The sequence below is a fragment of the Talpa europaea genome (genome assembly GCF_964194135.1).
Source record: "Talpa europaea genome assembly, chromosome: 8".
Taxonomy (NCBI): Eukaryota; Metazoa; Chordata; class Mammalia; order Eulipotyphla; family Talpidae; genus Talpa; species Talpa europaea.
In genome coordinates, this window is record NC_140075.1 from 56964662 (window position 1) to 57036287 (window position 71626).

Below are 71626 nucleotides of genomic sequence, written 5' to 3' on the forward strand. Positions count from 1 at the left end.
CTCGCTAGCTGCTCCTCTTAGCTGTGTATTTCAGTCAATCTGCCTTTTCTGCTCCCCACTCTGTCTCTAGCTTCCCACACCTCTGATCTACACTCCAGCTCTTGTATTCATAAATCAATCAATCTTAAAAAAAAACAATGGTGCCTCGAGGAAGGACTTGAGACAGGGCAAGGGAGTAGAAGGAAGAAACAAAACTTCTCTGGATGCATAGAAAACTTAACTGAAGTGAACAGTGTTAATTCCTAAATCCAAGGGGTACTCAACTACCTACTGGGACACAAGAAAACACCTAAGGAGAACATGAGACATGTCAGAATTTGTGGGATCCCTAGTATCTGAATTTTTTTCAAGGCCAGGTATGTCAATAGAACCCAAGAAAGGGCAGCCATAAAATTGATACCTTTAGGAAGTATGCTGAAACTGCCTCGAAGAGAAGATGTAGGCTCCATGTCCAATACAACCCCCACCCTCCTTCAAAAATGAGGCATTTTGTCATTACCACTGCAGGAGAGGATGGGCCAGGGGATCCAGCTTGTCCATCTGCTTCTTGATTTCCAGATATGAGCCCTGTAAGACAGTGACCATAAGGTTACCTCCAAGGAGAGGTGGGAGCCCTCCTGCTTTCCAGAGACTGACTGTGGGAGCCCAGAGCAAGGTAGGAACTGAAGGCCACACTAAGGAAAGAAAAAATAGGGTTCCCACCCTCAAGAAGCCCAGTCAGGGCCTCTCTGGTGGCACGAGGAGTTAAGATACAACCTATGAAGCTACTCGCAGCCACTACAGCATGAATTTGATCCCCGGCCAGCCAGGGAGTAACCCATATGGTGTAGCAGACCTCTCCTGACTTGCCCGCTGCTCCCCTCAGCAGTGTATTTCAGTCAATCTGCCTGTTCTGTTCCCCACTCTGTCTCTGGTGAGTCCTCTTACCCACCACACCACTGGCCTGTACCCCAGTTCTTATATGCATAAATAAATAAATCTTAAAAAAAAAAAAAAAAAAGAAGCCCAGTCAGATTGGGAAGACTCATAAATATGAAAATGACTGAAGGTGCTTACAAAACAACATGCAGGTGGTCTCCCTCATTTTATGCAATTCCTACAGCCCTAAAAAGTTGTTTGCAAATAAAAAAATAAATAAAATCAATATCCCCAAAAGATTAAAGCTAAGGAATCCAGTGGTAAAACTTTACATAAAGCTAAGTCCTTCTGACAAATAAATCATCTCTCCTCAGTGTATCTTATGTTACTCTGAACTGTGACATAAAGGATTGCTGAGAAGAGGCCCACCTATAAATGTGAGTACAAATGAATGCCTATTCATGCAGAAATTGCAGACAAGGGGTGGGGAAGTCTGGTGAGGGACAGTCTTGGTCAAAGGATGGTCACTGCTTCATGTGGCCACCCCACCTTTAGAAGGTGTAGGCCCCTAGATCCAGCTCCTTACTTCCAAGCCCCCACACCTTACCCTCCCAGCCCTGGGCAGAGATCTCTCCCATTTCTAATTCCTAAGAATTATGGGGAAAGCCCCCACACCTTACCCTCCCAGCCCTGGGCAGAGATCTCTCCCATTTCTAATTCCTAAGAATTATGGGGAAAACATTAAATATGAACAACTTGTGAAAGAATTAGTAGCAAAGGTAAAGGTTAAGAGACACATTAGAAGAAAGAAAGAGGAGTAACAACTAACAAAACAGAGAACAAGAATTGTGAAGCTAAAGAGGGAAGACTAGAGCCTCCCTGATGGTGCAAGGGGTTAAGGTGCAGCACTGTGAAGCTATCCCACAGCCACTGCAGCACGAGTTTGATCCCGGGCCTGGGAGCTACCCACAAGGCACAACAGACCTCTCCTGACTGGCCCGCTCGCTACTCCCCTAAGCAGTGTATTTCAGTAGATCTGCCTGTTCTGTTACCCACTCTGTCTCTGGTAAATCCTCTCACCCCCTGCACCTCTGGGCCTGTACCCCAGATCTTGTATGCATACATAAATAAATCTTAAAAAAATAAAGAGGGAAGACTAAAGAAAACACAGTGAGGAATTTAAATAGCATCCCTAAATCTTCACCTGACTCCCAAAAATTCTAAGCAGAATAGGATACACTTGAGTGAGGCAGGCAGCATGCAGGGGACAGAGAGAGAGAATACCTGGGTCATCTCCCGGATGGACATCACACTATCCAGAGCTTTCTGAAGTCGCTCGTAATTCTTTTTCTATGGAAAATAAATAAATAAAGAACCATATGAAGAAGAGTGGAGAAGAGTAAGATGCCAATGAAAAGGAGGATAGATGGACAGAATAGTCTAAACCCCAGGGAAACACTGCAGTATGTCATTGAAGGAACACAGAATTCTTGCCACATAGTTCTGGAATCATATGCTAGTTCTCTTTTACCAACTCCGTGTAAATGAAAACAAAAAGTCCCATCACTCCCACAAAAATGTTCTGAGCATTAAATAACATATGTAAAGAACCTAATACAGTGCCTAATATATAGCAATAAGGCACTGTGGCAGAAACTCTGATGGTTACTCAATGGTTAATTATGTTGTGTCAACTTGACTGGACCAAGGAGTACCCAAACATTTGATGAAGCATTATCCTGGGTGCATCTGTGAAGGTGTTTCTACATGGTATTAACCTTTGAAAAAGTAGACTGTGCCCTCCCTAATTCAATGGGCCTCATATAATCAATTGAATACATAGAATACCGAATAGAGCAAAAAGGCTGAGTATAAGAGAACCCCTCCTTCCTGACTTCCTGGAGCTGGGGCATTTTTTCCCTGATATCAGATTGGAATTGTAAAATCAGCTTTTCTTGGATCTCAAGCCTATTGGCTTATGGATTGGAACTTACAAAACCAGTTCTCTGGTCCTGCAGCTTGCTGACTGCAGCCTTCATAATCACATGAGTCTATTTCATATAATAAATCTCCTATTGGTTTTGTTTCTCTGGAGAACCGAAACCAACACTGTACTTCACATACATTATCTCTCATTTTGACAACTTTCTGCACTATCGATAATATCCCCTGCTTACAATAAAGAAATTGAAGCTCACAAACTGGCTTGCCTAACAGCATTCAGCTAGGTAACAGCAGAATCTCAGAATGGAATTTAAGTGTGTTGGACTCTAAGCTTATATTCTTCCCTAATAGTGACGTAATTAACATTAATTCTCCCCCATCGCACCCCCCCTCAACAAACTGAGTTATTTACTCATTAAAACAGCTAACGCTTAGGGTTTGAGTATTCCCAAGAAACAAGTGTTCAATTTCATTTTTTCTTATTCTAAGCTGTGTGTATCATGGAATGAAGGCCTATAATCTCCTATTATTCCTTAACTTTGACTTTCCTCCCACATAACTATACCTTAGGGTTAAAGGCCAGAGTCTTGGGATCAGTGGGGTCCACCACAGAGGGATAAGGCTCAAAGATGATGCTCTTTCTAGGGGATTCCAAAGCTGCCCTACACATGGCCACCAGCAGATCCACCACCTTAGAAGAATGGAAAGAAAGGAGACAGAAGCTAAGTGATTTCCTAGTATTGAGATTCACACAGGAATCTACCTTCTGGGGTCTCTCAGTATTTCTCTCCACTATTGTTTTTAAAGGTAAATATGTTCATAATTTTTAATTAGAAAATATAAGCTCATTATAAAATTTCAATTCACAATGATTTAAAAAGAGATTACAGAGAAGACAAAAAGCATTTTACTGCCCCCAAACAAATCTCATTCCTCACATGTAATTACTGCTAAGATTGATACATAGCCTTCCAAATATTATTTCTATGGAACATTATTATAATATAAATAGGCAATTAAAAAAAGAATTACACTACATATACTGTTGTATTTCCTTTTTTAATAACTTCCCATCCATAAATAGCTATGAAATATTTCTGAAATATTTTACTAAAGGCATACATTTCTTTAACTGGATGCCCTACAGATGGAGTTGTACACATTTTTTACCATCACACATAATATTAGAGTGAACATCCTAACACAGGAAAGTATTTCTGACAGTTAAATTGCAAGCAGTGAAAGTGCTGGGTTTCCCTGCCTTTCTTGATCCCAGTTTCCCAGCAGCTTTCCCTATGCCCATACCTCTGCTCCAGTGGCCACCTCCTCTGCAGCTCCAGACATGACTCCCAGGGTGTAGAAGGAGAAAACGCACAGTTCACGAGTACAGACAGCCGGCTAAATGGACATATTAAACAGATGGTGGTGTAGGAGTGTGAAACAAGGAACTGGAGGAAGAAAGGGACCATCCTGACTTCAGACAATTCTAGAATAAGGTAGAAATTTGGGATTTTCTACTTTAGGAGAAAACCATAAATAAGTGAAGTATTAATGCTGTCTCCATTATGAAGAGAGGTAGTTAGATGCTCTCTTTTATGAATTTCCACAACACTGCTAGTATTTCTTCTATACTCTTATAGCAAAGTGACTAACTTGGAGTCCCAGAGTACAACAATCATATCCAATCATTTTCATCAATATCTGATTCCTATTTTTAAATCTTGAGTGGGTATTATATCTGCAGAACTATTCACATTTGCTCACCCTTCTAAACAGTACTGTTGAGATTTGTTTCATGAGAGAAGTATGGATAGAATTCTGCCTTTATCTTAGACCCAGGAAGAAAGAAGATATGAGGAATAAAGAGGTTGTGCTCATGGGGGGTGGGGGGCAGGAGGGGAGGGACTGGGGTCAGAATGGGGGGGTTGAAATTGTATGGGGAATATAAAAATAAAATTTATTATTAATTAAAAAAAAAAAGAGGTTGTGCTCAGATCAAGGAATAGGGACATATACCTTGAGCATGGACCCATTCTGGAAGACATGCTGCTCATCACACACCACACAGTACTCATTCAATGTTGGAATCCTCTGTTCTGCATACTTCATGATCTGGGGAGAGAAGAGATTCTATTAAGTCTTTTGGAAGTACAGGAACAGATATGGGAAATAATGTCAGCTTCTATTCCAGCTATACTCTTTTCTCCCAGCCCTGTGCACAAGGTAGAATCTATTATTAGACTCTGACTACAGTGCTAGTACTATACAGTAGAGTAAAAATAAGACCAGCCATGGGTTAAGATGCCCCCCCTTACTTAACACTACATATACACTAATACATCAGCTAACCTGAGCATTGGTTTCTTTACTTAAAAAGTGGGGCATTATATACTTCATAAAGTGATTGAGAGTGATGAGATGATTTCTGTAAAAAGTACTTTATAAACATTAACAGGTACTAATCACACTATTGACATCAGCTATAGCAGTTATAGCCTGTCTTTCCAGGACAAGTATTTGGTCCATGATCTGCCAGCAGGGGGTCTAAGCAGCCATTTCAACTATCTAGAACAATCAACCTGTCTACTGGTCAAAACACAGATAGAACTCTGTTGGGAAAAAGCACAAATCCAAAAGTTAAGCAGCAATAGCCTGAAGTTTTGTTTCCTTTTTAAACACTGTCTTAATATAGTTTTTTCAAGCAGGTACAATTTGTGTATAAATCAAGCTGTCCCCATTCCACATACTTTTTGGCTAAGAAAGGGACATGAAGGTTTTTATTCAGTTATTTAATGCAGATCTGTTGAATGCCTAGTCTGTACCTAGCTTGGTGAAAGGTCTCCTTGATTTTGAAATAATGTAACAGTATCTTCCAAGACCCTACACTCCAACAGGGGAGATATGGCAAATATGCAAACTGATTACAAGTCAAGGCAACACATGGCACGTTAGTGAGAAGAGACATCATTCCAGTTAATACAGTTGGAATAATGGAGATTTTACAGAAAAGGTGGCACCTAAATCTTGACTGCAGTGTAGGGAATGACATAAGAAAGGTAGCAGAGATGCCAAAGTCCAGGGAATAGAAACTTAATAAAGCAGCAGTAGCGACCCAGCAATGAAAGCGGTCTATGAGGAAAATTGAAGACCACATGAGCAAGGATGCTGAGGATCATAAGGAAATTAGTGTGACTCCGTCCCTCGTCTATGCAGTACCACATATGCACTTAATTATAACCAGTCTGTAAGTGTTGTCTTCCCAATAAAACTAAGATTCTTCAAGATGGGACTATGCTTTCTTTCCTCCTTATAACACTTATATAGTTCTTAGAGGACAGCAACTCAGGAAATACTCATTAAGTCAGGTGGGTCACAGAAGAGTAGGAGGACTTTAGAATGAACTTGATTACCTGGACAAGGAATCCATACTCCAGAGTGGGGATGTTTTTGCAGTGACCACTGACCTAATGAGAGTAAAAAGACAGACCCCATGAGACTCCTATGAAGTTGGTGCCTAGACAGACCTCACTCACACTTTTCAGTCAAGAGTTTCCTAAAGCAACTAAACTTGAGCTCTAATCAGACTACGTAATCAAAAAGTGAGACAGAAGGCTGACATATTTGCCAAAGGTTCTGGAAAAGGGCTCACCTGTCCTTAAACCTCTTTAATGTAGCTAAAACAGGTTAGAGCAGCAATTGACTATCAAGTCTTAACCACAACCTAATAAAACCATTCAAGATTTCTCCTTGGGATGCGCAACCCCAGACTACTTCATGGCCTATTATCAGAGTTGTTTACCCTGACAGCTTGCTTATTTATTTATTTGTTTATTTATTTATTTTTGCATAGGCCAGAGGTATGGGGGTATGAGATGATTCACCAGAGACAGAGTGGGGAGCAAAATGGATATACTGAAATACACTGCTAAGGGGAACAGTAGGCGAGACAGGAGAGGTCTGCTGTGCCATTTGCGGGTTAGCTCCTTAGCTGGAGATGGAACTCAGGCCACAGCAGTGATAGTGCTGATACTTAACCCCTAGGCCACCAGAGTGGTCCCACCCCGACAGTTTAGATATCAGCTTTTAGTTATTAAAAAAATGTCCCATCCCACACACTCACGCTACATGCTCAGGTTTGTTATGGTACCTGAACAACCACACCCCCAACCCCATTCTGAGAAATGACACTCTCACATTTCCACTCTCACCCTCCTGATACCCAAGTAAAACCCTCCCCAGCACATGTACCAAAGGAGAGGTCCGAGCTGGGGGAGGGAGGCCCACGTGCTGGGGGCACAGGAGACCTGCCTGGGGGCTGGGAGGGTAGCCAAACACCTCCACTTTGGGATTCTTCATGGTGCAAGAGATGGAACGGTTCATGAGGCGCCCAACCCGAAGTTCTGGTACCCCCAGTTTGCCTTTCAGCATAGAGTCCTGTATGATAGGGAAACTGGGAGACCTGGAGAATAAGCAAAGAGAAATTACAAAATGGGTATTCAGTATGAGTTCTGGAGGAGGACTGGTAATAAGTATAACCTAGGCCAAGTTAGGTGAAATGACCTAAGTCAAAGAACTCAGTTTCGTGGATTTTAAACTGTAAAAACAAGTAGATCATTCATATGAATAGATTTTATATTATTATCTTATGGTCTTCAGATTGGAACATGGAGGACAGGGAGAGGCAAAGTCTAAATCACACTCTATGGCATTCAAGTTATGTATGGAATGATACCCTGAAGAAGATACATGTTTCATTTACTCAGTGTGAGTGTACTGAGTAAATGAAAGTACTCAAATATGAGCAAGTACTAAACACTGCACCCAAGTCCAATGTCAGTCAATGATTGTGCCTGAGAAGTTACAAATTTGGGACTGTATTTGCCTTTGAAAGATCAGAAGGTGCAGGGGCCTGGGATCTGATGGAGCAATATATATTTCCAAAATCTAGATAATAAATAAATCCTTGCATAAGAGCAAGGCTTGATGCCTACCTACTGTCTCTGCGTTCTTAGGTAATAATAATAAGGACCAAAGAAATTAAAGATGGAGAGGTTAAAATGTATTTCTCCAAATACATACCATAAGCTAGGTATAGAGTTTTACATAAAGGATGAAATACAAATATTAAGTCAGGAGTAGAAGGTGAGGACACAGGGGGGCAGGATTATGTGGATGATATTAGTAAAGGCACAAAAGTGAAAGGACCTAGGGAGAGGACAGGATATATAAGTTTAGGTAATTAAGAAGATGGGATGGGGGCTAAGATAAGATTAAAGTAATTCAAGATGACCAGCTCCGGGGAGAGCACTTACTTGGGGATGGGTGAGAAGATGCTGAGGCCAGCTCGGAACTTCTTGATGGTACCACTTGCCTTGAACCAACTGTGCCTCTTCTCCTGCTGGGTCTTCAAGAAATCGTTGCTGAGATGTTTCCATTGTTGGGATGTGAACATACCCAGGATCCTAAAAGTTAAATAGGAGTTAAAAAGAGCAGGTTTAGGAAAGCTCAAACAGGGGATTAAGTTAAGAAACAGGACTATGAAAAAAACAGCTAAACTGAAATACAAAGCTAGTGTGGGAGAGGAATGTGAGTCTGAAGATGACCTTAGCACAAGGAAATGCACTGCTCTAAAGTACCTCTTTTTTTTTTTTTAAAAAAAAGATTTATTTTTATTTATTTATACAAGCACTGGGTACAGTCAGAAGCGCAGGAGGGTGAGAGAATTCACCAGAGCCAGAGTGGGGAGCATAGCAGGCAGATTGAAGTACACTGCTGAGGGGAGCAGCGGGCAGCAGGAGAGGTCTGAGCGCCATGTGGGACCCTCCTCCGGTAGCCGGGGAGCAGCGGGGGATCGAACCGGTGCTGCAGAGACTGTGGGCAGCTTTGCAACCCAGCACTCAACCACTGCGCCACCGGGGAGGCCCTCTAAAGTACCTCTTTACCCTAGAGGGTAAGTAAGCACACAGCCACTTAGTCTAATGGACAAGAAAAATTTTGACAAGTATTTGCCTCCAGAAGGAGATCTTAAAGGTAAGCTTTCAATTTCAACCTTGCAATTTAACACCAAGAATAACTACTTGAGGGGCCTCCCTGGTGCGCAAGGGGTTAAGGCACAGCACTATGAAGCTATCTGCAGCCACTGCAGCATAAGTTTGATCCCCAGCCAGGGAGCAACCCATATGGTGCAGCAGACCTCTCCTGCCTCCCCCACTGCTCCCCTCAGCAGTGTATTTCAGTCAATCCACCTGTTCTGTTCCCCACTCCGTCTCTGGTGAATCCTCTCACCCCCTGCACCTCTGGCCCCAGTTCTTGTGTGCGTAAATAAATAAATCTTTAAAAAAATAAAAGAATAACTATACTGAGAATGGAATAGAAGTGGTGGGATGGAGTTGGTGAGAACAACCCTCTGCATTAGGAATAGTGAAGAAAAGGACTTGGGATTTGAGAGACACTGACAATGTTACATCCCCAAATGTATGGTTTCCAACTTGAGCTGAGCCCTCAGTTAGTCTTATAAATCCTTTCACTTGTCCTTCAACAGTACTCTCTAGCATTCCTCTAAGCTTTGTTCTAAATCCTTAACCCCTTCTTTAAAGCTACAAATTTCACCTACAACTGATAATCTTTTCTCCTCTTAAGCAGAAAACTGAAGCTAGATACCAGTTCCTTAATTTTCCAACGATACTACAAAAATGACTTCCATTTCCATCCTTACCTTGATCTCATCATTCTCTGCAGACAAGGTGACGCTCTGTCCTCTACATCTCAGAGCTTTTCTCTTTAGTATCTTGATCTGTCAGTTATCCTTCCCCTTTTTCTGTCAGTCCTTTCCCAAAGTCTACAAAATGTTTCAAGTTTCTGGACCTCAATCTAGCTACCTGTACATCTTCCTCTCTTATCGTCATCCAAATTTCTCAATCTATACTTAATGTTTCTACCCCATTGTCAATCCCTCACTTCTCAACTTACTGTGTTTTGGTTTCTATTTTCACTACTTTACTATAATTGCTCCTTGATGCTAAAGTCCAACAGAAACTTCTAAGTTCTTTTTGTATCCTCTGGGCACCTGGCCCTCCTTGTAGAAACTCTCCTCTCTCGTTTCAGTGACACTATTCTCTTTCTAGTCTTTCTTTTTTTAAAAAGATTTATTTATTTATGCATACAAGAACTGGGGTGTAGGCCAGAGGTGTGAGAGGATTCACCAGAGAGACAGTGGGGAGCAGAACAGGCAGATCTACTGAAATCCACTGCTGAGAGGAACAATGGGCGAGACAGGAGAGGTCTGCTGCGCCATGTGGATCAGCTCCCTGGCTGGGGATCAAACTCTTACCACAGTGTCTGGCAACGGTTAGATAGCGCTGAGACCTTAACCCCTGTACCACTAGGGAGACTCCAGTCTTCACATCTTATTGATTTTTACACCCCACTAATGTCTCTGATGTGTCACTATTCTCACCTACAATCACGCTTTTTAAAAAAAATTATTTATTTATTTATGCATATAAGAAGTGGGGTACAGGCCAGAGGTGTGGGGTTGAGAGGATTCACCAGAGGCAGAGTGGGGAGCAGAACAGGCAGACTGACTGAAATACACTGCTGAGGGGAGCAGCGGGCGAGACAGGAGAGGTCTGCTGTGCCATGTGGGTAGCTCCATAGCCAGCTGGGGATCGAACTCATGCTGCAGAGGCTGCGGATAGCTTCACAGGCTGTGCTTAATCCCTTGCGCCACCAGGGAGGCCCTACAGTCACACTGTAGTTCAGGCCTCCATTGTCTCATGTCTAGACTCGTACTACTCTCAGCCCCTCTGACCAATTTTTCACTATGCTACCAGATGGTTTTCCTAAAACTAAATCCAACTATGTCACTCCTTTGCTCAAAAACCTATAAGGCTCCCAAATGCCTAAAAGATAAAGGTCCAAGATCGCTCTGCTTTGGACCTCTTTCTACTTAACTTTGGCTTCAGTTCCTATCACTCTCCTCTTGCATTTACTTGAAGCCCCCATACCACAGATGCTGCTTCACCTGACTACCTTCGCAAGACTCACTCCCAGAGTCTGTCTACACAGACAATTCTTACTCATCCTTGAAAATCAATTACCACCTCCCCTGTAATCTTTCATTCACAGCCCTCTAACTGCCACCAGATTCCTTCTTTCTAAACCTTACAAACTTAACTTGTATTAGAACACATGTCCACTGGTCTCTATTTGAAACTTTAAAGAGTAGAATCAGTGATTCACTTCTCTGATATACCAAATACTTCCCAAGGTGCTCAATGCATTCAACAAACTAAAAATGTCCAACTTCCTAGTGCTCCACTCAGAAAAACTGTAAGGAGAGATGTGAAGAACATGGATCTAATCCCAGGGTTATACTTTTCCTTAAAAGCTAAGTACTGGTCTGCCTCCCATCTTACTTCCAGAAGTCTCAAGGCCAGATACTTCAGAACTACAGGTTCCCCCAACCTACCCATAAATCTGGCTCCTCAATTTATTTTAGTCTTTCTTGGGCTTAGTTCAGAAGGACATTTTTGGAAGGAAACAGTCATCCAATGGTCTGCCTGTATATACAAATGTCTGTCTCTCTTCCCTCTCGGGAAGAGGAATGGATTAGAAGTTTTCCCTATATGACACAGACATGCACAGAAAGATCAGAATTCTTACTTTTTCAACTGAAGACCCAGCCCAAATCCTTCTTTATTCGACGGCTGGAAAACCTCAATTGATGGTTCTGCAAAGAAAAGCGAAAGCTCCTAGTATGTACATCTTTGTCCTCCCAAGATAGTTCAGTGACTTAGTTTCCTCAGATTCTAAGGGGACGCTAAACAGTAATGGAGGAGGAAACATCTGAGGCAGAGAGTAGATTCTGGGAGCTGTCTGATTCATTTCAAATAGTCTCGGTAGGAAGCTGAAGGGAAGGGGAGAAATAAATGATATCTGGGAAACAAAGTAATTTCATTAAACCTAGACAGCCTTCTGAGGATGGCTATTAGGTGACAGGAGACTGCAATGCCCCTACAAATGACCTGCACATTGAGGCCAGGACCTTGACCCTTCCTACTTTTCTCTACCTTACTAAGCTTAGAACTGGGATTAGATCATATTCAGAGCACCCACTTGTCCAAAGTCACTGCCTTTACCTGGTCCATCAAGGTACTGGGAGAGAGAAAATCGCAACCTCAACACAATGGGTTCCGTACGGAGGACCTTCCAGGCTGTAGACACTTCCTCCTAAGAGTAAAGGAAAGAATTAATATTTTGGCAACAGAGGAATGGATTTGAAGTTTTCCCTATATGACAGACATGCACATGACAGTACACACCACTGTCTGCTGATGGTCTAGGAAAGACAGGGATGAAGAATATGTGCTCCAAATATAGCATTCAGGAACAAGACTCCTGGCCTACATGACAAAATCCAAAAGTCCAGCTAGACGTTGTTGGCAAGTACTAGCACCACTTACATCGAGGAAGCTGATGTTGATGTGGAGGTCAATGTCAACGTCATCGATAGTTCCATATTCTCTATAGAGATACAGGTGATCACAGGTGAGACTCATTGAGGGAGAGAGAGAGGAACAGAGACTGAGGTGGAGGGAGAACTGAACCTGGGGACAGGGGAAAGGGGAAGGTGGAAGGCAGCTCTGACTCTAGACCCTGCTACAGATTCAAGTCACTTATGTGACTTCTCCAGGTCAGAAGGTCTTATTATCTCAAAGATGAAAGTATCAGCCTAGAGGAGTCGAGGTTAAGAGTACTATACTGTCCTAAACTCATTACACTTCCCTACTTACTCCTGTCCCGCTAACTTTAAATATTGTGAGCAACTCCCACGACCATTAACAATTTAGCTGTGTCCACAGATACTCATCACACCATAACTAAAGAAAAAACCTCTAGCCTTTTAACAATTCAGAAAGAAGTGGTTTGCTCCCCTGTCATCCCTGGAGTCCCACCTGATAGATACAGAGTTCTCACTGTAGATTTCCTTCACGGCTTCAATGTCTGCATCAAGCTGTGGGTGTCGATACAGGTCAGCTGCACAGCTCCCCTGAGTCAGCAGCAAAGGTGGTGGTGGTGGTGGGAGTGGGGAGACAGAATGGGAAACATTAAACACTAACAAAAAAACAAACACAGGAAAATCAAACAGCAGCAGCACATACAGCTGCTTACATAAGGTTCTCAGTGGTGGCACCAGCTGGGGATTTTACTGACAGATAAATCTCTCTCCATTCCCACTTTTAAGAAATTCTAGAAGAATACAAGCTTTGCTTGAGTAGTTCAGATCCTAGTCTCTAGCTTTGCTTCTCAAACCTTAACTAGATACATAGGTGTCCCTTCTGTAGAACTCACAAGAGGTTGAAATGAATTCAACTCAGATTGGTTCCCTCTGAAGAGTACAGCATTCCTGCTCAGGGTCATGCCCTGGGTAGTGACAGCATTATGTTATCACTGGCAGGGTAATCTTTTAAGTCTGACATTAATGAATGAAATGGCTAGTGAGGAAGAGTCAGAAAATAATAAATTGCCAGCTAAGTGCAAATGGATAGCTTCAATGAGCAGGAAAGGTTTAAGGGTCAGGCAGGTGCAAGGATATGAGATCAGTTCTGACAAGACCATGCTCAGACCACACTAACATAATATCCTCATCTCACTTTTGTTCCAGAATAATCTTTCACTCCTGGTATATCCAGATAGAAGCACACCTCTAGACCATCCAACACACGTCTGGGGGGTTAACCTCACCTGAACTCCATAGAGAAATTCCTCTGATTCGTTATCTCCCTCCGAATCATCATCATTCCAGAACTGGCCTTTGATGTCCTAGTGATGAAAAATGATATAACCCTTTGTTTGGTTCTTGCTATCCCATGGAACACAGTGGGGTGATAAAATGGGAAAGATTCCCACAAAGAATGTGAGAAGGTCCCTTGGGATAGAATAACTGAGGCCCTAATCCCTTTACTATTCCCTTCTCCTCACCCTTTGGGAGGATCTGTCTCCTCCTGACTCTGGTCATATTTATGGTCTAGTCCTGAGTTGGTGGGATGGAGGAAAACGGTAGGGAATTTTGGTCTTGCTATGATGATTGAGGCTCTGGTAGCCAGTGAGGGAGGAATGTGTAAGACTTCAATGTCAAGGTTGATTCCTAGTCATATCTAGGTTTGAGTACAAGCTGGCCTCTTTCAGGATCCTCACCCAAGGCAACAGCTCCCAAAAACACTTAAGCTCTCCTATCTCATCACCCTTCTTCTATGTCTTTCTAAGTATTCTAAGTATTCTCTCCTTCCTTCCCAAGAAAATCCACCTATACATATACCCAAGTGCAGTAGTCCTCCCTTATCCACAGGGTTAACACTCCAAGGCAGCCAGAGTAGGTCTGAAACCATGGATAGTACCAAACCTTATATATACTATTCTATTCTATAGACCTATGATAAAATTTATGAATTAGGCAGAGTAAGAAATTAACAGGAATAACTAAAAATGAAGTAGAATAATTAAGACAGTATGTCATAATAAAAGTTAGGTGAATTTCTTATTGTATATACTTTCAGTTGACCATGAGTATCTGAAACCATGGAAAGCAAAGCCAAGATAAGGGGGACTACTGAAACACTGTTCCTATGCCTCTTCTTCAACTTCAAATAGCCACTCTATCTTCCAAAAAGGTGGGAGGGAAAATATCAGGAAAAGGTTGAGGTCTGCGCTTTGTCCCATTTACCCCCTGGATAATCAGTTGGAGCAGTGGGCAGTCAGTTCTCACCATTGGGTCAGTGGGTCACACACACTCCCAGTTCAGTGCTAGGCAGCACCCCTCCATACCACCAGCTGAACCCAGGCCAACGAGATGGGCATTTAGGAGGCCACAAAGGGAGACAAGGGAAGGGACAATGTCAGGGGCTGACTGGAGATCTGCTGGGGATGGTAGGCTCTGCTGTTGTAACAAGTCACTGTCCTGTGGAAAGTAGACAACAATTGGTTTCATCACCACTTAATAGCTGGGCGGTGTATACACAGGCACACATGTTTACAGATACACTTTTATTATACAGATGTACAGATACTTGCACAAAAGGAGACATGCATGGACACACACACTTGTATACATAGTTCTTTTCAGATAATAAACCACAAAAACACTATACAAATATAAGACAGTACTGTTCCATTTAAGCTGGAGGCATGGGATTGAAGCAAGTCCCTGTTTGAGTTAATATTGCTTTAACAACTACTCAAGTCAAAATTGATGGTGGCAGTACCAGATTACAGTACTCCATTTTGGAACATTCTTCACAGTAACAGCTCACATCAAAATTAGGTTCTTTTTAGACTCTCTATCTCTAGTAATTTCTCCAGCTTAAGTCATGATTTGTTTTTTAAACACTGGCATCAGTATTTTGATATGACCATCACGGCTAACTTTAAAAGGAAATCCTCAGGTACACATGGTCTGAGTTATCAGAGCCAAAGTAATGCCCAGGGAATCTAGTCCCCAAATAAAAATGCTATCATGATCTCAAAAAAAACCTCATAAAAACACTCTTAGTCCTTTCCTATACAATTCCCCTGCTCCAACACTCTACCACAACTTTTAGTCTTACTGAAACCTCCACATACAGTAGAAAGTATTTTTCATCTTTCAAATTATGATGGTTCTAATAGCACAGGACAGCAAAGCTTTCTTAAGAGCAGTCCCCACCTAAGACATACTGATCTACAAATTCCAAAGATGGTGGTCCACTAATCTGTTTTAAGCCCTCTCAGTTATTCTGATGCATGGCAAAATTTGAAAACTATTATTCTAAATCCTTGAGTTCCAAAAGCCTATGGTCTATTCTTCAGATATCAACATAAGCTTGGTAACTGATCCAGGATAGGGAAATAAGGCACAAAACAGAGCAAACAGCACAGCAGTCTTCCAGTTGATAACACTGCCTAATCTATCAAAACGAGTATGCAAAAGGACACTACAACTTAAAATTCTTATAGATGAAATGATCTGAGATTTGCTTTAAAGTACTACTCTATCATAAAACTATGGCAAAATGTTGATTATTAAAGTTGAGCGATGGGTGTAAATTAGGGTTGCATGTATTCTACCTTCGTATATATTAATAGTTGGAAAATTTCATAATAAAGTATTTTTAAAATCAGAGGCTACAGTTATTCTCTTGCAGGGGCTCTCCCTAGAAAGTCAACTGTACGTGTGAGCTGGAAGATTACACATGGTTTGGTCCTTCATTCTTTCAAATCTCTGCTTAAAGATCACCCTGACCACCATAAAACAGCAATACCCCAACACACAAATACTAAGCACTCCCTGTCCTGTTCCCTGCTTTACTTTTTTCCCACAGCACCTAACCACACTGACATATAAAACATTTATAGTATTTATCTCCTACCAGAACATAAGTTCTACAGTGACAGAGTCTTAATTGTTTTCACTGTTTATATTCAACACACATTTATTGAATGAGTGAATGAATGAACCATGTGCTGGATAACTAAGTCAAGGGGATACACATACAAGAACTTAAATGCATCTATACATAGACAAAATCATACAAAACTAATTTTAAAAAGCAAGACTCCATTCACCTTCAAGTACAGCTGAGACTCCAAATATGAAGATCTGGAGCTGAATTTGTGAGATTTGAAAATAAACAGTCAGGTGCTGATCTGGATGATCACAGAGGAATAAAGAGGGAGGCACTAACATCCAGCCTGGGCTGTCTTGGGCTGGGTGATAGGATGATGGCAGCGTAGGCCAGAAGTACCAACTTTTTCAAGGTCTTTGTCACTGTAGATGTCAAGAAAAACTTAGCCTTTCTCCAAGGGCTGTTCCTGCTTGGTTTCTGCTGTTATAATGAGAAAAAGGTAGTTCAGAGGGAGGGTTTTTTTTTTTTTTTTTTTTTTGGGGGGGGGGGGTCCAAGGAAGACACCATTCAGACTACCAGCTTTTCCAAATCAGGTTGCTTCAAAAAAAAAAAAGGGATTCCTACCTTCTAGCCTCAATGACAATGTTTTCAGAGAGATGGAAATGGGTTTAAAAAGTGAAGAGTGGGCAAAGAGGAGCGGTGGGTCACAAAACTCACAAAATCCCAGAAATTTTAAGGAGGACTATGCCTGAAAGAGGGTCTATTTCAAAATTTTCATGTCATACAAAGAACACTCAGGCACAGAGGTTAAAATACTTGCTTAAGGTCATGAGTACAGCAGACCAGGGACTTAAGCACATTTGACACGTCCTAATTACATTCAATTTAACTTGTTATAGTTATAACTAACTAAGGGAATTGTTAAGAATTAAACAAGAAAGGCCTATCTGATTTATCTAAATGAGGGAAGGAGGGAACTTTTCAAGAGAAGCTCGGCAAAATATAGACCTGTGAAGAGTGCCCAGAGAGAGAAGAGCGAAGTAGTTCAGCTCAGCGATCTGGATGATGGCCACTAACAAAGAAGGCTTTAGGAATTTGCATGGCAATAAGCTAAATGTAAATAAGCCTCAAGTCTTGGTGACAAAGGTCTTTCCGTAGGTGCAAGAGCGCTTCTAGATCGGACAACTTTACATTTATTCAAAGCAGCCTCCCATCTCAACGTTTAAACTCTGGGTTTGACTTCCAGCTTTGTGGTTCTGGGAATGCAGCTTACTCCGCTCTATTTCAAGTGCTCCCCTCTCAGAGAGACTAGGCCACTGAACAAAGAGTGCGGGGGAGAAGCCAAGGAGGGGCGACTCTCACCAGCTAGCGCTATCCCGGGTACCTGGTAGAAGGAGAGGACGGGGTTACCCCCAAAGCACTAGCTGCCACCCGCACTTCCAGGACAGGCCCTGAGGCCTCCTCCCTAAGAGGAGCAGTTAGTGGTCTTCTCCGGCTTCCTCCGGAGACGCCCAAGACACCCCACACCTGCCTCCCGGGAGGCACAGCTCTGAGCCCGATCTGTGTTGCAAGCCGCTGGGTGCGAGCGAAGCCTGTCAAGCCTCGGCCGGCCCCTCAGAGCCACCGGTCCAAGCACCTCACTTCATCCACCCCGGCCGAGGTGGGGCGGGCCCCGCACCCTTCCCGCGATCGGCCGCCCCGCCCCGCCCCGTCCCCGAGGCGGCCGCCCCACAAGCAGGCCTCGCGAGTACTCACGGCGACCCCGGGCCGCGCGCGGCCGCCGCCGAGGGGACGAGCGGCCCGGGACGCCCCGCGGGGGCGGAGCGGTAAGCCAAGGGGCGGGGGCCGGGCCGGGCGGGCGAGGTCGCGCACCCCCACGCCTCGCCGTGCCGTCAGGGGCGCGCTGAGCCTCTTTGCGCACGCTCGCGCGGCGACGCTGCGACCACGTGGCAGGCCCCGGACCAACCATCAGGCGGCCTGCCTCCTGGGCGCGCCGCCGCCCCAACGTGAGGCCCGCGGCGCCTGCGCAGTGGACGCTGGCAGGGAGGGGGCGGGGCGAGAGGGCGGGGCGGGCCCCGGAGGGGTGGCGCCTGCGCCGTGGGTCGGGGTGGATGTGTGGAGAAACAAGAGGGGTTCTGGAGAGGTGCGGAGGGCCTCCCAAGGCGATTGTAGGCCTTCAGCGCCCCGTGCGGTAGGGAAGAATGAACGGGGAAGGCAATCCGGGCTGTCTCGTTGGAGGCCCTGCCAGCTGATTGAGTTCGCCTGAAACCTGCTGACTCAAGAATCTATGAGTTGCAATTGGGAGTCAAACGCCCCAGGTATTTTAATTATTAAGTTTGACTGGCTCCCCTGGTAGCTGTGGTGTGCTGGAGGGCACTCTGGTCTTTTATTCAGTCTGGTGGGTTCAAAGCTTGGTTTCATTACTTACTGTTTATATTAGGGGCAAAGACCCAAGTGGCACGCCGATTATTTTGAGTTGAAAGAAATTTAGAGACAGAAGATCCAAGAATGGTGTTTTTTTCCCTCAAAACAGTAAATAAATATCTCTGGTGACCTGGAAGATGAGAGACGATCTTACAGTCTAACCACTCCCAACTAGGGCTTTGCAAAGTCTATTCTGGAACGTGAAGTTTTCTGGGACCCCACCCTCCTTGGTCTAGAGGCAGGAAAGCAAAGCCATCTTCAAAGGCTTCATCTTATGTGCAAGGATTTGCTGCCTGAAGGTAAAGCCCACTGATGACCAAGGAGCCAGATAAAAAAGATTTAACAGTGGGTACCCAGGAAGAGCTTAAAGCCTACATTGCCTTCCTCTAGCATCAGCATATCTTCAGGTTAGGACAATTTAGAACTATTAACTCCTACCAAGAAAGATTACATTCCTAAAGTCATTGACTCATTGTGGCTACCTATGTAAACTAAAATCAAACTAGTGTATGTTAGGACAGCTCTAAAAGTGAACCAGTTAATCTCCCACATATTTTGAAAGAGCAATGATAGGTTTTAAGCAAGGAATGCTTGTTGTGGATCATGCAATAGGAGAGATGCTGCAGCTGCCCTGAGCCAGACTCCTGGCCTGGGAGTGTTGGGTGTCCCAGTTTTATGGGGCTCGTTACCAGGGTAGGAGAGCCAGAAGCAGCGTCAGAACATGATTTAGGCTGGGTTAGACTGGTGCTTGCACAGACAGGTTACAGGCATCTTAATACTTCAGATTTCTCGGTGGCTCCTTAAATCTCCACCCAGGGGTGTGCATTTTAGCATTCTAATGAGTCCTCAGTCACTTTTATGTCAGATCCTCTGCCACCTGAGTCTGCACATCTATCAGTTGTCAGTTCTTGCAGCCATTGCCAGAAAACTGGAAATTTCTACAGAATGGAGGGTTTTTTCTCACTGGTGATTTTGTGGGATTCCTGTTAGCATGGAGGGCACAATAACAGGAAGGCTAGACAAGCAAGCTCTAGATTCAAGAGGTTCTGTAACAGTTTGTCTTTTGCTAATCTCACCTTTCAATTTAATTATTTACCAGATTTTTGGAGAAGCGTAGAGAAAGATTAGCTTTCTCCCCAACAGCTCTCAAACCAAGACTTTCACTTTCTAAGTCTTCATTTTCTTATTTGTAAAATGGAGACAGTAGTACTTACTTGTTCTGTTGTGGTGAGGATGAAATGAGATGGTAATGAAGGTAACCAAATCAGACCTCCCGAAGATTATCAGAATTGGTTTCCTCAGGACACCCCATTTTAGCATGCAGATTATTTTGAGTTAAGAGCAATGAAAGCCATAGAAACTGAGGAGATGCCTTTGTCCTTGTCTGAATTCTTTGCCCTTCCCATATGGATAAAAAGGAAAGTCACTCCCTAAGAGTTTGCCCTTTCTGTAATTACAGAATCCATCATTGCTCCGTTTTATATGACCTAGAGAATATAGTTGGGGGCAGGCATCATAAAGGGTAGGTTTGTTGGGGTTCAGAGTTGGGATTTGGTGACAAATCTGAGAAAGAGTTTGGCAGTTTCCCAGTGGAAACTTGCAATGCACACAACAAGTTTATTAAGGAAAAAGATGTTTGCATTGACACAAACCAGAAAAGGCTGCATTTTATTTTATTTTTTATTGATTTTTTAAAAAAGATCTATTTATTTATATAAGCACTGGGTACAGTCAGAAGCGCAGGAGGGTGAGAGAATTCACGAGAGCCAAAGCGGGGAGCAGAACAGGCAGAAGGACCGAAGTACACTGCTGAGGGGAGCAGCAGGCAGCAGGAGAGGTCTGCATGCCATGTGGGACCCTTGCTGGGGATCAAACTGGGGCTGCAGAGGCTGCAGGCAGCTTCACAGCCCAGAGCTCAACCGCTGTGCCACCAGGGGAGGCCCATGCATTTTAAAGGTTTATTAAGAAATCTTTATTAGGAAAAAGAGATACCTGCATAGACGCAGGCAGGTAAAGAGCTGCATTTGAAAGGGACAGGTTTAAGAAAGAGACACCTGCACAGAAATAGGTAGGTAGTCTTAAAGGACAAGATCTGCATTTTACCAGAGGAATGGATATTCTATTGTAGCATTCTTTGATGAAATTACTGTGGAATTCATCGCCTTGGAGTCAACTTGGTTTGGTTTTCTGTGACTGATAATCCTCTCTGTCCCCACCTCTGGGTCCTGGAAACACCCACAGTTGGTTTAAGACTTGTTAATCATCAATTCCCCATCTTTGGTTTTTGAGCTTGTGAAAACTTCTCTGCTAAATTTTTCTACTCTAAGCTTCTATCAAACGGACCTTATGAAAAAAAAAAAAAGAAGAAAGGCTCTTTAATTATGCTGTGTTAAAACTGCTTAAATAGAGCCTCCACCTCTTTCTCAGGGAATAGAATATAGATCCTATCCCTGATGCTGACTCCCTGTGCTCAGTTGCATAAGTTTTAATAAGTTCTTGCTTGATACCTGCATGACTAGAGTTTCCGTTATTTCTATTTCTTGGAGAATCAAAGAACCCAGAATTTAGGTTCATGTGAAGTCTTCCTCTTCTACCTTTGGTGCCTGGGGCCCCTTAACGTGGGATTTATATACCCCTTTCTCTATAGCCACAGTTGGGACCTGCAGAATCATTGTAGTTCCCTCATGCATGCTATTAAATTTGTTTTTCACTTGCTAACATTACTGATGCTATTTTGATTACTCATCCAACTAAAGAAACCAGATGGGTGGGGGATTTTCCCCTACACCCTAACAGTTGGCTGGACGATATGAAATTGCAATTTTGTAGGATGGATGTAAAGAGTCAGATATCTGCACTGTCATACAATTCAGCGTAATCCATGTAAAATAACCTGCAGAGTACCTGGGACTAGGAAGTAGTTCATAAATGATAGCTGTTCTGTGGTTATTATGGTTATTAAGCACAGACATGTTCAGCTCGCCTTTCATCTTTATCAGAATTAGGATGGGTATCTTGGGGCTCCCAAATGTGCCTACTTTCCATCACCCATGGGGAAAGGCTTATCTTAGATCTATTCTTCTTCCTTATTCTCTCTTTTTAGCTGGACACAGTAGACATAGGAAGGCTTTTCCCTGAATGACATAAACTCATCATGCCTGTTCCTCCTGAGCTGGCTTCAGATATCCTAGGCATCTCCTTTCTGACATTCCTCCTTTATGAAGTCCCTCTCTGCTCACCTTTACTTAACCTCAGCTTGGGCCACAACACTGTTGCAATAGTTGTTACATCCATTGCTTTTAGTAACTGAAAAACTTGAGAGATATAAAACAGGACTTAGAGTCTTCATCTCAGAGTACATAAATTCAGAATAGTTGGTAAGAAGTTTGCTCTGCTCCCTAAAATAGCTTACCAGCAAAGGCCTTATAACACCGTTTGATAGCCATGCATACACAGGAGTGATTGAACATAAAAGCACTTTGTATAAGCACAGGACTGTCTATCCCCTGAGTGAACTGTCAAATTACAGTATTCATAGTCCTCCAGGATTTCCATTCCTTACCTCCTCCTATCTCATACTGTGAGCACATGGTAGTAAGAGTTAAGAAATCTTACTGCTGGCCAGGTCACCAGGCATAGGCCACCTTGTACCCGAGCTTCTTGACCATAAATAAAGTATAGATAAGAATCATGTAATGATAAGCTTTCATGATGTTTCCCTGAAGTATGATCCCACACACATATACCCTGCAGACCTCCCTAGCTGAGGGTAAGGACTAGAGGATGCCAGTACCAAAAACAGACATTCCTAAAGACCCCCCTCCCACACTAAACAATACTATATAATTTAATCTCATTGTCCCTTCTAGGAGACGGTTTCTCTAGAAACGCTAGTTTTGCTGTCTCCTTTTCTTGTCATGAGAAAATAAATGCTTGTCCTTTTAAGCACTCCTTCTTGGCAATGTCTTTTATTCAGCCCAGACACCCGCCAAGAGAATGGACTCATTGAGTTCGGTTACAATGCTACCAGCTTTACTACTCAGTATGAATCTTACGAATTTTGTCTGACTCATAGTTTAGCGGTATCTTTCAGGCTTCATTTCTTTTCCTATCCAGTCCAGATCCTATGACCAGTTACTTAAATCACATTTTTATTAATATGTGAAAATGTGACTTATAGTTAAAGTCACAATCCTGCATTTTGTTATAGATACACCTCTGCGACAAGGAGGAACCATTTTCCCTGCCCCCAACTTATGTGCAGTGGATTACAAGTCCCAGTAAGCCATGATCCAGACTTCCTAAGTTGAGAAGCTACTGGGAACTAGGAGCTGAGCACACTGTATAACATGGAAATAGCCGGGTCATCTTCTTCTTGTTTTTGTGTCTGATTTGCTGGCCCAGGTACTGTTGGAAAGCAGCATTGGAGGAGAAACGTGAAAGTGAGAGACACGTGGGGAAACTCCTTGGCAGAGACAATGGCAGCCATCATCTCGATGTGGCATTTTCTTCTGTCCCAGCTCTCTGGGACCTGCTTAACCCCTTTCTTGTGGTTCTCCACCAGAAGTTTCCTTAGACTTGTGGCATGCTGTCAGTCCTTTTGTTGGACTGTGTTTGACTGGGTATTTACCCATGAAGGGATGAGTAATTTGGGGGGGGGGGATTGGGAAAATATTAGGAATAACTTTTCTCTTTACACATACCAATTTTATTAAAAATCCATCATACTGGGCCTCCCCGGTGGCGCAGCAGTTGAGCACTGAGTTGCGAAGCTGCCTACAGCTTCTGCAGCCCCGGTTCGATCCCTGGCTGCTCCCTGACCACCAGAGGAGGGTCCCACATGGCGCGCAGACCTCTCCTGCCGCCCGCTCCTCCCCTCAGCAGTGTACTTCGGTCCTACTGCCTGCTCTGCTCCCCGCTCTGGCTCTGGTGAATTCTCTCACCCTCCCGTGCTTCTGACTATACCCAGTGCTTGTATAAATAAATAAACAAACAAACAAACAAATAAATAAATCTTTAAAAAAAATCCATCATATTAAGAGTATGCTTCCTTTATCTTTGTGAATGACCTTTCAGAGCATGCATCCCTTAACAGTTTGGGGCTCTTGGGTGCCCCTTAGTTGCATGCTAATAATGATAATAACCAGGATAATGGAAATCACCCAATCCTGCAGAATTGAGTTTGTGAGAGGACACTGTTTTGGGCTAGTCCAATTCATGAGCCCAATTCTGTGGGAATTATATTTTCTATACTCATTCTAGATCTGCAGACTCCAGGGCTATGTGTGTGAACCCTGATGCCCTGCTTGCAGTTCACTAATCTTTTTTAATATTTATTTATTTATGCATACAAGATCTGGGGTACAGGCCAGAGGTATGAGGGGTGAGAGGATTCAACAGAGACAGAGTGGGGAGCAGAACAGGTAGACTGGCTGAAATACACTGCTGAGGGGAGCAGTGGGTGAGTCAGGAGAGGTCTGCTGTGCCATGTGGGTAGCTCCCCAGCTGGGGATCGAACTCATGCTGCAGTGGCTGTGGATAGCCTCTGAGGTTGTATCTTAACCCCTTGCGCCACCAGGGAGGCCCTGTGGATAGATTTAGAATCCAGTCCATGCTGTGCTAAGCAGATGACTCTTGGGAATCTTTGATTAGGGTTGAAAATTTATGATTTCAATTGGATTGGTATCTTGAGTAGAGGACATAAACTTGAGTGTGAGGGTGCACATACTTCTCACCTACTATGAGGAATTATAAATGGAGTAAGATCATCTGCAGAGAGAGAACAAAGCATGGAAAATAGAGACCAGAAATACTGAGACTGCTCACTGGTTCCTGGGAGCTTCTTTGAACCATCCCAAGAGCTTCTGACCTTGGGATCTATGCGTCACCCTTTTTCTGGAAAAAAAAATTCACTCTAACTAAACTTATATCCAATACAGAGCTACTGAAAGTTCGGTCTCCTCGGCTATGTCCCCAGTGCACTCCAGATATCCTGCATGTCAGCTTCCATCAACATCTGCCATTTTGCTTCCCAAAGAAAATAAAGGTCATAGGGGGTAAACTGCTATTGTTTTCACTCAGATCTCCCCAACCCTCTCGTGACTCCTTCACAGCATCCTTCAGTAGACTCCAAACTAAATAAAAAAACAATTTTGTCCACACCCATTTCTCATCAGCTTTCCAAATGACCTAAACAGCACTCACTTGTAACAGACTTTGGTACCTTGGGGCTGCCCAGAATCTGACTTCTCCTCCCATGCTACAAATCTAGGAGGTCAGCAGAGCCCTATTTCTTTTTTTTTTTTTTCAATAAGATTTATTTATTTATTCATATAAGAGCTGGGGCATAGGCCAGAGATGTGGGGGGTGAGAGGATTCACCAGAGACAGAGCGGGGAACAGAACAGACAGACTGACTGAAATACACTGCTGAGGGGAGCAGCGGGTGAGTCAGGAGAGGTCTGCTGTGCCATGTGGGTCACCTCCCTGGCCGGGGATCGAACTCATGCTGCAGTGGCTGCGGATTGCTTCATAGGTTGTGTCTTAACCCCTTGCGCCACCAGGGAGACCCCGGAGAGCCCTATTTCATGACAGACATTGAAAAGATTGGGTCTTTGCTTTCCTAACTCCTTGGCACCTCAGAGGCATGTGACCTAAATCTGGCAAAGTGGTCCCCAGAAATGTAGATTCTGAAGTAAATGATTCTGAGAAATAAAACCATGCAGAATTTATGGCAATGGCTATAGTAGGCTTTATCCCATTTCCGCCAGGGGCTGTGGTGGTATGGGTATTTGGGGGATAATGACCATCCTAATGATGATGATGCTGGCAGGATTGTTCTAACTGGACTGGTTGTAGCATCTGATTTGGGCCTCCCAGTATTTCTGCTTTCGTTCTAAGCTTGCATTTTTTGCTTGGCAATCCTGTGACCCTTCCCATAAATGACTTTTCTGTTAAAATCAGTCGGGAGACATTGACTGCAAATGCTAGAACTGATTCCCAAATCTGTTTCTCCATTCTATGCTTCTATACTTCATACATATATATCCTATACTTAAAGTTGCCATTTGGATAAGTTGCTATTTAAACAATTCTACTTGTATTTCTCACAGGACAATTCATCTTCTCAATCTGCATTTCTTTCATGTTCCTACCTTAGTAAATAGTACCTATGATTTGCTCAGCCTGAATCTTGAGAAGGAAAGTTCTTGAACTTCTTCCACCCTCATTTAAAGTGAATCAATTGTACCTCCAAAATACCTTGCATGTTATGTCTTATACATCTTAAATCAGTCCCTCCTGATCCCTGGGACCATTGCACTGGCCTCCTAACTAGGCTTTTTCCCAGCAGCTATTCCTCTGATCTATTCTCCATTCAGCTGCCTTCTGCCCCCAGGATAAAACTTAAACCTATTCTTTGGATCTGGCTCTTACTTGTCTCTCACCACTACCTCACCTGCTTCCTACACCTCACTCAGCCCAAATTACTGGTTCTTCCAGCAGGACATGTCTTTACACTCTGCAATTATTTGGTGGGGCTGACAGTCACAATGCCACCTCTGCCCCTTCTCCCTTCCCCATGACTGTTCAAACTGGGCAGGGGGTTCCATTACCCTGACCAAAGTGATTTGCCCAGGTATGGATTTGTGACCTAAGTGGAGGCAATCATAACTTCTCCCTCAAAGCTCTCTTGCTTTTGAGGTCATGATACCATGCAGAAGAATATGACATTGAAGCTGCTGACAGCCATATCTCCCCACACAGAAAGAAAATGTGACTATGGCAAGAAAATGGAGCTGAGGCACAGAGAGAAGCAGAGCCCTTATAGAAGTGGAGCAAGAGACCTGGTGACATGCTTGAGCCCTTGGATTCTGCCCCCTGAAGACAGAAAACCACTGCACTTCTCAGTTCCCCTCTTGCTCAAGCTGGTTTGTGCGGTTTCCTAGCATTTGCAGTTAAGTCAGTCCTAATACAGAAATGGGATGGAGTGTGCCAACAACAAACTCTGCAATGTGCAACTGGCAAAATGAAGTGAGATGGTCTGAGAGGCCTGGGCTGGGAAGCTAGAAACCTCTAATACAGGGTTTTAAGTAAGTTGGTTAAATGATCTTCTATTTTATCTTGAAATTTGGGTCATGCATCTACCATGGATGAAGATTTGAGGGGTACATTGAAATAATGTCTGGATGTTGGAGTATGTTGGTCTTGGTCCAGCTTTCTTCCATGCTGGCAGAATCAGACCCATATACAGTTTTGTTTCTTTTCCTTTTCTATCTGTGACCAGTAAACTAGACTGCCAAATTTCAGATGATCATGTGTTGTATAGATTAGCAAAGCCAGGTCCTCTTTCCCAAACTAAAGTGAGTGAAATAAAGACATAAAGTTTTGGGGTAGCCAATGGAAAATATTGGAATTTAGGGCCTGGGGTGTTCCAGAGAAAAGGCCTGATCATCCAAGTTACACCTGAATGCTTTTTTCCTTCCAAATTAAATAATGTTTATTTCCATTTAGAATTTAGGCAGCGCTGGGGATGCTGGTGCTTGGGGACATTGGCTGTGAATCCTGTGGGAGAGAGTGGGATGTACTGGGTACAAATTTCATGCATCTTTTTGGACTCCCCAGGCCACCTCTTTTCTCTTGGTTGGCACCCCACCTATGCCAAGTAGACTCTTTATCTGTGGTAGAAATGTCACATGACTGGTTCTGATTCCCCCAGCAGTCACCCAGGATGCAAATGATACAACTCAGAAGGAAAGTGGAATTAGCTCTCTGTGGGGCACACCTTGGCCAATTGAAAACAGATGACTGGGAACATAGGGATAAATTCTATCTTGAGTCTCCTCTTGGTCAACTGCTCCAACATAGGGCTTCTCCTTACTAAGATCGTGTGCTTAACAAACAACCCTATCAAATGACCTGTTCTTCCTCATGGCTCCTTCTCATCATCATAGATTTCCATCTCTCCTCTTCAATACTTGTCTCAGAGTCGGCTTTCTAGAGTATGTGGGCAATGATGTACCACCACAATCAAAGCCCTAATCCCAGTGCTGAGTCCTAACAGTGGGGTAGTGAGAACGTCATCAGGGCATGCCTGATTTTTTCCTGCTCAAATGCAAGGCATCTAGCTGAGAATGCTGGCTTCTTCTCAGGGTCCCATGCCAAGGTCACTGAGTCAGGCTTTTTCTGACCTACTCCATGGAGATGCAGAGGCTCATTTCATAGGTGCGTTTTGTGGTCCCGTGCATTTTCTACTGGGCACCTAAAACTTCCCTTGAAAAAAGTCAGACTTGGGTTTTGCAGCCTGCTCTGCCCGCTGGGTCTCTGCACTCTTAGACAACTAGAGGACAAGAGGCCAGAACCTGGACGTTCAAAGTCACATCTACAGATGGCCAGTCAAAGGTTTTGATTAGCCCAGGTTGCAAGTGGGTAGAGAACACTGTGACAGCAGCATCTGAAGCCAGGACTGGGGAGAAAAAGAATGGCTCGCTGACCTGAGTTTGTTTTTGGCACAAACTTGGTCACCTCTTTGCAGACCCTACATGGCTCAGGCTGAAAAGGGCAGCTGCGTTGCCTGCATGGGCTCTGAGCTTTCTGAGCCCAGGAGGTTTCTTCCTTTGTTGGCTCTCCAAAAGAACACAGGGCTATGTAACATAACTGTGTAAATATACTGGTTGTGAGGAGAGGTCCAGAGGCCAAAAATAGTCTGGAGTCCCTGCTGAGTTTGGCTGTGTCATGATGCAGACAGGTGCAGCCGGGTTGGTGGATGCCCAAAGATCACAAGCAAAGCTGGAACAGATTGAGAGACTCTGTGATCTTCACATCCTTAGAAGCTTCTTTGGGAGGGTATTGCATGTATATTCTATTCTCCTGAGTCAGAGGGAGACTGCAGGTCTGATGAAAGCACACAGCAGATTCAGTGCTGCTCCAAGGTCAGACATCTTTAGTACCATCACAGAAACAAAGATATTTTATCCCTACATCCAGGACACCCAGAATGCATCCGAGAGAAGAAATTCCAGGGATCCTACTGAAGCTTGGTGACTGCCCATAATCCACAAGTTATAAAGATTCTCAGAGAGCCCCCAAATTCTGTGCCCACTCGGACTCCCCTCAAGAGTGCTTTGCTGATGTGGCTTCAGGGTAACAATGGGCCATGGTTAGAGGGCAAGGAGTAGAGCTGCAACTTGTTGACCAGATGGTAGCCTTACTCCTGCCCTAAGCATCCCCTTCGGGCTAAAGTCTAAGAACCAGGACCACTCAGGGATTTTGACTGTCCGGTCAGGGCCATTGGAGCATGAGCCAGTCATGTGCAGAATATGCCATTTCCCTCTGGGAGAACTGAGCAGGTTAAAGTTGACTCACCACCATAGTCAGGCCATATGGAAGTTATGAAGTTGAGGGGGAAGGGAATGGGCAAAGGATGACCTGTTGCTTAGAGGCACAAACTACAGGCTAAGATCTAGGCTCAAGGAAAAGTACTCAGCAAGATTCTTGATGATGGTTAATGGCTCAGAGAGCTCAGGCATCAAGTCAATGATTTGGAGAAAAAAAGTATCATCAGAGAAGCCTTACATCTGGCCTTCAAGGATCTAGAAATGTATAATTGCTAGGGCAATCCTTAGGATCCAAATCATGTCCAAAGGGAAGAGGGACACTTTGATTCCAGAAGGGGCATCTGTCATGGATATCCATAAAGGACAATGGATATATTTCCACTGGAGATGGATATATGTCCATCTCCAGGGGAGCTATTTTCCAGTGGAAAGGACCAAGACCAATCAGTTTTGTGAACCAAGAAACTCACTCCACTGTCCAGAAAGATGTGCTCTGTGTTATAGATTAGTAACCATTGTTTTCTCTTCTCCCCTATTCCAAATGGAAATTTCTTTTTAAAATGGTTATCCTGTCTTCCTCCATAGTTTCATATTGGTGATAGCTAAATATTTTAGCCATAGATTGCAAAATCATTAAGAAGCCACATCCAGATCTAATCTAAAATTAAATATTATTTGAAAGTGGATGTGTTTTCTGTAGGGCCTAAGATCATTGTGTTTTTAGGAAGGCACATTTTTGAGATTGTATGTTTGTCGAGAAAAGTACAGATGGATATTGAGCGATAGAAGGCATAGAATACAGTGGATGTTTATAGCTTATCTGCCCATCAGACCTTTCCCTGAGGACCCATTTCTCCCCTCCTGATGAAGTTGTCATTGATGGTGGCCTACTCTTCTATCCTAGAGATAGGTACATGTCCATTCTGGCTAAAGTCCTCCCTAGGACTTTAGAGCTAGATCTAGTGAGGCTAGATCTAGTGCTACATATAGCAGGGGGCATAGACAATAAATGAAAACACCGTCCTTTGAGCCCCTAGATCCAGCCATGTCTGAAGGTATGTAGGTTATTTGATTTATCAATTATTAAGCCAATTAACTTCCTATTGGCTCGATCGTGTTTGAGTTGGGTGTTTGGCAGTTGCAGCTGAAAAGGTCCAGACTAATACATGCACACACAAACAGAGACACAAACACCATGTTGCTCAGACTCCTTAGACATTATAAAAATCTTCCATGATCTCATAGGGTCAGCATCCTTTTTGTCTGAAGGACCAGATAAATATTTTAGGTTTTGTGGGCCACATATGGTCATACTTTTTTTTATATCCTTTAAAATTTTATAAACCACTTTCAGTTTGTAGGCCATTCAAAAATAGGCAGCAAGCCAGTTTTGCCCTGAGGCCATAGTTGCCAATCCCTGATCTAGACCACACTAACTCCTGCAGATTTAGAGTGACACAGTCTGCCAGTTCCTAGCCATGAAGCAGAATACTTTAAAAATCATTTTGGTTCAAGTGCCTTGACATGACTCAGTAATGAGTTAGGATTCAAGGTAGAGTTAAGAATGGGGGAAATGTGCCACCATGGTCACTGAATAAATGGTAATCAAAATTATTTCTTGATAATAAAGATAATTTATCAAAATGATGAGGCTGTCCAAACAGTGTTGTCTAAATGTCCCACTTGACGCTCAGGGACCCTTCCTTTCCTTCAGGAAAACTTTTTTGACTTCCCTTACCAACCAAGTCAGAATTAGATATTCTTCTTGCTATTAGGAACCCTGTGTGGCACTCCATTATCATTGAATTATTGATCTGTCTTTCCCCCTAATTCTGAGTACTTAGAACGTGCCTGAGCCCCAGCTCCATGCTTAGCATTTAGCATGGGGCAGGGGTGGAGGGGGCCATGCCTCCATCTGAGTATTTCAGTGTGCAGGTGCTACATATGTCCATCTGTGCCCCTGGTGGCAGTGTGTGTGTGTCAGTAATGTGCTGGTGTGCAAATGACCTTGACACTGGTTCCTTTCTCAGTTGGAAATGATTTGTCGATACACACCCCATTGTACCTGGTAATGTTATTACCATTTCTATTTTTCACTCCCATTCCCTCCAAAAATGAGTCAAAGACAGAGGAACAGGTGGGAATAAGTTTTCTTAGAAACTGTTATGAGGGAGGAACCCTCCAACCCCACCCTCATATCCTTTACTGTCTGATGTGTTATCAGATCAGTAACTTGCAGTCTCAGCAATCTCTGGGGATCAGAGTGACCACCACACAGTTGGGCCCCAGACAAGTCTGATCCATGTCTAGGGGTTGGAGGGGAAATTATCCTCCTGGGAAAAGTATGTGCAAGGCCCTGCAGGCCCAGGAAAGGCTGACCAAGGCGAGGTGAGTCACGGTGTTCTAAGCTGAATCTTTGCCCATCTCACAGAAGCAGGCAGGAAGCACCACCATTGATCAGCTTTATATGGCACCCACTGTATACAACAGACAGACAAAGACAGACAGACAGAGCACACACCACTTCTAAGCTGAACACTGCTCACCATCTAGAAGCACCTTGGATAAGCACATGTGAGACACTTGCATAGGAAAGATGTACTTTTTTTTAAAGGAATGAAGAAGTATTTTGGCAAAACATCTACTTCCCTCTCAGGCCCTGGGTAAGGAGGGACCTCTAAATTCTGAAGCTTCTACATATTGAAAATTATCCCCTTCTCAATGGCAGTATTTACAGTAGCAAACCTTCCAAGTCTGTTGTCACAGCCCTCTATACATATCCCGACTCTACTTCATAGGTGGGCAAACTCAGACTTCAAGACAGAAGGTGGCCTGGAGCAAGGGGACACTGGGGCTGGCTCAAGGTGAAGAGAAACAGAAGGTTTCTTTACTCAGCCAAAGGCAGAGCCTCTGTCTATCTGGAAAAGGAAGGGAAAGGCTGAAGTGGCCAAGCTCCCTGGTTCTTCCTGCCCGAGGAAGCAGTGGTTCCACGGAAAAGGCTGTCAGGAAGGAAACGCAGGAACCCCCTGTTGGCTAGGGGCCCTCTCGGGGTGACAAAGGTCCAGGCACACCAGGGCTCCTCCCGGGATCTCTTTGGAGATGCTCTCTGAGACTGGAGGTTGTGGGATCACTGCTCCTATAACTCACTTGTTACCTGCATTTGAGCCTAGACAGAAGTCCTTAGTTTTGAAAGGCAGGTGGAGAGAAGGATGGTTTAAGAGGGCATGAAACACAGAACAATCGTCCACAGCCTCCCTCTGCCTAGGCCGGGGCTTTCAAGGGTTCTCCTTCACCCTGTCTCCTAGGGATATTTAAAGGCAGCTTTTATGAGACTCTATACTGTCATTTTAGTTTCTCTTGTGTTTTTTTTTGTATGTTTCTTTTAATTTATATAGATATATATATATATTCTTAAAAAAGCAATAGTCCTTTGGTCCCTAAACTCTAAGGAATGATATGATTTTGAAAGAAGTAATTGGGGCTTCCTTTGTAGACAAGCCCTTGGCACCCCCAAGGCCCTCTGCTGGTTCCCCTAGACGGTCAGTCCTCAGCCAGCCCCTGTTGCCTAGCCAGCCTGAGCTCTTGGCACAGGCACAGAACAACCCATGTGATTAAAACTATCCTTAAAGTGGCCTGAGTCCCAGGCGCCAGCCTTGGGTCCGATCCATCTCCGTCTGTGGCTGCTCCTTCAGGAAGGGCTGCTCAAGCGTTGCTGTGCTTTTTCTCTCCTTTCTTCTCACTCTTCAGTTTCTGTTGTTGGGTTTTAATTGATAGGGGAGGGGGAGAAGCAAAAGTCACTCTGGAGGGCAAGACATGAGCCGATTGACCTGTTTGCCACATCTCAGATGAGGGGTCAGACCTCTCTTCCTGAGAAGCAGATCTTTGTCAGGGCCAAAACCACAGCCTGATACACTGAAGCCTGACCGTGGGTCCCAAGCAGATGACCCCAGACCAACACTACCTCCCTGGGGTAGCTTAAGTGAAGCCAGCCCATTGCGCCTTCTATTACAGCAAATCTAAAGGTCACAGGCAGCTGGCCCTGCCAGAAGCCTAAGAAAGTGTGTCACCCTTCCCCGTCACCCCCTTATCCATCAGGTCCCACAGATCCTGCTTCCTAAGGGTATTTGCTTATCTCCACATCTCTACTGTCATTATCCCAGGCCTTACATTTTTGCTTAAACTCTTCAGTGATTCTCTACTGTACAGAGTAAAACTCATGGTCTTCAAGACCTTTTATAAGCTAGCCCACACCCACTTTTCTAGCCTCATTCTTCAGTCCTCTTCCCTCCCCACACATGAATTTTGTAGTCCATGCCTCCTGGTGACTCTCTCTGGAGTAGGAACTGGTAGGAATTTTGTCCATAATTGTCTTTCCCAGACTTTGGGCAAAACTGTTCAATGTCTAGGGAAAAACAGAATCGCCAACTGAGAATTCTTTGTAATTCCTGGCTTTTCTCAGTCTCTGAGACTTTCAGAGATGGGCACCCCCAACATTCCATCAAAGTTGACAGAGCCTCATTATTCAAGTCCCATCTACCTGGGGTCCACCAGTGACTCACTTCTGTGGCTGGTCAGTGAGAGCAGATCAGTAAGGCCGATTGGCATCCTTGGGCCTCTTTAGCTGGACCTTGAGCCTCTTCATGCCAATTTGAAAGCCATTCATGGCCTGAATAGCCGTCTGGGCACTGGTTGGATTGTCAAAGCTAACAAACCCTGGGAGGGGAGGGGCAGAGAGATTAGCAAGGAATTCTACCTGGCAGGGCCTCCTCTTTTCTACCGACTAGCCCCTTCTTACCTCTGCCCCTCAGTTCCACCAAACATATACTCTTTCATTGTTTGCAGCATACACACATGGACACACTCATACTAACATGGGTAAATGACCTGAGATTCCTAAAGGTGTGGTTCTTGGAAGAACAGGAGACAATTCTGCGTGTGGGTGAGGGTATTTCCCTGTCTTTCCCTGGTTTGGATTGGCTCTCTCCCGCCACAGCTATCACTCTGGTCCTCTGAACTAGAGTTGGAGAGAGAATCTCTGGTCCCAGATCCAGACTCCTCCTGCCCTGTCTAAACTCTGAAACCTTACCTGGGCAAACATATTCCAGAAACCTGCCCTTCCCAGGTGAATGTGAATAGATTTGTTCCTGGTCTGGGCTTAGCCCCATCACTAGTGTGAGGCCCTGCTTTGTGCCCATATGTCTCTAAGAATCACTGACTTATGGAGAGAAAACCTTAGGGTTTATGGAAAATCTCAAATTTAGGAGCAGGAGAGGCCTGGATATGGTGCTTAGCTCACCGAAACACTTGCTCTGGTTGGTGGCTCGATCCACAAAGACTTTGGCAGAGACAACGGCTCCGAAGGGCAGGAATGTCTGTATGAGTTCTGCATCACCAAACTCCTGAGGCAGGTGATAGATGAAGAGGTTACAGCCTTCGGGGCCTGCAGGAACAGTGGCAGGCTGGATATCAGGGGAGGGACGCTGAATCCAGCCCCACCGGACCTTGATCTCAAGTCCCCTACCTCTTACCTTCTCTTTGCTGCTGGGGCAGGGCTGAAGGCTGCTGGGGAAAAGCTGTGCTCACTGGGGCATAGGCTGATGGATAGGCTGCTGGAGACAGAGATGGGAGTGGGCAGTGCATCCCCCAAGCAGGGTCCCACCTGCCTGGCCACCTTTGACCAATCCAGCCCAGTCCACCACAACCCTCACCCCTAGAAAGTTTGCCTGGGTCTAGGAGTGAGGGGAAGGTAGTGGAGGGTTGACTCCTGAGAACAGAGCATAACACCCCCACGCCCACCCCCTGTCCCCTTCTGGGAACTTTCAACCGCCCAGGCCGCAAAGCGCCAAGTGAAACCTGCGTAGTGGTGCATCCCAGCGTAGGCCTGCTGCAGGGGGTCAGCCACACCAGGGCTCTGGGCTGGGGAGAGAGGGGCCCAAGGCCCATGGTGAAGGAGGGCTGGGGAAGAGGAGAGAGGCTCTGGGAGTGTGGGGGGTGGAGCAAGTCTATGAGAGGCTGCTGAGAAGTACAATGATTCCCTTCCCAGCAGGCCTGGGGCGCTGACTCCCACCTCCCCATTCCATTTGGGGTAGATTTTGACTGAGAGGGACCCACCTGGGTAAGGGGAGAGCCCGTTATTGTAGAGAGTGTCGGAGCCCGCCTGCCCATTGGTCTGGGGGGTGAGGGGGCTGAATCCATTGACCCCGATGGGCGTTGGGAGGCCGGGAAGGGTGCCAGGGCCGCTGCCAGGCGGAGAACTGGCTGCTGGTGGCAGAGGAGGCCCAAAAGTCAGACCACAGCCCTGCTGGGCCCCTCCCAGCCCTGATTCCAGTCCTCTTACCCCCATGCCCCTACCTGCTGCAGGCAACAACGGTGCGGCTACCAGGCTGAAGGCCGCCACGTGTTGCATTTGTGCTGCCACTGCAGCCACTGGGCCTAGGCCTGGGCCCTGGGCCGCAGCCAGTAGCGCCGCCTGGTGCTGTAGGATCTTGGGGCAGGAAAAAGGGGTTTGTGTGGAGAGCCCGGCGGTGGGCTCTGCCTGGATTCCCAACCCCCCCATTCCCTCCCTTGCCCCACCCGTTGCAGCCAGGCACCTACCGCTGTGGTGTAGGCACCGCAGGCCCCAAGCGGCAGCGGTGCCGGGTGGAAGGCACCCAGCTGGCCCGCCATCTGCTGCATCCGCCGCAGCGCGCGCTCCCGATCGGTGTCGGCTAACTTAACCACGAGGCTGGACGAGGCGCCCTGGGCAGGGCAGGGCAGGGCAGGGCAGGGCAGGGCAGGGGAAGTCGCGTTGACCGGTCCAGATATAGCCCCAGCCCTGGGCTGAGCACCTTCCCCATCCTTTCTGGTGGCCAGGATCGCACATGGGGAGGAGGAGCCCATCCCCACCCCCATTGGCCTCACCCTCTGCCCTGCGCGCCCGCCCTCACCGCCATGGTCCGGCTGCCGTGCAGACCCTGGATGGCCGCTTGGGCTTCCCCTTGACTCCCAAACTTCACAAAGGCACAGCCTGGGGCAGGAGAGAGGGACTGGGTAGATCAGGCCATGGGGCCAAAGAGTCATGGGGCTCAGAGTAAGACAGGGTCACCAGAGTTGCACAAGTCACCTTTACTAGTGCCATCCGGGCTGCGGAGGACGGTGCACTCCTCGATATGGCCGAAGGGCTGGAACAGGCGTCTGACATCCTCCTCGCCCTGCTGCTTGCCCAGCATCCCAACAAACAGCTTTCGGTCTTCTGGAGACAAATCCAGGAGTGACCTGGGGACCCTAAGTCTGGGGCTCCCCAGTGTAAGCCAGGGTTGTTTAGGAAGATAGTTCACTGCTGTCTAGCTCTGCAAAGAGGTGTAAGGAGTGAACAGGTTGCAAATACAGGATTGGGTTCCAAGAGGGCGGCATAACTTACAGACTCTTGGAGGAAAGAAACTCAACCCAGATTTCCATCAGGAAAACCTAGGTCCTAGAAAAGCCCAGAAAGGCTTATTAATGCCTTTGTGGGAAGTGATTCTTTGCTTGGGTAGAGACCTATATAACGTCATTCTGTGTTTGACCTTTTTATTCTCAGTGTTTAGGAAATGCTATTTTGGACATTTCAGCCCTGTTAAGAGAAGGTCTTTGTATTCAGACTGTGTCTGGAGAAGAGAAGTATACTCTTGCTGCTCAGCCTAGTGGCAATGGCTAGAATTAGTGTTCATACCATGGGAGAGCAAGTTCTGCCTGTAGACCTGCATTGCCACCTGAGAGCAGGTGTGATCCTTCACTGTGTCCACCTTTCCTATGGGAGTGGCAGAAATAACAGGAAAGGGACTGAAAGCTTGACCTGTGTCCCCTGGAGAAAGCTGGAGATAGGAGCTGGAAACCAGGGCTTAGCTGTCAGCAAGTCAGGCTTCAGGAGCCTGGAATGGAGGGGCACAGCCCCACAGGACCTGCTGTTAAAGGCTCACTCACTTCTGCACCAAGGTAATTCTCTGAATTTTGGGTGGGGCTTCACCAGGGCAATATAAGTTGGGCGATGTATGGGTGGAAATGTTGCTTCAGGCTTCACCTTCAAGATCCTGGAGCCCAGGCCTTCCTGGTGGTATAAACGGTTAAGCACAGCACTGTCAAGCTATCAGCAGCCTCTCCAGCAGGAGTTTGATCCCCAGCTGGCCAGGGAGCCACCCACATGGTGCAGCAGACCTCTCATGTTTCGCCCACTGCTCCCCTCAGCGGTATATTTCAGTCAGTCTGCCTGTTCTGTTCCCCACTCTCTCTGGTGGATTCTCTCACCCCCCCCACCTCTGGCCTGTACCCCAGTTCTTATATGCATAAATAAATAAATTTTTTTTTAAAAAAAAAAGATCTTAGAGCCTAAGAAAACCCATCATTCCCTAACAAGCATAGCTAGACAGAAGGGGGCTTTTGGATTCTTAGTATGAGGGAGACAAGGCTGGTGAGAATCATAGCCTGAAGCCGGGAAAAGGTTGAAAATAAAATGTTCTTCATTGAAAATAAAGAACAGACTGGCCAAAGTTAGCAGTGGAGGGACTCTCCAGCAAGGCTCTGTGAGTCCATATTTTACGTGGGTGGTGTGGGCTTCGACCTAGACTGTCCTGGGTGCCCCTGGTATGTCTGTGTGGAGGTGAGGGCTGAGTTTATATGGGGTAGGCAGAATGTGTATTGGCAGAATCCTGCCCTTTGTCCAGAGGCATATTGCCCAGTGATCCTGAGTGGGATGAGATGGGTAATGTATTTGTAGCCAGAATTCTAGTGGAGGTGCCAACCTTTTGTAGTGAGAGTACCATCTGGTGAATGTGCTTCACTTCTGGGAGTGCCAGCCAGAGTTGTACCCTTGAAACAGATCACTGCTTTCCCAACCTATTAAAAAAGTGGTAGAATCCATTGTTCTGATAAAATATTGGGATGATGTTCAAAGTATAAGAGAAAAGAAGCCAGAGACATGGGGAAGAGAGGGTCTGGAGTTCTTTTTACTTCATCTTCCTCCTAGTGAATATACCCTCCAGGGAAAGTTTGAAGACTAAAGACCTAAAAGTTAGAGAACAGAGTTTCATATGGTATACAAGGAAGGATCTGGGATCATCTTTTTCCTGAACCTGAGAAGGCCGGGGCTTTCATGAATCTCTCAACCAGTCTGGTGTTCATGGCTTTACCTTGTCATTAGAAGATAGGCCCCATTTGGCCAGGGAATCAAGCATCAGAAAACTGCTATTGTTCTGAACTATGACACTAAAGTATGTCTGTGTCTGCAAGAGGCCCAGGAGAGGCTACAAAAGATCCTAGGGTCTACAGAGTCCTAAAACTTAGAGCAGGGCTTCTTGATATTCTAATTTATAGTGTAGTTATGTCATTAGGTGGGGTCTGGAAGACGGTGATGCACCTAGGTAAGATGGCATGCCACATGGACAGAATCCAGGTAGCCTTAGGTAGGAAGAAATATGTCATCAGCTTAGCTGGAGCCCCCAGGACAGGAAAGAAGTTTGTGTGGACAGTGATCTCATCCTTCATCTGTTCTTCCTCTTCTTGTGCTTTTTTATTGATAGTGATAGTTTAAGCTCATGCCATAGGTCATGATATTCTCAGATCCTTCTTTGCCAGTGAGAGTCGGATTCCAAGTTAAGAATTTCCATTTCCATGACAGGTACTGATCCTGTGGTTCTGGACTACTGGGCTACACAGAATTTGAAACTGAAATGAGGCTGGCCTAGAGGCTGGGCTCTATGCTGTTCATTTCACAGGTACCACCTTAAATCCTATTATCTTCCTGCTACTTTACAGGAGCTTTAGTAATGCTTGACTGGTGGATGACCTGGGTCACAGTGACCACGAGCCTCAGGTGATCCTGAAATGGTGGAATAAGTTTTGTAAGAGACCTGGTCAAAAAGAAGTACAGGATTTACGTACCCATAAATCCTGAAGATTCTGAGGACTGATCAGTACCCGGAGAGAGAGATGATGGCAGAATTTAGCCCAGATAATTCAGTTTCCTTTAGGTTAAACTAGCAGTGGCAAAAAGAGGATTATGTAAGAGGTAGATCAGAAATGTGTGAATGAAAGCATCCCATGAGTAGTAAGTGGAAAGGTCCCTTGAAAGATAGGAATATCAAATGGGGAGGCTCAACTCTCCTAGCATAGAAGGAATTGGAAGACAACATCAGTATAGAGTCAAGACATAGTTGGAAAGAAACATAGTTGGGTGGTATAATAGCATTATTCTGTTAGTAAACAATATGTACTACTTGCTTTTCTACTCAATGCTTTTATGAACCCAAACCAAGTGTTCAGGCCTCAGAGGTCCATCTATATGATGCCACCTCAGGCAGCCGATCATACAAGTCAGGGGTTCTAATGCAGCAAATGATGGGATTAGAATCTATTCACTCCATCTTCTTCAGGAAAGGCACCAAGATGCTGTTCAAGAAAAGAGGCTCTGCCTTAGGTTGGCTGGCCCAGAGGGATTCCTGAGGCAACAAATTTCTTGTTTCTAGGCCCCTCTCACCCACTCACTTTAAATGTTGGTGGGATGTCATGATGGTAGGGAAAGTACAGGGGCAAGGTTTCAGCATTGGGGTACCAAACACCAAGCACATCCTAAAAATACCAATCCACTTGCAGCCCAAACACCAACCCAAGAGGTTCTGCTTGTGGCAGCATTTGAAGCAAACCATCTTCCCCTCAATATTCTTAGTGATTACTAAAGCATAGAGAACCAAGAAAAACTGGGAAAGGTAGTGAAGGAAATATCAAGGGCAAACAGAGTCTCTTACCCAGATCTTATTAGCATTAAAAAGGGCTTTAATTGTATACACACACACACACACACACACACAACACACACAACTATTAGAATTAATAAGCAAATTCAGCAAAGCTACAGTGTGCAAATCAACAAACAAACAAAAAAATCAGTTATATTTCTATATGCCAGCAATGAACAATCTGAAAAAGAAATGAATGGAGAAATCCATATAATAGCATCAAAAAGAATAAAATATTAGGAATAAATTTAACCAAAGAGGAGAAAAATTTATACCTTAGGAAATATAAAAAATTGCAAAAAGAAATTTAAGAAAACATAAATAATAGAAGATCTCTCTTGCTCAGGGATTAAAAGATTTCATATTGTTAAAATATCAATACTATCAAAGTGATCTACAGTGTTAATGCAACCCCTATCAAAATCCCAATAGCATTTTTATTGCAGAAATAGAAAAGTCCAACCTAAAATTCATATGGATTCTCAAGAGACCATGAATAGTCAAAACCATCTTGAAAAAGAGCAAAATTGGAGTTCTTATGCTTCCTGATTTCAGAATTGATTACAAAGCTACAGTAATCAAAACAGTGTGGCATTAGCATAAAGACAGACTTGTAGGCCAATGGAATAGAATAGAGAGCCCAGAGATAAGCCCTTGCATAAGATAAGCCTTCAACTGGTTTTTTGTAAGGTGCCAGTCTAGATTTCTAGTGGTAAAATAATTGAGTTGAACCTTTACCCTACACCACATATAAAAATTAACTGAAAATGGATTAAAGGCCTAAATGCAATTGCTAAAGCTATTAGTAGAAAACATAGGGAAAAAGTTTTATGAGCTTGCATTTGGCCAAGATTTTTTGAAAATGACAACAAAAACACAGACAGTAAAACTATATAAATTGGACTGCAGCAAAATTAAAAATATCTGTACATCAAAGGACACAATTAGAATGAAAAGGCAACCTATGGAATAAGGGGAAATAAGAGGCTAATTCTAGAATACATAAAAAGCTTCTATGATTAACAGCAAAAACAAAAACAAACAAACAAAAAAACCCTGATTTTAAAAATGAGCAAGACTTGAATAGATATTTCTCCAAATATACAAGACAAAGAAAATATGGCCAATGAGCATATGAAAAGATATTTAGCATCACTAATCATTAAGGAAGTGCAAATCGAGGGCCTCCCCAGTGGAGCAGCAGTTGAGCGCTGGGTTGTGAGGCTGCCTGCAGCCTCTGCAGCGCCAGTTCGATCCCCGGCCACAGGTGAGGGTCCCACAAAAAAAAAAAAAAAAAAAAAAAAAAAAGGAAAAGGAAGTGCAAATCGAAACCACAGTGAGATGTCCCCTCACACACATTAGGATGGATGCTATCAAAACCCAGAAAATAACAAATGCTGGCAACAATGTGGAGAAACTGGAAAGCTTTTGCTCTGTTGATGGAAATGTAAAATAGTACAGCTTCTATGGAAAACAGTATGAGAGATTCTCAAAAACCTAAAAATACTTTATATTGATTTAGTAATATGATTCAGAAATACCACTCTGGCTATATCACCAAAAGAATTGAAAGCAGGATCCTGAAGAGATATTTGTACACTTATGTTCATAGTAGCATTATTTGCAAAAGCCAAAATGTGAAAAAATAACCAAATGTCTATCAACCAATGAATGGATAAACGACATGTATATACTTACAATTAAATCTTATTTAGCCTTGCCAAGGAAGAAAATTCTGATACATGCTACAACATGGATGAACCTTGAGGACATTCTAGCAAGTGAAACAATCTAGTAACAAAAAGACATCTAGGTATCTAGGTAGTCAAATCCACAGAAGCAGAGAGTAGGATAATGGTCACCAAGGACTTAAGGGAAAGGGGAATGGGGAGTTGTTTAATGGATACAGAGCTTGGGATTTGTAAGACAAAAAAAAAAAGTCTCAGAGATTGGTCTCACAACAATATAGCTATACTTAAGTACAGAAAGGTACACTTAAAAATGGTAAATGGCAAAATTTATAGCAATTTTACTGCAATTTAAAAAATTAAATAAAGAATGGTTTTATGAAGAGGGCTGAAAAATAGGGACTTAGACTAAGAAACAGATCAGAGACTCCACTGCCCCTCCATCCTGACCCGGGAGGTGAGTGAGAAAGGGAGACCAAGCCTAAGTTCCCAAATTTCCTTTAGGAGCAAAGAGTCTCAGGCCTCCATGGTGGCGCAGGAGTTAAAGTCTCAGCGCTACCAAGCTATCACCAGCCACTGCAGCATGAGTTCACCAGGGGGCCAGGGAGCTAACCCATAAGGTGGAGCAGACCTCTCCTGTCTCCCCTGCCCCCTGCTCCCCTCAGCAGTAGTATTTCAGTCAGTCTGCCTGTTATGCTCCCTTCTTTGTCTCTGGTGAATCCTCTGACCACCCCTCTCCACCTCTGGCCTATACCCCAGTTCTTGTATGCATAAATAAATAAAATGAATCTTAAAAAAAAAAAAAAAAGAGCAAAGAGTCTCAGTCTCCTGAGGTGCACTTTCCTTTCGCAGGCTGTACACCTGCACCTGAAGGGCAGTGTCACGTTGTTGGGGGCTTGCCAGAGGTTCAGTCATCGCTATGGCTAAAAGTGTTCCAATAGTCAGCTTAGGATCTTCTGCTCTGGGTCAATCTTGAAGGAAAATGCCTCTCTTTGCCTTGGAGGGAAGTGGAATGCTTTTCAGGAAGTGAAATGTTCATTTGAGGGAAGTCCTAAACACTACTGTGAAATTTATTCTGTCAGGTCTTAGTTGGAAAAATACTTATTAGAACTAAATAAGTATAAGGATCAAAGACAGAAATGAAGCTTAACTCACAGACCATCCATTTTAAGGTCCATGTTGATTTAGGTTAGAGGATATGTCCAATATTGTGAAATTCTGAAAATTCTAGCTCAAAATGTAACTTTAACACAAAGCTTATTTGTTAAACACTGAATAATACAGAATCTTAGAAAAACATTGGAAAAAAAGACTCACCTAGTTAGATAGTAATTTATGTTTATTACTAAAAATCCAGGTTTATGTTTAATCAAACCCTTACAAATTCAGACAGAAATGACTTAAACAGTTATATGATGGTGATAGGAGGGTTGATGTGATAACAGATAATTGGCTTTTGAATTAGAATCAAATTGGAAGATTAAAAAAGAGATGCTTTACCTCAGAGAATGTTTTCAACTTTAAAGTAAAAACAAAAATTAAAGCGGAAAAAAGTCTGTAGCTTGATTGCCTCACCTATTTTTGTGCCGTGGTTATCTTGGATACATAAATATTTGCTGAGTAAAAAATACAGTCAAGCTGGGGAATGGAACAAACAGAGCAATCACCTTGTGATTTATGAATTTATTGATTTTATGTTAGGAAATTTGAAAGAGAGGAAAACATACACAGGAGTTCAATGATTTTGAAGAGTTTGCCCTAGGACTGAAAAATACTTTTCGTTTAAGATTTGTACTGACAGCTTAACTTATTTTGAGTGCTTCCATTGTAGATATAATGTAAATTAGGAAAAACCAACCACAGTCTCCACACTGAATAGCAAATAAAATAGACTAATGTAGTTACCACTGTCTGAGGGGTTTGGGAATCCCAAACTCTGATCTCATGTAATTTGAGGATAACATTTTAAACTATATGAACCTTGACTTTTTATCCAGGTGAACATTTTAACATTCACATTCAAATAAATCCAAATGCTAAGGGGAAGGTTTTTGATCATATATATGTTTCATATAGAAATGAGTGTTCAGAGATAATTTCATTTTCGAAAATTAAATGCATTTTCCTTTAAAGGAAAATCACAGGATGTAAAATGCAGGCACAGGGTATAGCATAAATACTGTAAGAAGCATGGAACTTTGCAGAATCTAAAGGAACTAGAGAGGATACATTGAGGATGTGGAAGCATATCTGGCTCCCTGAGAAAGTGCCGCCAAAGCTGTAGGGGTTGGCCATGGGAGGAGAGGAGCCTGTCACCTTCCATCAGGCAGATCATGCTATGTTGGTACCATTATCGAACTGTAGGCATTGAATTCACAAGTGTTGCCAATAACTTCTAAAAATAATATAGTATGTTTAAAATATAGGTATTTTCAGACCTCTTTTGATTAAAAATAGGAAGATTACTGCTCTGTTGCATAGGCATCAAAATTCAAGAGACAGAAGATAAAGTAACTATTTCTACTAAAAAACTCATGTGTGTACAATAGAATACTCCTTTATGGCCAATGAGGGGGGAAATGAGACTGGGCCAAAGAAGCAAAGCTATGTTTGGTTAAGCTTCACTGTGCTAATGCACTTTTAAAAATTGAAGACGTTGCTAATGTTGAATGTAGTTTAAAATGTAAGCTTTTTATGAAGTCAGGACAGTCTCACCCATTTAGGGTTACCTACCTGACTCCTGTAGCATCTGAGTTGTTGATCTCTGCTTTATGGGAAGAAAATTGTAAATATCCCTTCCAGAAGGAAGTGAAGGATTTTTGGAAATTGCATTTGCCTTAATACCCTTTAGATTATGTCTGTATTACAACAATATCCTATTTGATATAAAAATCATTGTGGCATAGGGGTTATGTCTCAGCAATATCACTACTGTGTCCTGAGTTTGATCTTCAGCCAGGAAGCTAACCCACATATGGCAAAGCAGACCTCTCCTGTCTTGCCCACTGCTTCCCTTTGCAGTGTATTTCAGTAGATCTGCATGTTCTGCTGCCCTCTCTGTTTCTAGTGAATCCTCTCACACCCTGCACCTCTGGCCTACACCCCAGTTCTTCTATGCATAAATAAATAAATCTTTAAAAAAATCATTATTATCAACTATAAATTAAGAGATATAATTTCAGGAATAATAAAAGTATTTGCAGGCTCACCTCTTAAACATATTAGCACAGGTGTGACCATTAACTTTGAAAGCTTCTGGAATGTTTGAGATCACAGAGATAAGATTTGAATGGGACAAGCCCTCCCACACTGGTGTCAAATTTTACATTTAAAAGCAAAATCCTGGCCTCCATGGTGGTGCAAGGGCTTAAGACAAAACCTATGAAGCTTTTCGCAGCCACTGCAACAGAAGTTTGATTCCCTGCCAGGGAGCTACCCACATGGCTCAGCAGACCTCTCCTGACTCACCCGCTGCTCCTCTCAGCAATGTACTTCAGTCAGTCTGCCTGTTCTGTTCCCCACTCTGTCTCTGGTGAATCCTCTCACCCCCTACATCTCTGGCCTATACCCCAGTTATTGTATGCATAAATAAATAAATCTTTTTAAAAAATAAAGTTAAAAAAAAACAAAATCCAATACCATTTTTAAAAGTTGAATTTCTAAATCATTAATGCTAAAATTCAGCAGAGAGCTGAACTCACTGTAGAAGAGGTATAGATAACATTGAAGAAAAGGAACACATTTTGGTTAGTAACAAGATTATCTAAAACAGATCAGTAAAATACTTATAGTAAAATACTTATAAATTATCCAGGCCCAACTGTTCTGCAAGACTAAGTACATATGGTGAATCTGAGCGGGAGCAGGGAGGAACTGAGAGATCTGGTTGTCCAAGTCGCAAGAAGGATTTTCTGTAGATACATTTGGAGTATATGCCCTTTGCAAGTCATCACTTGTCAAGAAATACCTGTGTTATACATAGCTACTAAAATTATGAATTCTATAGGTGTATAGTTACAAAATTTGTCAATGATGTGACAGCTGAAAAGCTTGTACAAAAGTGGTGAAGAAAGTACAACTCAGGTAGGTGTCACTGCATGAGTTCCAGATAAGTGAGGCACATGGACTAGGCCAAGCAGAAGTGTTATGAACACGGAGGTCTCCTTGGTGCAGCTGCCCTCACCCTGACAAGATGTGTTGAATTCCAAATAGTACTTTGGACTTAGCTGCTGAACCAGACTCTGAATTTTATCATGTTCTTCTGAACTCTTTATGTGCCTCAAATACTTGCTCCCTCTCTCCTCCTTTCCTTATTTGACTATTTCTTGTTCATTTCTGTGATCTCAATTTAACATTTACTCCACTGGGAGTCCATCTTAACCTTCCAGAGTAAGTTAGGTGCCCTTTCTTTATGTCCCCACAATTCCCTCGAGTTGAGGAGCACTGATCACCCTGAATTGTGACCCTTATGTATATCCACTCATAGCTCCAGAACTTCATGAGGTCACGTGCCACATGTGCCTTGCTCATACCTGTGTTCCTAATGCGAAGTAAGTTACTCAGAAGAGATTAGTTGGATGGTTAAATAACTGCAGGCCAACCTGTTTGCTTTTTAGCTTACCCAAGTACTCTCAGCTGTGGGATTGTCAAGCATTTGTGGACATGACTTAGAAATAGCCAACAAGGGCCTTGATGTTTTGCAGTCTCCCAAGAAGCAGAAATTCTTGGGATAAGTGAACTAGAGGTTTGGTGTGCAACCTGGGACTTCTCAAAAATTGGTCTGGAAAGAATAAGATGGGAAAGAACAATGTGTGTGTGTGTGTGTGAGTGTGTGTGTGTAGAGTGGCAGAAGGAAGCTTAGAAATATCCCTTCAAGACAAAGTGGAGGGTGGTGACATCTTGAGCAGTAATTGAGAATTAGAGACCCAAGTTCAGAGAATTTAAAAGGGTGAAGGATTTCTAAAAGGAAAGAACTCCACATTGGGAGTGCAGATTTTGCAGGAAGCAACTGTCAGTTGGGTTCCATTTTCTCCCTGATCTGGGCTACTTCTCTGCCCAAAGCCATGGTTGAGCTTTGCTAAGTCAGGGAGTATATTTTATCCAAGGGAGAGTCAGCAGATGGCAGGGAGGGCTATCCTGATATCCAGATATCCTGGAACAATACAGGGCCAAAAAGCTACAAAGACACTAAGAACTGACACTAGAAGCTAGTATTGCTTTTCCAGCATAGAAGCTGGCCAGAATATAGCTGGTTGTCAGAAAGCACAGGCTCTCTATCCTTTCTGCACCAAGGATCAGTGTAACTAGAAAAAAAACTTTAAAAGAAAGATGGTCCTTAACATAGAGTCAGATTCCTTAATGTGGCCTGTAAAGTCTGTCTTACCAGTCTCATTTTTTACCATGAGTCAGCAGGTAGGTGCAGGAAAGGAATGAATGGCTCCAACCCAGAATGGGCTTGGTTCCATGTAATCAGAAGAATCTAGAAATAGAGAATAACTCCAGCCTTGTCCTTCAAAAAACCTGGAAGTTCAACCTAGAAAAACAGGAGTGACCTCTCTCTAGGAGCAAAGTGGCAAGCACTCCCTTCCTCTATCTCCAGCATCTGCTTAGGGCCCTCCTGCCTTTTCTAGGCCTGGGTTCCCAGGACTTGACCTCTTCTCAGTCTGATCTGGCATGGCTGAGCTATTTCCGGTGCTGAACAACTCTTGGCTTCATTGGTCCTCCTACCACAGGAGGCTCTACTTATAAAGCTGGGGTAAGGCTGACTCCGGAAATAAACCCACCATCCCCTACAGGGGTGATACCCTGAGGTTCTTCAGACAGGGAAGTTACCTCCTCGGCCCTCACTGGCAGCCGGCTTCACTTGGATCGGACGATTCATCTGAAAGACATCGGACCAACACATCTAGTCAGTATGACTGCTTGAACCTGGGGCCCCAGCTTCTCCTCCCCCGTGGACTTCTCAGGATCTAAGCCCTGGCTCCTTTAAACTCTACACCCCACTATTCTTACACTGGGAATATAGATTTTCTCCAAAATTCCTTCCTTAAACCTAAGAATTTAGAACGTGCTGAAATCTAGAGGCTTGGGTGATAAGAAGCTCAGTGGCAAGGACTGGGTGGAATGTGGCAGTGAAGGAGATTCGCCTGCCATGGGCTCTGGGCAGTGGCAGGGACCGTGCGAGGCCTGTCCCTCTGGCTTCTGGGTTCACTTGAAGACTTTGGTGAGAGGAATTGGCTGGGAGGGTGGAACTGATACTGCAGGTTTGTGTTTTGTGTCTAAAACTGAGAACATAATTCTATGTGTCATTTTGATTAAGCAATCTGGAAATCAGTCTTAGCTCTGTCTATGCTCAACTCTGCCATTTAATGGTTGTATGACTTCTAGTAAGCCACCCTCTCTCAGATTCTACTTGTCAAATGGGTAAAACCTTCCCCAAGCTTCTGTGTCACCATAGTTTCCACATTTACTCCCTCAGTACCATCCTGGTCCCCCTTCCCTTGCAGTTGCTAGAATTCTCCAGGGCACTATCCTTGGCCTTGCTCATCCCACTCTTTTCCTTCCTAGATAGTCTCATTCACACCCACAGCCATAGCTCCTTTCCCCGCAGGAATGACTCAGAGCTGTCTTGTCAGCCCACACCTCCCAGGATGCTTGCTGGACATCCCGACTAGGAAGTCCCACTGGCACCTGCCACTGGACACACCCAAACCAGAGCTCATCTTTTCCCCCCGAAACTGATCCTTCTAGTCATCTGAGCTATAAACCTGGAAAGCGGCTTGACTTCTCCCTCCCTCTCTCCCCCCTCCCAACCAATTTCACGTTCTGATTCAGGGGTTCCCTGATCAGGGGTGGATAAGAATCACCTGGGAACCAGATCAGACTCTCAAGATGGGGAATTGTATAATTTGTAAATGCTCCTAGGTGATTCCCATATACACCCCACACATTCCCATCCCCCAACCGCCCTGAGAGAATTCATGACTGAATCCCCATCTCACCTTCCTCTCATGGGTGTTGTGGGGATCACATGAGATAATGGGGACGCAAAAGGTCTTTGTAAACTGCCAAAAGCTGGGTGCGTAGGATGTGAGGAATTATTGTTGGGGGGCAGACAGCTGAGTGCCGGGAGGAAAGAACAGCGGCCTTCCTGTTCATGGAGGAAGGGGTACTGATGCCCATCTGGCCTGAGAAGGTGATGATCTGACCCCCTCCCCTCAGGAAATGCACTGCTTCTGCACCAATCAGGGGCCACTCCATCCCCTACCAATGTGCTCGTTGCCGAGACAACAGGCAGCTTCCTGTTACCATAGCCACAAGTGCTACCCAGTAACCATGGTAACACCCTGGCAGTCACAGTTGAGCAATTTCCTTTGGATCAGATTTGGGGGGAGTAGGGAGGTCTTATTTTTTTTAAAAAAGGAAAACAGGCCAAGACAGAGCCAACGCAATCCCCCTCCCACCCAGGGTTGAGGTTCTTATACGCTCTGACACACCCACCCGCTGGTGGCGGAGCACCTGCAGTGTACCAGGCTGTGGGTGGGGGCCGAGACACCGACAGGACTCAGGCTGCAGTCTAGAGGGGATGACAGATCAATCCAAGCAGATCAGGGCGAGCTGGACAGGTCTGGACTGGCCTGGACCAGGGACCAGGAGGACAGGACCCGTCCCTAGGCATGGCCACCTGTGATTGTGGAGGAGAGACCAAGAGACAGAGCCAAGGAGAGCAGAGACACAGGGAAAGACAAAGAGACAGAGGAAGACAGAAATGATGAGAGAGTAGGAAGCAGACCTAGAAACGGGCAAAGAAAGAGAAAAATACTGGTGGAGATGGAAGGAAACAAGGGGATGAGGAAGGGGGTGCAGGCAAGGCAGGGAGGGGCGTGGTAGGGGAGAAGGAACAAGGGTGGAAGCCCAGGGTGGGGAGCAGTGAGGGTGAGCAAGACCATCATTATTTTATTAGTTCTTAAATAGATTCTGAGAATTTCTCTCTGGAGCCTAGAGTGACGAGCGCATGTGACAGCAGTGGTTTCCATGGCAGCTTCCTCCCTGGCTGGGTTTCCGGGGAGATGGAGCTCGCTGGTGCTCTGGGCAACTCCCCTTTTTTTCCCTCCCCTACTCCACCACTCTGATGGACAGTAGGCATTAGGTATGTATGTGTCCCTCAGGAACCTGCTAGAATCCTGGCCTCAGAGGCTGGGCACTTACTTTCCACCACTCAGGCATGCTGCCAGCGTTTGCTGATCTTGTGAAGTACCCCTGGCTGATTTCTTTGGGGAAGGGGACAGTGATGACCCAGGGGGCCCTGTCCTCTGAGGATCACAGAGAGGAAGATAATGAAATTATCTTAATTAAGATAATTCCTGAAATCCCACTATACACCCGGTCCTTCCTGGGAACACTTTGTATACATTGTCTCTGAATTGCTCCCAACTGCTCTGCAAGGTAATAACACTGTCTCTGTAGTGTAGATGAGAAAGCTGAGACTGAACAATGTTAAATCACTTGTTCACAATAACTAGGTAGGTGAGCGGTTGAGCTGGGATCTTCCCCTGGGTTTATCTGACACTGAAGCCCACGACTTTTGCAATGTGCCGCTTGGCGCCATTCTTAAGACATGATCACAAGTAATGAGCCACTGAGGGACCAGGACCTTAGAAGGAGTACGAAGTAATGTGCTGCGGGAGAGTCTGAATCCAGCTGGAGAGGTGGACTTAGAAAGCTTTATGGAGGAGGCAGGGCTTGACCTGAGTGTGCAGGACGGGGGTTATTGGCCATACGGAGAGAATGGGAGAAGTAGGACTGGAGGCTGTGCACTTCAGATCCGGGGGTGTGGAGGATGACCTGCAAGTCTGAAGGAGCATGTCTGGTGGGTACCTGACATGGAGGTAGCCAGGGTGGAGCAAGTTGCTTCCAAGTCAGGTAGGCATGGATAATTAAATCCTGGCTTTATAGCTGGCAACCTCTTCAGTGTCTCTGAGCCGCAGTATCCACTTAGTAAAGAAGTGGGAGAGAGGGAATCATGACCTGTCCTGTAGGATTGTAGTGATAGTGACTCTGAGGCTCATCCTTAGTAGGTGTACTAGATAGAATAATTTTTTGTAATGGAAGGATGTGAAACAGAAAGGTAAGCAGTGACCAGATTGGGAAAGACTGAAAGTCACAAGGAATTTTGACTTTGTTGTATTTCAAAAATAGTGGGGATCCAGGGAAGGAAGAGGGGAATAATCTAGTCCTTTTTGTCTTATGAAGGATCCTATGAACTGTTACTGTGAAGAGAAAAAAATTGGAAAGGGAGAGACTAAAGGTAGGAAGATCAGCGATACAGATAAAGGGTGAGGGTAACCTGGGCCAGCGCAGAAGAAAATGAACAGATTCAAGAGATGTTTAGGAAGAATTAACTGGACTAATACTCTATTGCTTGTAGGGACTAAGGGAGAGGAGGGGATATTGACTGACTCCCAGGTTTATGGCTTAGGTATTGGGAAAGTTGGCAGTTGGGGAGTTTGGAGGTACAAAGAAGTCCCCAGGAGAGGAGCCAAGAGAATGAATCGGATAGAGCTGTGGGAGGGGATATTAGTGTTCTCCAGAGCTCTGCGAATTTCACTCCTCATTGGGAAGTGGTTAGGAAAGACACCCTCAATTTAGTGGCTGGAGGAGAAAGAGACCTACCTGGGCAACGCTACCTTGCCTTGTTCCTTTCACAGTCAGGAGAAGGATGTGTGAGTGGGGTGGATGATCATGTCTCCCCTTTGAGGAAAGAGGGCATTGCCTCCTTAGCTAAGAACTTGTAATGGGACCTCAGCTGAACTCTTGCCCTGGGCTAAGCACCTGTTCCTTTGAGAATTTCCCAGGGGGGAGTCCAGGCCCATGTTTGCTTCAGGGCCCAGTTCTGGAGGGAAAATCAAGAGGGAGTATGTCTTGGAGAGGAGAGAAAGCCCTATTCCAGGCAGTGGAGTGGGGAAGGTCAGAGGCAATACAGATGTGCACAAGGCCCCCATGAGCAGAGTGGGAGCTAGAACTTTACCCTTTCTCCCTGCTAGACTTGCCTAAAATCCCTGCCTTTGGGTTCAGCATTGCCTTCTTCATACTCTTCTGTCCTGATGCCAACCTTTCCCTCCATTCAACACTCATGTGCCCAGCCCCTTCCCACCAGCATGGGATTTATTAGGAACTCCCCTAAGAGTGGCCCACTGGTGGCTCTAAGATAGGTGTCCTGGGTGTAGGGAAGAGTGGAGCAGAGAAAAGGCAAATTTCATCATTTTCAGCACTTGGTTATACTTTTTCCTCCTCTAATTCAGTCTACCACCCAGCTGCTCAGTTCTAGAATCTATATGGATATCTATCCAAAATGGCTCTCATGTCCATCTTCTGGTCCTCATGCCTGCCTTATCCCCAGCTCCATGCCAATGTTAGCATTTACCTGCACTCAAGCAACAGGGTTCTAAGGGGTCGTCCTACCGGCACTGTTGCTTCCTCTGCAACTCAGCCTTCCCACTGTAGCCAGAGTGGTCTTTCAAAACCAGTCCTTCAGTCTTCTCTGTTTAAAATCCACCCCATAGTTCCCCATTATAAGCCTCCCAATAAAACCCAGGGTCCTTAGACTGGCAGTCAAAACTTGTGAGTCCTGCCTCCCTGCTGCCCAAAATGCAAGATACTCTCTATTCATGTGGTGCCTTCACCACCTTGTTGACCTTCTCTGCCAGTTCTCATACTGAATTCCAGAAGTGGCCTTTGTCTTTCAGAGTTCTAGACCCTCAAGTATGACCATGATTCAGCTCTGATAGTATCTGCTCTGCAAAGAATCCCCTCACTCTCCATTCCCAATTCCTCTTCTCCATGGCCAGATGTAAACCTGAGATACAATGAGCTATATTTGGGCTGAAAGCTCCTTTAGGGCAAAGGCTTCCACTAATTCACTGGGTGGCTGCTAGGACAAACAGTGTAAATTGCAAAAAGGCATTTCCCCAACCCTGGAGATGAATTAGGAAAAAGGTGCCCCCTCCTCTGGGCTGACACAGCTCTGTGATAATGTGCATGACTTAGTCAAGAGTGTGGCTGGATTTTAGCCTCTATTTGCCTTTTCTACTTAATCTGTTTTGTGCAAGGTACAACATGCAGTAGCAAATATATTCAGTTACATCTGTGCGCTTCACAGTGTCTGAAGGGCAGATGCCCAAGGAAAAGGAGGTCATAAGTAGGTAGAGGAACAAGTAAGGGAACCCCTTCTGAACGTCATAAAGTGGAGCTGAAACTGGGCCTGAATCTCTTCAGATAGACTCTGGAGCCTACAGTGAAGATGAAAGAAGTAGCTCCAGTTTCACTGGGAAGAGGCTACAGAAGATGGGAGAGACCACTGATGTTTGAAAGAAGTCCTGCGTAATGAGCAAGGCTTTAAAAATAGGTGACAGAACATTAGTAGGGGCAGGTATATGGAAGGCAAGGGGAGGTCCCAGTACAGTGGATACTATGAAATTTCCCCTAGGTACCCAGGCTTTTTCTTTAGGGTTGATCAGCCTTTCCTGGCTCCATAGTCAAGATCCTGCATGTCTCCAGTAGGAGCCCATATGGAAGTCTTGTCCTTGCTTCTCCAGCAGGTGGCAGCTGTGCCCAGGACCCAGTGCCTGCAGAGAGCGGGCACCCGCCTCCCTCCATGCTGGTGGGCCTGAGGCCAGGTGACAAAAGCGGCTGCTGCCCCCAGAAGGCCCAGAGGAAAGATTGATGGCATGGACATTGCTCGGGCTGGCCAACAGGGCCATCGATTTTCATTTAGGAGAATAATTAAATATTAATTTTTACTTTGTTAAGCTGGGGAGGTGAATAAAGTCAATCCTGGCAGTATCAGAGGAAACTAGGTCACGTTGGAATCCTGTAGATGAAAGGGTGGGAGAGGGAATATGTGCCCAGCTGCCACTGCCTTCAGAATCTTAGACCCCTGTCTGCCATCTGTTTGGCTCAGGTAACAGAGCCATAGTTAAGTGAATGAATTTTGAAGCCAGAGTATCTGGACTCAAAGCCCATATATTCCCATTAATAGATATATGACCTTGGGCAAGTCACTTAGTTTCTATGACTTGGTTTCCTCATTGGTAAAATGGGGATGCCAATAAAAATATTTTCTTCATAGAGGATTAAATGACTTTGAACATATAAAGTCCTAGGAACACTTCTGGTATCAATAAAAGTTGTTTTATAGTTATTATTATTATTACTCTTTTCTGCCCCAGAAATTTTCTTCCCCCAGAAATTATCCCAGTAGCCCAGGACCTCACCAGTCCTATCTCAGGTTCCCTTAGCTTCATATAATCCCCCCAGCTTCCCCTGCCTTATGGAGCCACAATTCATCTTTTTTTTTTTTTTTTCAGTGTTCTTCATTTGCTTTCAGGATGAAGTCCAACCCCCCCTTAGCCTGGTATTCAAAGTTTCCTCTTCAACCACAACTCTTTGTGGATCTTTCTTCAGCCTGGCTCGTGCTCATACAACAACTCCCTCAGCCAACCCCCCACACTCCCAACTCCATTTCGCATCCATCCTGTTCCTTCTGTCTCTGCACCTTTACCATGCTATTTCCTACTGAAATGTTATGACTTGTCTCATTGAATCTCAATTTGAGCAGCAGAAGTCATTTACTCCCCTGTTGGATGAATAATGACTTCTACTCCTCCTACTAATTACCTACTGTTACCATTACTACTACTGCCACCTGCTAACATGTATTGAATGCTTATTTTCTGTCAAGAACCATTTCAAGCACTTACATGATTTAGTTCATGATTTAATTATTTCAACAACCTTATGAATTTAACTTTACAGATGAAAAGCTTAAGTTTAGAGAAATAAAGACTTGCCCAAGGTCATAGAACTATCGAGTTGTGGGGCCTACATCCACACCCAGGTCTGTCTAACTCCTGAGCCTGCATATTGAAATATTGGTTAAGGGTGATGAGTTAGTGTTACTTGGCACTGAGTCTTCAAGAGTGAGGCTCAAGTTGCTTCAATTACTAGGGTTGTTATAGGATCTGACACCCCATTAACAGCTTGATCAACTCTAGGCAAACCTATCCATTGCTGGACAGCTCCAATTCAGAGACATGACTTCTTTATATGAAGCTGAAATTAGGAGGTCTGTTCTTTACACCCTCTGATCCAGATCCTGCCCTATGGGGTTACCCATAGAAAACAAAATCCCTCTTTGGAACCTGAAACCCTTTACCCTAAGTCCAACTTTAATAATTATCAAGATCTTACTCTGTGCCAGGAACTTGCTAAGTCTCAGTTAATCTTCATGATAGCACAGTGAGCTAAGTCTTAGTATAACTCACTCCTTATAGATGAGGAATTTGAAGTGCAAACATCATAATAATATATCCAGAGACACAGAACTAATAAATGGCAGAGCTGGGTTGAAATCCATCTCTGTGAGAGTTGAAAACTAGTGTTTTTAATGATTGTGTTGATACCTCCATTTTAAAACCCCAATAAACTCCAACTTTTCCTGCTAAATATCTCCAATATTTCCTCAACTATTTTTGCATCACTATGCCATCTTGGCCTCTTTCTGGTAGGCTAATGACCCTTTGAGGCCTGGAAATGGATTGTCCCCCCAAGGCACTTGTTGTAGACATACCATTCTCTGAGAACAAGTGAAAAATGATGCTGTGTAGTGTATCTTGCTCTTAGTGAACCCATGCTAGTTCCTAAAAATGACCACTTCCTTCCTGCCACATGATCAGTATGTCCCACTTTGCCTTTTGCCCAGTGATTAGCCATTAGCCAAGTCCACACTAGATGCCACTGATACATAATGACCTAGCTATCCATAGAATAATTTTCTTCTAACTTTAATCAAGTGTATGGAAGCAATCTTGGTGAGTCAAGGTGCCCAAACAAAATATTACAGGAAGAAGATAAGGGGGGGAGTGCCATCAAGTCCCCAAGAACTGGAGAAAATAGAATATCAGCCCAGCAAAGCCTCTACCCCATGTATCTGAATACATGCTCACATCGGTGCCAAGTGACACCTGAAGCCATGATTTTAGCCAAGATGGACAAATCTTAGCTTAGCCAACCTTTCCTTAAAGATGGGGTAGAACAATTTCCCCACGGGTCTTGAACCCATTTCTTTAAGAAAATCGACTATACCAAAGAGCCACAGTTCTTCAGGGCATAAGTTATCCCTCCACTAGAAAGTTATCCCTCCACTGTTTCTGGTTCCTGATCCCAACCCAGCCCCTACATGCTGCTTTGGCATGCACATAGGGCATGTCCCCAGTCTGAGGTGATTCCCACCCCCCAACCCTGTGGACTTACCCCTGGCAGGGTCTTCTGCTCGTGCAGTGCACTCTGGGCCTTGAGAGCAGAGTCCCGGGCGCAGTAGGTGAGGAAGGCACAGCCTGGGGAGGAAGAGGCTGGCTCAGGGGTTTTCCTGAAACCCCCCAATACTTTTTCTGGAATGATCCCAGTAAGCTGATAAACTCAAGACTACTCGCCTTTAAACAAAGACATTGCTTCTGAGAAGACTTCTTTGTCTCCCACCTTCTCTGTAGGGAGGAGCTTTATGTATGTGCCCTTGTCCCAGGCTCTTATTCCCTCTCATTTGCCTGGCCTCTTGCCTAGAGAATATGTGCACCCACACCCAGTCACATTCTCATATAATCCCACATTTCCCCTCCCTACTCCAGCCAGAGTCCTGTTGGAGTTAAACCTCTAAGCAGCTTTGCCTTTCACTTTAACCCCAGCCTCCTCCCCCTCTTTTTTGGGTTCATACTCACAGAAACTGCCAAATTGACCTCATTTTCTTCCCAACTCAGTTACAGATGGGAAGAAGGAAAAGAGGAGGAAGAGGGTTTGGAGCCAAGCCCAGGACCCCATAACTCCTTCCTAGTGCCTCCCCCCGCCAAGTTTGAAGCTGACAAATGGATTAATTTGAGGCTTGGAAGATGGGACTGTTTTAAATGCTTCCTGTGGGTGGGAGCTGCTAGGGACCTCCAATCCTATCCAAGGGGCTTGATCTGTCAGCTTTCCAAGGACTTCAAGACAGGACCTCTTAAAGGGCTGTTGTGCCCCAAATGTAATTTATCTAATAGAGTCAGTAGATATAGGGCAGAGGAGTCTGGGTTAAATCAAAAAGCCAGTCCTATCCTATCCCTCTTTGTTCACACTCAGAACCTGTAGCTTGCTAGGAAGCATAAAAGTAGGGATCTCTCCCTTTCCACCAGTCATCGAGCACTCATTTAGCCAGAAAATATTTATTGAATACTTACTCTTTATGGTAAGGCATTATGGTGGGGTTGGGGCAATAAGACAGATACATTCCCAGCCCTCACAGGGATCACAGGGCATGTAATTGAGTCCAAAGGGTTGATCAGTATCTCAAAAAAGTAATGAATCCTCAAGAACAAATAGGGGTTAACCAGATGACAAGAAGTGCAGTGGATTTTTATCAGGCAGAGGGAATAGCACATTCATATGATAACTGAGTTAAGTACTCATTGCGGTGGGGAAATGGATGGAAAGCAGTATGGTGGGGAGACTGATGAATGCAGGCAGAGTAGCCAGTGATATGTGCAAGGACTGGGTCATCTGCAACCTGGTAGGCCTGCCTGGATTTTAATTTTCTTCTAAAGAACAGTGGAGAGCCACTCAGGGGTTTAAAGCAGAATTGTAACATGATAAGATCTGTGTTTTCAAAAAGAGCTCATAGGAGTGTCCTTTCTGAGTGTAGGAAGAAGAAAGACTGAAGGAAGAGAAAGTGGATGTGGGAAGCCATTAGGAACCTGTGCAGTTTTCCACTCAGTCCTCACCAGATTAGAAAAGCAAGTGGGAACAGTTTCTCCATTGTTTTCTATGTGGTTGTCCCCTTAAGGTGGGTGGGTATCTGCTATTCATTGAGTCAAAAGGACCTTAGAGAATTCCTGAGACAAACTCTTATCTGTGTGAATAGGGAAACTAAAAATCCAGGGAGTGTGTCGATTGCAAGGTAGTGTTTGGAACCTCCTAATTCACAGGCTAAGGCTGTTTTCAAAGCACTGTAGCTGCCTCCCTGAGTACCCAGCCATCAAAAGGAAAATGAGTCATTCCAGCTTTTGGAGGTGGCTGTTGCTGGGGAGAGGTTGGAGAAGATGTTGACTTGGAGACCCTCCCAATCATCTTGCATGGCATCCTGAAGAGATGTGGGGTTGGTTTGGGGATAAATCTAAAAACATTTGATTCCCTTTACATCTCTGCTTCACCTTCTGCCACCACGTCATATAAGCTGACTTCAGAATGGGGCAGGGCTGAGCCCCTGTCTAAAAGACCCAGGGGCTATGTTGTTGCCTAAAGGAGCTCTGCATGTATTATCTGGGATAGGAGGTGGGAAAATGGAGGGATGGAAAGACAGAGAAGCATGGCTTAAGAGACAAATGCATGAATAAAATGGAGAATTAGAGCTAAATGGAGAGGGTGGGGAGAAGGAAAGAGAGAAAAAAGGATGGATGAGGGAAGATTTCAGAGACTCTGATAGTGTTTGAGTGAGAAGAGAGAAATTAAAAGTATTCCATATACTTCCCTATTGTACAGATGGTCCAGAAAGATTAACTTGTCTTACACACTGAAGTAAATGTTTTGAAAATAAGTTGCTATGGATGAATGGAGAACCAGCCAGCCAGACTGAATTAGAAGAAATCTAGATGGAGTGGTCTTGTCCTTTCAGGCTTCCTTTAACAAAACCTTATCCCAAAGGACAGGGTTGGTTCCAGTTCTTTTAGGGGCATTTTCCTGAAGCCCCTACGTTAGTTTGTAGAGGTTTTCCCCCAAGGTCTCCCAATTGAAAAGAGCAGCCTGATTCCAGCTTTCAGCCTTAGGAAAGTACCTTTAGCTGTTCTCCAAGGCCCACCATTTCTCTCCTAAGACAATCAAGGAGTGTAGTTGGTGAGCGTTCCCTTCCTAATCTTGAAACTGCAGCATGGTGAAGGCAGGGAGAGGTGAAGGTGTTTCTCCTCAAATTATTTCCTTCCCCACCCATGTATGACATGTGACTCTGGCTATCTTACTCCAGCCCAGCCTGGAAGACTTTTCTGCATGTAAACAAGCCTCCTCCCTCTCTCCACAGGAAGAAAGGGGTGTGGCTGGCTAACCATGGTTCCTCTGTCTCTTCTAGCAACAGCAGGGGGAAGACCCCTTCCTGTCTTTTCAGCCTGACCCACCCTGAAGCTCTGGTCCACAAGCTCTGGTCCAGAACCAGTCTGTGAGGAAAGGAAAGCAGGAGGCCATAAAAAGCAATATTAGGGAGGGGCAAAGAGGAAGCCCGGGAGTGGGGAGATTAGATGATGAAAGAAGTGTGGGTTCTTCTGAGGGGAAACGTGAGTTGAGGATGCTCAAGGTGGCAGGAGTTCCCAGCTGGGGTCAGGGTTTGCACTCAAGTCAAAAGAGGCAGAGAGTGTTGGGATTCTAGCAATGGGTGGGAAAGATGGGATCACTGTTTAACATAAATGTGGAATTTGAAGTTGAGAGGCTTCTGGGAGAGGAATTGGATTTTGTGGTTTAGCCAAGCCTGGGTTCTAAAGAGGGGAGAATTTGGGTTTGTGGGGTTTTAGGTTGGCAGTCTGAGAGTCAAAAGAAGGTTCTGTGAGGATGTCTGCACTTGGAGGCCAGAGTGAGGGATGCAAGTCTACAATGTGTGGGGATGGGTAGGCCTAAACAGGGTGGTGCCAGATTGGGGGAGGGTGTTCAGAATGATTGTGTTCTGGGGCTTGGGAGGTTGAGGGTAATAGAGACCTAGAAAGTAGAATAAGTTTCCATATTCCCAGACTGGGGATGTTTGATGGGAGGACTGTCCAACCGGGGACATGTTGGGTGGGGAATGTTGGGATGTGAGAGGTGAAAGGTAGAGAGTTGGAGGTGAGAGTGGAGAACCTATCAGGGAGCCAGAGTGATGATCAGTGGGAGGATATCGGAGAGAAAATTCTGGGTTAGAGGCTCTGTGATCTGGGAAGGGACTGGGCTGAGAGGCAGCTGGTATTGGACCAGTGTTGGACTGGCTCTAGGTAGGGCTAGGGTTGGGGCTGCGGTTGAGGCTGGGGTTTGGGCCGGGCCTCACTCTAATCGGATTTGGGGCTGGACTGGGCTGGGCTGGACTGGGTTGGGCTGGGCTGGGCTGGGCTGGGCTGACCCCGCGCACCTTTGTGGAGGCCGGTGAGCCGGTCCTTCAGCACCGTCAGCTCGTAGATGCGGCCGAACTCCTCGAACAGCGGCTTGAGGTCCTGCTCGTCCAAGCCCCGCGGGATCTGCCCCACGAAGAGCTTGATGGCGTCGTGGTCCTTCATGGGCACGGCAGGACCGGGGTTTAGCCCGCTCATGCCGACGCCGCTGTCCGCGGTGCTGAAACCCAAGCGCGGGCCGGGGCCGGCGGGCGGCGCAGACCCTCCGGGCGCCGCGGCCATATCCCCGCCCGGTCCGCCCTCCCGCCGGTCCCACCGGTCCCGCCTGTCCCGCCGTCCCCTCCCTGGACCGGTGGAGAGGGCCGGGGGGAGGGGGCGGGGCCCGGGCGACGAGGGCGGGAGGGGTCTGCACAAGGGGCGGGGTCCGAGTGGAGAGGCGTAGAGGGGGTGGGGCGGGCTGGAAAGGGGCGTGGCCAGGGGCGGGGCGGGCTCGGGCAGAGGCGGCGGGACGGTGGGGTCTGGCTTGAGGTCCCCGCGAGGCGCTCTCTGGGCTCCCGCCGGAGCTCTCCCGGAGCCAAGCCCCGAGCCCCAGCCCCGTGCTTGGTGACGTCAGGCAGCTGGCCGCCGAGTCTACGCAAGTGATTTGCATAATGAGGAAGCAGCGACCAATCAGAGCTGGAGTTGACCGGGCTCGGCCGCGGGCGGGAGGGGCGGCTGGGCTCACGCGCTCCTGCTCGCCATGGTAACCGGACCATCGGATGTCCTGTGTGTGTCGAGTGTGTGCGGGCGTGGCCGTGGATCGCGCGTGTGCGCCTTGCCCTGCGTGACGAGAAGTAGCTTTGTCATGCGTGGTGATGTCTGCGGAATCGGAGCTAACCCCCTACTCTCACACAAGCACACGCCTCCAATCACTGGTGCGTTTCCTGCGGGGGTGGATGGGGATTCCTCTTCTGGATTCCCACTACCACAGCCAGTTCCTCGTAGCCGATCCCACCCCGCCCCGTCACCCAGCTCACTCTTCAGTGTCCTCAGCCTCTTCCTTACTCAAGGACCTCAGACTCATTCGTCTCTCTTGCATCCAAAAACAAATGATTTTTTAAAAAGAAACAAAACAAAAACTCCAAAACACGCCTTCAACACGTATTCCTTCTCAGGGAAGTGAGAACTTAGCCACATTTGCTCTAGTGAATGGTTCACCCCAATTCCATGAGTGTTTTCTTCCTCTTCCGGAAAAGGGTGCTGAGGGTCAAGGAGTTTGGGAGCAAATTCTCCTTAACATCTGCTGGGCCCAAGGCAAGTGAAGAAATGGAAATGGACATACAGTGTGTCTAAATATTTAAAAGATATAAATCAAGTTATGATTTGTTAAAATATATTTGCTTCTTGTTTTCAAATACACGTTCATAATAAAATTGGAAAAGATGTGTATAGTTTTTTATGTTCTTAAAAATTGGCAAAATATCAGAGCTGATGAAATTCTGCTACTCTTGCTTATGCCTCAGTATTCTCATGATGGGCCACTGATGCTTTTGACAGAAGAGTAATACAATAATGGTAGATAATACATAAATTATATATTTATGTAATAAAACATTTTTTCTGGCCTTCTCAAGTAAAATTGCTAAACTGTGTCCATTCACTATTCCAAGAAACTGCTCAAGAGCATGTATAATAGGAGCCTCCCTGCTAAGGTTAGACCTTAGCACTATTCATGCTGTCACTGCTGGGTCCTGTGTTGGAATCCCCCGCCAGGGAGCTAACCCACATATGGTGCTGCAGACCTCTCCTGTCTGGCCAGTTACTCCCCTTGGCAGTGTATTTCAGTAGATTTGTCTGTGGTGAATCATCTCACCCCCAGCACCTCTGGCCTACACCCCAGTTCTTCTATGCATCGGTAATAAATAAAATAAATATAAAAAGAGAACCTATGTAACAGCTGGAATCAACAAAAAATTACAGCAGTATTCAAATTCAGAAATAAATTGTGATTTAAAAAATATTTTTAACTTTAATAAAAATTACTGCTTGTAATTTACCTGATTATGAAATGAGTTATCATAATATTTAACTTTATTCAGTTTGGTGCGTGTTTTTATTTCCTTGAGACTTCCTCTTTGACCCATGGATTTTAAGTATATTGTTTAATTTCCAAGAGTTTGGAGATTTTCTTTTTTTCTTTTTTTTTTTTTAGTTTTTTTTTTTTTTAATAGAGGCATGCTTTATTTATTTGTTTGCTGGTTTGTTTGTTTTGTTTTTGTTTATACATGCACTGGGTACAGTCAGAAGCTCGGGAGGGTGAGAGAATTCACCAGAGCCAGAGCGGGGAGCAGAGCAGGCAGAAGGACCGAAGTACACTGCTGAGGGGAGCAGCGGGCGGCAGGAGAGGTCTGCGCGCCATGTGGGACCCTCCTCCGGTGGCCGGGGAACAGGCAGGGATCGAACCGGCGTCGCAGAGGCCGCGGGCAGCTTCGCAACCCAGCGCTCAACCGCTGCGCCACCGGGGAGGCCCGAGTTTGGAGATTTTCTTGTTATCTTTCTGTTACTGATTTCTACTTGTACTCCATTGTGATAAGAGAATATGATTTCAATTCTTTTACATTTGTTGAGGTGTTACATTTTTTGTGACTCTCAGAATATGATCTATCTCAGTAAATGTTTCGTTGGTGTTTGAAAAGAATGTACATTCTGACATTGTTGGGTAGAATGTTCTGTAAATGTTGATCAGATCTTGTCAGTTAATGGTGGTGTTGAGTTCTTCTATGCCCTTGCTGACTTTTTTTTTAAAGATTTTTTTATTTTTTTATTTATTTATGCATACAAGAACTGGGGTGCAGGCCACAGGTGTGGGGGAGGATTCATCAGCAACAGAGCAGGGAGCAGAACAGGCAGATCTACTGAAATACACTGCTGAGGGGCGAGACAGGAGAGGTCTATTGCGCCCTGGGAGTTAGCTCCCGGCCAGGGAATGGAACTCGTGCTAAAGGGGCTGGCAATAGCTTGATAGCACTGAGACTTAACCCTTGTACCACCAGATATTTCTTCCTGAGATCTACTTTATCTAATTAATATAGATTACTATAGATTTCTTTTGGCATAGTTTTAACTTAAGGTTAATGTTTTAACCATTGTTTTAACTTTAGGTTAATGTTTGCATAATGTTTGCATCTTTTCCTACTTTTATTGGAAGTCAGTTTCTCATAGATAGCATATAGTTGGATCATTTTAAAAATCTAGCCTGCTAATCTCTGTCATTTAGTTGGTGTATTTAGACCATTTATTTTTAATGTAACTCTTAATGTGCTCATGTTAGGGGCTTATATTTGCTATTTAATTTTTGTTTTCTTTTTTTGTTCCTTCTCTTCTTAATTTCTTTATTTTCTTTTTTTCTTTTTCTTATGGGTTGCTTGATCCTTATTCTATTCTACATACATATCTTAGCACAGTCTACTGGCATTGACATTTTACCAGTTTGAGTAAAGTTAGAACTCTTTCCTATCTTTAAGTGCCTTTATCTTCCCTCATTTTAATATAATTGTCTTAAATGTGTCTTCTACATACTTTGAGAACCACATCAGACAATGTTATTCAAAAACAATCTTGAAAACTCAAGAAGAGGGTCTCCCCGGTGGCACAGCAGTTGAGTGCTGGGCTGTGAAGCTGCCCACAGCCTCTACAGCACTGGTTCGATCCCCGGCTGCAGTGAGGATCCCACATGGCGTGCAGATCTCTTCTGCTGTGCCCGCTGCTCCCCTCAGCAGTGTACTTCGTCAGTCTGCCTGTTCTGCTCCCTGCTCTGGCTCTCGTAAATTCTTTCACCCTCTCGCGCTTCTGACTATACCCAGTGCTTGTATAAATAAATCTTTAAAAAAAAAACCTCAAGAAGAGCATAAAAGTCTATCATATTGACTCATAGTTTTCTCCTTTCCATTGTTCTTTCCTTCTTCCAGATAGTCCAATTTCTTTTCATTTTAAGAATTTCTAAAAAAAAAAAAAAAAATTTCTTAGACATTCTTTTTTTTTTTTTTTTAAAGATTTATTTATTTATTTATGCAAGCACTGGGTACAGTCAGAAGCACGGGAGGGTGAGAGAATTCACCAGAGCCAGAGCAGGGAGCAGAGCAGGCAGAAGGACTGAAGTACACTGCTGAGGGGAGAAGCGGGCGGCAGGAGAGGTCTGGGACCCTCCTCCGGTGGCCAGGGAGCAGCCAGGGATGGAACCGGCGCTGCAGAGGCTGTGGACAGCTTCGCAACCCAGTGCTCAACTGCTGCACCACCGGGGAGGCCCTTCTTAGACATTCTTTTAAGATAATTCTGCTGGTGACAAATTCTCTTAAGTTTCCCTTTATGTGAAAATATCTTGATTTCCCTTTCATTGCTGAATATAGAAATATGATTTGACCTTTTCTTTCAGCATTTGAAAAAAAAGGGTGACACATTTTTTTATCACCTCATAATTCCTGATAAGAAATCCGTTGTTATTAATATTGGCAAGATGTTATCTTTTTCTTGCCACTTTCCCATCTCTTTGTTTTAGTTATCAGAAGTTTGACTAGATAGATAGATAGATAAATAGATACATAGATAGGTGGATGGAGATAGAAAGATAGATAGATAGATATGGATTTCTTTGGCATTATCCTGTTTGAGATTCATTCTGCTTCTATATTTTGTAGATTTGTGTTTTTTTACTAAATTTGCATAGTTTTTAGCCAGTATTTGTCTTGGAGTGCTTTTTAAGCCCCTGCTCTTTCTCCTTTTTTTTTTCCTCCAGGACTATGATGACAGAACTGTTAAATCTTCTGTTATATTTCCATATGTCCCCAAAGCTCTGTAAATTTTTTAAAGTCAATTTTTTCTCTATCGTTGAGAGTGTGTTAAGTTCTGTTCTGTCTTAGAGTTCTCTGAGCCTTTACTTTTCCATCTACATTCTGATGTTGAGCCCACCCAGTGACTTTTCTATTTCAATTGTTGTATTTTTCACTTCTAAAATTTGAGACTTTCTATTTTTTCCATTTGTTTCAGTGTGTTTGTAATTACTTGTTGAAGCACTTTATGATGACTACTTTAACATCTTTGACAGATAATTCCGACATGTGTCATCAGTGTTGGTCCCTGTTATTATGAGACATTGGATATTTAAAATTTCTACTTTGACCCTAAAGTGTTTTTGAAACAGATATGTTGTCTTATTACTGACAGGTGGGGCACTGAAATTCAGGTTTCCTACTAGGTCTCTGCTAAAACCACCCTGAATAGAGGCAAAGGGGATCTTATTACTATTGCATGGGCAGAAGAGCTAAAAAGAAACTTCTCTAAAGAGGAAATGCAAATGGCCAACAGGCATATGAAAAAATGTTCAACATCACTTGTCATCAGGGAAATGCAAATCAAAACTACCATGAGATACCATCTTACACCAGTGAGAATGGCACATATTAAAAAAACTAGCAACAACAAATGTTGGCGAGGGTGTGGAGAAAAAGGAACTCTCCTGCACTGTTGGTGGGAGTGCAAACTGGTCCAACCACTGTGGAAAGCTGTGTGGAGATTTCTTGACCTGCTAAACATAGAGCTTCCATATGATCCGGCAATTCCACTCCTAGGTATTTACCCATAGGACACAGAAACATCAATTCCAAAGAGCACACTATTTACAATAGCTAAGCTTTGGAAACAACCCAAATGCCCAAAAATAGATGACTGGATCAAGAAGATGTGGTACAGGGCCTCCCCGGTGGCGCAGCGGTTGAGCGCTGGGTTGCGAAGCTGCCCGCAGCCTCTGCAGCGCTGGTTCCATCCCTGGCTGCTCCCCGGCCACAGGAGGAGGGTCCCACATGGCGCGCAGACCTCTCCTGCCGCCCGCTGCTCCCCTCAGCAGTGTACTTCGGTCCTTCTGCCTGCTCTGCTCCCCGCTCTTGCTCTGGTGAATTCTCTCACCCTCCCGCGCTTCTGACTGTACCCAGTGCATGTATAAATAACATAAATAAATCTTTAAAAAAAAAAAAAAAAAAAGAAGATGTGGTACAGGGCCTCCCCCGTGGCCCAGTGGTTGAGCGCTGGGTTGCGAAGCTGCCTGCAGCCTCTGCAGTGCCTGTTCGATCCCCTGCTGCTCCCGGGCCACCGGAGGAGGGTCCCACATGGCGCGCAGACCTCTCCTGCCGCCCGCTGCTCCCCTCAGCAGTGTACTTCGGTCCTTCTGCCTGCTCTGCTCCCTGCTCTGGCTCTGGTGAATTCTCTCACCCTCCCACGCTTCTGACTGTACCCAGTGCTTGTATAAATAAATAAATAAATAAATCTTTAAAAAAAAAAGTTAAAAAAAAAAAAAGATGTGGTACATATACCCCATGGAATATTACTCAGCATTCAAAAAAGATAAACACATGCAATTTACAGCAACATGGATGGAGCTGGAAGGGATCATGCTCAGCGAAAAAAGCCAGAAAGAAAAAGAAAAATACCGGATGTTCTCACTCATAGCAGGAATCTAGAAAACTTAAATAAGGGACCAGGAAAAAGAATAACTATAAGAAGAAAATATCAAAATCAACAAACAACTATGAACCAGAGACACTATGGGGGGTGAGGAGCAGGGAAAGGAGGGATTGGGGTCAAAATAAGGGGGTTGTAATTGTATGGGGAATATAAAAATAAAATTTCAATAAAAAAATAAAGAAAAGAAACTCCCACTGAGGTCCCTTTGATACCATTCCAGCAAGGAGGGAGAAGAGTCCCATGTGGTCTCCGTGGAACTCAGAGAAAAGGAATGTGTTTTTTTCTTATTTATATTAATTTTTTATTTTTTACATCATTGTTCATTTTTAAACAATATTTGCTTTTCCCCACCCCCTCAGGTGTAGTCCCCATAGAGTTTGCACCATCACCAATGTACCCGTGCACCATCACCTTAGTCCCCTGTGCACATCCCTCCCTCCCTCTGATCCCTCTCCCTCCTCCTCCCCTGCAGTATGTCCCTGCTTTATAATTGTCTGTTTTTGCTTTGCTGTGTTTTGTATTGTTACTATTTTTTTTACACTGATGTTTTATTTGGTTCTCCTATATTCCTGCTATAAGTGAAACCATCCAATATTTTTCTCTTTCCTTCTGGCTTATTTCACGGAGCATAATTCCTTCTAGTTCCATCCCTGTTGCTGCGAATGGCATGAATTTATCTTTTTTGATTGCTGAATAATATTCCATTGTGTATATATGCCACATCTTCTTGATCCAGGAATGTGTTAATGTTGGGTGAAGATAAAAGTCCAAGCTATCAGTTTGACCTTTTCTTTTCTGATACTACCCTGGTGGTAGGAAGGTGGTGTACCTCGTTGTCGCCATAGCCTAGACTAATTGAATCAGTATCACTGAGATGGAACCTAGGCATAAGCATATTTTAAAGCTTTCCTCTTGATTCGAATGTACTTGCAAACAAGGCTAACAACTACTGATGTAGACATTCCTTTAGTGAGTAGTTTGTTTGTAAACTCTGCTGTGCTTATCTTGGAATTCTTTATTTTGACCCACTTCTTGAATGATAGTTATTTCTTCACAGCATTTTCAAGATATTATTTAACAATCCTTTCATTTCTAGTTTTGCTTATGAGAAGTCAATTGGCAGTCAACTTGCCATTTCTCTGCAGGTAATTGGCCTTTCTCTATGGTTACCTTTTTTAAAAGATTTATTTATTTATGCACACAAGAACTGGGGTACAGGCCAGAGGTGTGAGGGGTGAGAGGATTCACCAGAGACCTACTGGTGAACAGAACAGGCAGAGTGACCGAAATATACTGCTGCGGGGAGTAGCGGGCATGTCAGGAGAGGTCTGCTGTGCCATGTGGGCAGCTCCCTGGCTTTGGATGGAACTCGTGCTGCAGTGGCTGCGGATAGCTTCACAGGTTGCGTCTTACCCCTTGCGCCACCAGGGAGGCCCTCTGTGGTTACTCTTACCATCTTTTAATATTCTTGGCAAGCTTCACTTTCAAAATGTATTTAAATGTGTGATTATTTTCATTAAATTGCTCAAAATTTCTTGTGCTTCTGATATGTACATATTTACATTATTCTTCAATTTTGGAGAATCCTCAGTTGTTTCATCAACTAGTGTCTTTCTCACATGTGATGTGATATGTTGCCAAAGCCTGCTTCCTCCTCTTTGTTGAAGGATCTATTGTTACAATTTCTGGAAGTGCTTTCAGCTATCAGTCCCTTCAAAGATTGCTTCAAGGTCATGACCCTTCCCAGGGTGGCCCAAAATCAAGGATTTACCAATATAGAATTAAAAAAACTATCTGAGCCGAAGTTGTGATAAGGCCAAACCTTTCAGGCCAGCAAGCTAAGGCCAGCAGAGCTCCCTGTAGGGTCCGCTATAGCTGTTGTTGACCCTGAATCACAGCTCATCTTCTCTGTTTCTGCTTCCTCTCACTCCGTTTTACGGAAATTGATTCCCAAGGCACTCCTTAATAAACATTCTGCACGTTAAACTGGTCTAAGAGGCAGCTTCCTAGGGAACTAAAAGTACAATATCCTGTTCTTTCTAGTCACTCTTTCTGAAATTAGATTTGGTATATTATCTCACTCTGTCTCCCTTTCTCTTTACCTCTTTTGCAGTTTCCATCACATTGACTTTCTTCGATGCATTATTTTATTTTATTTTTTGTGCACTGAGGAAAAAAAGTTTTATTATTTTAAGATATTACTCTACAAAATTTTCTGGTACCACACTGCCTTGGAAAAATTTAATAAAATACACTCTAGAAAAAAGTATCAGACTTTTATTTGTGAAAGTTATGAAACCTTCCTGAAAGGTTTGGTGCATCTCTTCCGCACAAATATCTGGCACCACATAAATATACTCATACTTAAAGATAATTGTATTGTAGTATTAAGTATATTTAGACAGTATTTTACCTAACTTTTCGTCTCTTTTGCTGCAGCTGTAATTTGTTTTTCATCCTTAAAGTTTTTCTTCTCTCCTTTTTTCTTTGATGATGATTGATAAAAGCTTAGATTTCCCAGTCACCAAGTTTTACTAATGATGAACTTTTCCATTTTTTTTCTAGTTCATTGATTTCTGCATTCATCTTTACTGCATCTCTGACTACTTACTATTTGGTAGGGAAAGTTTATCAGGAGTAACCTGTTGCAACTACTCTGATTTTACTGGTATATTGATATTATAGTGATTTTATCCTAAGTGTCTACACTTGATGATAACTTGAAGCCATTTCACTTATTGCAACACTCCTTTTTGGGTTGAGGCTTCATATTCAATCCTAACCCATTTCATTTTTATCTTTGAGAAATTACTCATAATTTTAAAATACAATTGTTTTACCCACTCCAATTATATATAATAAATATTTATATAATGTTTCTATGAATATATATTTGTATAAATTTCTATGATTTATACTGAGAGAGAAGTTGTAACTTGTGTTTAGTTTGCCAACCAGGTAAAACATTATTTGTTTCTGGTATGTAATGTTCTAAAAATATGTACTAATTCATTCACAATTTGCACATCCTCTATATCCTACATCCTTTGCATCCTTTGTAAGAGAAGTGGGTTACATTCTCTCAATAATTCTGCTAACAACTGTATGTCTTTCCAGTTTTTCATATATACATTATGTATTTGTTCTAGTTTTTGTTATATAATTTAAGACTGTTAAGCTGAGTTTTAAGATTTATAGAGTTTGTGCTTTCAATAGAGTTGCCCTTAGAATATAAAAGTATTCTCACAGTTAGGCCTCAAACTATTTGCATTCTTTCACCACCCATACTTCTTTCTCTTTGACTTTAGCAGATATATCTCTGTCCAGACTTATATTACTGCTGCAGACACAGAAATGAGTGAAATACCAGGCTTACCAGAAAGTAGAAAAGTCCTACTGTTCATAGATCAATGAAACTGTCCTGTTGGTGACTTTGAATAGTGACAATGAGAATCAACTCCTCAGACAGGGAGAGACACAACCAGAATCAAGGATCCAAACCAAACCAGGAACTTTGTACCTCGCTCTTTTTCTGTCATTGTGGTAATAATTGTGTATCCCAATGTACAATAATAAACAATTTTACCCTCAGACAAGGCCTCATTATGAGAAGCTTCAGTCCAAGGAGGGAGGCTGAGAATCAGGTGGTGAACTCTATAACATAACTGATGATATTTCCAATCAAACCCTGGGACACCAGCAAGGTAACACCCCAAACTAGCATGAAAATAACGGGTGCTGTTCTATAGTGAGTTTGAAAGATTTCAGGGTTAATTAAGGTAAAATGTATGATCATTGGTTGATAGTACCTTACAATGAGTTTTGTTTGGGTGATGATTTGACAGGTCTGCATTTTGTGGGGCCCAGGGGAGTCTCTCGCAGCAGATTTTACTGAACATGAGCCACCACCCAGCATAACTCCTGGGGAAACAAACCAAAGAGTGGTCTTACATGTTTAGGTCATGATAGGTCAGCAGGTCAGCAGCATGGTAGAGAGTCTGGATCAGAGAACTCTGATAGAAGTGACTTGAGTTCTTTATAGCCCTGGGGTTTATTTTATCCATAGAACCAAGTGTTAGGTTAAGTTTCACAGGGTATTTAAAACAGGCAGCATGTAAATGGCTAAAAATCTGCTTATTTGTGTGCTATATTTAAAAATAATGTGATGTGTAAAAATGTTGCCAGTGGGTTTGCAATTTTGAGCTAATGGATCCCTATCTGTGTGAGGAAGGAAACAATATTGGGTTAATAAACAGAGACCATCTTTGGCTAATTTATATAAAATGGCTATAGCACTGGCACTGTGGAGACGAGTCATAATTTCTTCAGATGTTAGTTGCGCTGATTCTCCGAGGGACATATGTATCTCTCAAACCTGTAGTTTGAAGCCTGTTTATTTCAGAAAAATTTTATGAAAGTGTAGGTTTTATTGTACTATTCCATTGCTTTGATTCCTCAGGAAATCCATGCCATACATATGTTAGATCTTTGTCTATCAGTTTCTCTCAATTCCTTTATTTCTTTCTTCTTTTATCTCTCCTTTGAAAAATGTCATCCATTAAATTCTCTGTCTGAAGGTATTATTCATTGTTATTTTCTTTTGTGTTCCTTTTAGTGTATTTTTTGTTCTTGAAATAACTTTTACCTTGTTCTTTTTTCTGTGTTATACAAACTTTTAAAAATCTTATTTTTGCTAATTATCACATTTCTGAGATTTTCTAACCCTTACTTATGTTGATTCTTAAAATAGATTCTTTCATTTTCTCACAGCATGGGTTTCTTCTGATTTTTGGGGGCATGGGGAAGTAAACCTGTCATGCTTTCATTGTCAATAAGTACATTATTGGTGGGCCTCCCTGGTGGTGCAAGGGGTTAAGCACCACACTGTGAGGCAATTCACAGCCTCTGCAGCATGAGTTCGATCCCCGGGCAGCCAGAGAGAAACCTACATGGTGTAGCAGACCTCTTCTGTCTCACCTGCTGGTCCCCTCAGCAGTGTATTTCAGCCATTCTGCCTGTTCTGTTTCCCACTCTGTCTCTGGTGGATCCTCTCACCCCCCCGCATCTCTGGTCTATACCCCAGCTCTTGTATGCATAAATAAATAAATCTTTTTTAAAAAAAGAACATTATTAGTATATTTCTTATTCTTTTCTTTTTTATAATGATTGTGCATGGTATCAACTGGGATCAATTTCAACTGTTCATGTTTAGGTGTAATGAATTTTTCTGTTTACAAGGAGCAAGGGGAAGAATATTTTTTCTAGCTTCAAAACTTTTCTTCAAAGAAGTGATAAAATATGACTGCTGACTTCTGATAACTGCACCCTCTTTTGGCCCATCCACTTTTATCTGGGCCGCCTCTGTGTTTTGCCTTATTGTGCTTACCCAGTGTTATTTGATTTCTGTTCCCATTAGTTTTTCCTCAAGTCTTTGTTCTGGAAGGAGGTTTTCATTTGTTCATATCAAGGTATTATTATATCATATACAGATAAGATATTATTGTCAATAAAAGATATTACAGAGTTAAGAACATATCCAGAACTTACTGTAGTTTCCTTTCATTCACTTGTATATTGATTCTACATGAATTTCTCTACATTTTGGTGCTATTTCCAG

At 44.1% G+C, this 71626-nt stretch overlaps 2 protein-coding genes across 9 annotated transcripts in view; both read right to left on the reverse strand.

The window, feature by feature from the left end:
- Positions 1-15083, reverse strand: part of PARP6 (poly(ADP-ribose) polymerase family member 6) — a gene marked incomplete at its 5' end in the record, with an annotated part of 24385 nt that extends 9302 nt beyond the window's left edge. The window contains 14 exons of the mRNA XM_084240178.1: positions 500-567; positions 2143-2208; positions 3368-3493; positions 4108-4200; positions 4819-4914; positions 6213-6266; positions 7051-7261; positions 8115-8264; positions 11467-11533; positions 11943-12033; positions 12267-12327; positions 12759-12853; positions 13549-13626; positions 15066-15083. Of these exons, the coding sequence (XP_084096304.1) occupies positions 500-567; positions 2143-2208; positions 3368-3493; positions 4108-4200; positions 4819-4914; positions 6213-6266; positions 7051-7261; positions 8115-8264; positions 11467-11533; positions 11943-12033; positions 12267-12327; positions 12759-12853; positions 13549-13626; positions 15066-15083 (1274 nt within the window). The remainder of the gene's footprint in view (positions 1-499; positions 568-2142; positions 2209-3367; positions 3494-4107; positions 4201-4818; positions 4915-6212; positions 6267-7050; positions 7262-8114; positions 8265-11466; positions 11534-11942; positions 12034-12266; positions 12328-12758; positions 12854-13548; positions 13627-15065) is intronic.
- An 18443-nt stretch (positions 15084-33526) lies between these two features.
- On the reverse strand, positions 33527-59799 carry CELF6 (CUGBP Elav-like family member 6; the record flags this gene model as incomplete). Of its 8 annotated transcripts, XM_084241082.1 has the most annotated exons (12): positions 33527-33654; positions 34238-34381; positions 34470-34550; positions 34795-34857; positions 35053-35202; positions 35293-35425; positions 35536-35679; positions 35868-35947; positions 36044-36172; positions 47210-47258; positions 55688-55770; positions 59538-59799. In XM_084241082.1, 12 exons carry the CDS (start codon positions 59797-59799, stop codon positions 33527-33529), a joined length of 1446 nt encoding a protein of 481 aa, XP_084097208.1. The 8 variants fall into 8 exon arrangements, with proteins under 8 accessions (XP_084097208.1, XP_084097212.1, XP_084097211.1 ...); XM_084241086.1 differs by lacking the exon at positions 34795-34857 and having other exon boundaries at positions 35293-35416; XM_084241085.1 differs by lacking the exon at positions 34795-34857 and having other exon boundaries at positions 35053-35199.
- Between the last annotated feature and the right edge of the window lie 11827 nt (positions 59800-71626).